Here is a 72,089-nt window from a genome sequence, read left to right on the forward strand (position 1 = left end):
ACTGTTTCCCAAAGGAATTATTTTACAAAATAAATAGTTTCCAATATATCAGGTTTCTACTTTTCCACTTGTATTTGTATGATAAAATGTAATAGTTGCTAGTTCCTGGTGCACAGTGTAAATAATCCATCCTCTACTTTGTCCCTTTCATATAAAAATGTAAGATAAAATGTATATATTTTGCACTAAGCCAGAAGCACTCAATCGGCCGGGCGCGGTGGCTCAAGCCTGTAATCCCAGCACTTTGGGAGGCCGAGACGGGCGGATCACGAGGTCAGGAGATCGAGACCATCCTGGCTAACACGGTGAAACCTCGTCTCTACTAAAAATACAAAAAACTAGCCGGGCGAGGTGGCGGGCGCCTGTAGTCCCAGCTACTCCGGAGGCTGAGGCAGGAGAATGGCGTAAAACCCGGGAGGCGGAGCTTGCAGTGAGCTGAGATCCGGCCACTGCACTCCAGCCCGGGCGAAAGAGCAAGACTCCGTCTCAAAAAAAAAAAAAAAAAAAAAAAAAAGAAGCACTCAATCTATATTTGATGGAAAAGTGATATTTACTAATTTGGCTCAAATTATGCAGATCATACATTGACTAATTGGCTCGTGGATATTCAGTCTTCATTTAACTAAGAGAGAGTTTGCATGTTGTGTGCTATTCCAACAAAGTCTGGTAATCCTTGTGATTAAAGAAACATGATTTATGTTTGCTGTGGAGAAACATGATCATCCTGGCTACTATGAATCACTCTGGAAACATCCCATCTGTTTCCCAATTACTCAGCTCAGATCATTAAATCAGATTCAGTTCAGTTCAACAAACATGAAGCACCTTTCTTGGTCTCAAAAAGCTTTCCATGATATAGGGAAGGCAAGCAAGCATATAAACAAATAATTATGATATAATACAATGTGATAAGTACAACCATATATTACTACTAGATTTAGAAGAGGGAGTGCTTAACTTTGGAGTTGAGATGGGCTTGGAGAAGGCCTTCCAGAAGTAATGTTTGAGCTGGGTTGTAAAGGATGATAGAGTTCACCAGAAATCAGTATGAAAGGATTGTCCTAGAGAAAAAAAAACCGCAGATGCCTTGCAAATGTTTCATTACAGCTGCCGAGTCAAGCGTGAGCACCATGATGACAGAAGTGCAGGAGAGGTGGGTATGAGCTGGATCATTGTGGGCCATGGATACCATGTAAAATTGTGTGCTAAGGAGCTGGTGCAGGGTTTTAAGCAAAGGAGTGGTATGATCTTTCTGAAATACAAACCTGATTGTTTTACGACCATGATAAGAATACATGTAAGGAGAAAGAAATTGGAGGTGATTAAGAAGCCTGAATCAAGGCAGTGGCAAATACATTTGGGGTAGATGGATTTGAGAGGTATATAGGAGAAATGACAGGACTTGATTAATTTCATAATTAAATGAAAGGATGCAGAGCTTTAATAATTATTTGGAAAATATTGACTATATTTTTAGTATTGTCGACATTTAGGATCAACTAAGCTTCAGAATTGGGTCAGGAAATTTATAAATGTGAAAGAAAAATATATTAAAGACTTTTTTTTTTTTTTTTGAGACAGGTTTGGCTCTGTCGCCCAGGTTGGAGTGCAGTGGCGCCATCTCCACTCACTGCAAGCTCCGCCTCCCGGGTTCATGCCATTCTCGTGCCTCAGCCTCCCCAGTAGCTGGGACTACAGGCGCCCGCCACCGCGCCCAGCTAATTTTTGTATTTTTAGTAGAGATGGGGTTTCACCGTGTTAGCCAGGATGGTCTCAATCTCCTGACCTCATGATCCGCCCGTCTCTGCCTCCCAAAGTGCTGGGATTACAGGCGTGAGCCACCGGGCCCGGCCTAAAAACATTTTTAATGAAGATAACATTTTGATAGCATGAAATAAATCATTGACTAGGAAAATCATGTGTTGTATCTGAATTTAGATTGGTAAGCCTGCTTTGCAGCAACATGTAACAATGGTTTCAATAGATAAGAAATTTTTAAAACTACCATAGCTATAGCATCTTTGAAATGGAATATCCTATAGTTTAAAAAGTCACGGTTATATTTTCTGTTATTCTATGCTTTTGCTTTTACTGTAAAATTTGTCTGTCCACATATAAGGCATGGCCGAATTCCTCTATCAAATTTTTTTATGCATTTTTAACATCATGGAGATTAATACAGATTTTACATTGAGATGAATACTAAATTTAACTAGCATATTGTCAGCATTTCCCCATCTGGTGAAATTTTCAGAAACTTGATTTTTGTTGTTGTTGTTGTTTTTTGGTTTTTTTTTTGAGACGAGTCTTGCTCTGTCACCCAGGCTGGAATGCAGTGGCCCGCTGTTGGCTCACTACAAGCTCCATCTCCCAGATCCAAGTGGTTCCCCTCCCTCAATCTTCCAAGTAGGTAGGATTACAGGCACCCACCACGATGCCCAGCTAATTTTTGTATTTTTAGTAGACACACTGTTTCAACATATTGACCAGGCTGGTCTCGAAGTCTGACCTCAAGTAATCCACCCGCGTTGGCCTCCCAAAGTGCTGGGATTACAGGCATGAGCCACCGCGCCCAGCCCCTGTATCAAATATTTTAGAAAGAACTTAATTTAGCAATGTTCTTTCATCATACAATCTGCTCGTTAGACAAAACCTGGCCTACTCTTCGCTGGTGACAGAAAATGGAATTTTCAGGTCATTTAAAAGATCACTTTCTATTAAAGAAGATTTTTAATCCTCACTAGTAAATACAAGCTATTTATAAACACAATGTTTATAAACACACAATTCCTTTCACAAGTACCATCCAGAATCAAAGGTTCCTCTTTTTTACCTCCTTGTAATTAACCTTATTGTTTTTTCATCTTGCTTTTATGATAAATAAGTTCACTTTTCTGAGAGGCCTTGCACTCATCAGGAAGCATTTATTGAGTGTCTATTTGTAGAACACTGTCCTGGTCATCCTGAGAAATAAACTTCTCAAGGGCACTTTTATAATCCAGTTCCAGAGACAAAATAGACCTGTAAACTAACAAGTATACAGTGATAAGCAATTGAATAAGCAGCAATGGAATGCAAGAAAAAAGAAAAGAAGGATCCAAAAGAGAAAAGATTTTCTAGAACTGAGTTTTATTTTATTATTATTTTTTAATTTTTTGAAACAGGGTCTTGCTCTATCACTCAAGCTAAAGTGTGATTGTGCCATCACAGCTCACTGCAACCTAAAACTGGGCTCAAGCGATCCTCCCACCTCAGCCTCCTGAGTAGCTGGGACTATAAGTCCACCACTATGCCTGGCTAATTTTATATTTTTTTTTTTAGAGATGGGGGTCTCACTTTGTTGCCCAGGCTGGTCTTGAACTCCTGGGCTCAAGCAATCCTCCTACCTCAGCCTCCCAAAGTGCTGGGATTATAGGCTTGAGCCACCGCACCCAGCCTAGAAGTGAGTGTTAAACAGCACGTAGAGGAAATAAATGGCATTTCCCTTCAAATATCAAATATTTATTTATTTACTTATTTATTTATTGAGACAGGGTCTCACTCTGTCCCCCAGGCTGGAGTGCAGTGGCTACATCTTGGTTCATTGCAAACTCCGCCCCCTAGGTTCAAGCGATTCTCATGCCTCACCGTCCCAAATAGCTGGGACCACAGGTGAGCACCGCCATGCCCAGCTGATTTTTGTATTTTTAGTAGAGACAAAGTTTTGCCATGTTGGCCAGGCTGGTCTTGAACTCCTGGCCTCAAGTGATCCACCCACCTTGGCCTCCCAAAGTGCTGGAATTACAGGCATGAGCCACTGACCCCAGCCTAGAATTGTTATTTGAAATGTTCCAACAGGCTTTCTTCACTAAGAATCTCCTTAATATCAAGAACAAAAAGGACCTTTTTACCACCACTTCCATTGAATCATTTGGGAGAAGGCTTAGGGCCACAGTAAAAACCAATTGAGAGCTCTGTGTTCCACATGGGTATTGTCAAGGAGGCATGAGTTTCTACAGGCCTTCCTAGCCTTTTTCCAAAGATCCTTTGGCCATCTGATAAAGACTATGAACTCCTCTTCAGAATAATGTTTTTGAATAATATACATTTTTATATTAATATATAAAACTTGTGATACCACAATACATATGTTTCTTTAACAAATTACATAATATTTAGTGGTAGTCTGATAACTACCATTAATATGTGGATGAACGTAAATAATACTTGGAGATACTCTGCAACAACATAACATGACATGAATATGTCAGAGATTTCATTTTTTTCTTTTTTTGTTTGAGATAGGATCTTGCCTGTCACCCAGGCTGGAGTGCAGTGGCATAATCATAGCTCACTGCAGCCTCCACCTCCTGGGCTCAAGTGATCTTGCCACCTCAGCCTCCCGAGTAGCTAGGACTGCAGGTGTATGCTACCACACCTAGCTAATTTTTATATTTATTTTATTTATTTTGGTAGAGATGGGGTTTCACTATGTTGCCCAGGCTGGTGTTGAACTCCTGGGCTCAAGCAGTTCACCCACCTTAGCCTCCCAAATTGCTAGCATTACAGGTGTGAGCCACTGCACCTGGCCTGTGTCAGGGATTTCTATCCATGAGGGAACCATAGGTACTACTGATAGCTGTGGCTTATTGCCTATACACATAATTTAAGGAAAGCTAGGTTTTGGTCAGTAGTTAATTAAAATAAAGATGTAATTTTTGTGGGGATTTTTGTTTGTCTGTTTGAGACAGGATCTCATTCTGTCACCCAGGCTGGAGTGCGGTGCCACGCCTGGCTAATTTTTTAAATTATGTGTAGAGACAGGGGTCTCACTGTTTCCCAGGCTGGTCTCAAACTGCTGGGCTTCAGCAATGCTCCTGCTTTGGCTTCCTAAAGTGTTGGGATTACAGGCATGAGCCACCATGCCCAGCAAGATGGAATTTTTGATGTAATTATTTCCATGGATTCCTTGGTGGTCCAGAGACCCTAAGTTAAGAATCTCTGTGGCTTAGCAATTACCTGAGAAGCTCCAGAAAGTAAAAGACTGAGTGGATAGAGCTCAGGACCTCTCAAATCCATTCCAGTTTAAAACAATTGCTTCTATTACATTTTATATATAGAATTCCATATATGATTTTATTTGGAATAAAAATGATTTCTGGAGCTAAATATGTATAATTTTGAAAACAATCATAGGCCAAGATCAGTGGCTCACGCCTATAATCCCAACACTTTGGGAGGCTGAGGTGAGAGGATTATATTCCTGGGCTCAGGTAATCCTCCTCAAGACCAACCTGGGCAACATAATGAGTCTCTGTCTCCACAAAAACTAAAAAATTAGCCAATGTGGTCACATCCACCTGTAGTCCCAGCTACTTGGAAGGCTGAGGTGGGAGGATCACTTGAGCCCAGGAGTCAGAGGCTGCAGTGAGCTAGTATTGCATCACTTTTCTGCAGCCTTGGTGACAGAGTGAGACCCCTTCTCTTAAAAAATAAGCACTTTTTAAAAAGATAAGTAAAAAAAAAAAAAAAAAACTGATTATCTGCTTATCTTGCAAAACAAAAACAAACAAACAAACAAAAAACCACCTTTAAACTGATTTCTTTTGTAAATGTCTTAAGCACATTAATGTACCATCAAGTTTATAACCCTGGAAATAGAGATTGGAAATCAACAGTATATAGTTAAAATCGTGGAGCATGAATAAGACACGCAGAAAAAATCTGTATCATAGAAGAAGAGAAACAGTCCAAGAGTGGGCAAAGGAAGAGAAGCCTAGAAAAAAGAATTGTCAAAGAGGTAGAAGAACATACCTTCTGTGATGTTATAAAGCAGAGGGTGCCAAATGCTGCAGAGATGTCACATACAATGGGGACAAACAAATAATACACTGAATTTAGCCCTACGAAGGTCAGTGACCTTTCCTGTGGTATTTTCAACAGGTGAAGGGCAGATACCAGGCTGAAATGGCTTGAAGACTGAATAAGAGATGAAGCAGAACAGTGTGGTGTAGACCAGTGTTTTTCAAATGTCTATGATGAAGCACATCTTTAATTTTCAATCTGTCATAGATTGACAACAGGGTCCTACTGTTCATGACTAGTATGCAGCTTGCACCAGATGCAATGTATCCCTAGAGCTGGGCAACAATCAAATTGGTCTATAGTCTGTTCAACCTGACAAGTCCACTGGTTTCAGGTTTGGATGTCATGGCCATGTCAAATGGCTGTAAAAGTTTCTAAATGCTTATTGTCAACTCTGTACAGTAGCAGAGGTTTTATTTTAAGAAGTTTAGGCCGGGCGCGGTGGCTCAAGCCTGTAATCCCAGCACTTTGGGAGGCCGAGACGGGCGGATCACGAGGTCAGGAGATCGAGACCATCCTGGCTAACACAGTGAAACCCCATCTCTACTAAAAAAAATACTAAAAACTAGCCGGATGAGGTGGCGGGCACCTGTAGTCACAGCTACTCAGGAGGCTGAGGCAGGAAAATGGCGTAAACCCAGGAGGCGGAGCTTGCAGTGAGCCGAGATTGCGCCACTGCACTCGAGCCCGGGCGACAGAGCGAGACTCCGTCTCAAAAAAAAAAAAAAGAAGAAGAAGTTTATCTGGTGAGTTTTTTTTTTTGTTTTGAGACGGAGTCTCGCTGTCACCCAGACTGGAGTACAGTGGTGTAATCTCAGCTCACTGCAACCTCCACCTCCTGGTTTCAAGCGATTCTCCTGCCTCAGCCTCCTGGGTAGCTGGGATTACAGGCACATGCCACCACACCCGACTAATTTTGTATTTTTAGTAGAGACGGGGTTTCTCCATGTTGGTCAGGCTGGTCTCGAACTCCCGACCTCAGGTGATCCGCCTGCCTCGGCCTTCCAAATAATTTTTGTATTTTTAGTAGAGATGGGTTTTCACCATATTGGCCAGGTTGGTCTCGAACTCCTGACCTCAGGCGATCCACCCACCTTGGCCTCTCAAAGTGCTGGGATTACAGGCATGAGCCACTGTGCCCAGCCTTGAGATGGTGTTTCACCATGTTGGCAAGGTTGGTCTTGAACTCCTGACCTCAAGTGATCCACCCGCCTCAGCCTCTCAAAGTTCTGTGTTTACAGGCATGAGCCACTGCACCCAGCCTTGAAATGGGGGTTTCACCATGTTGGCAAGGCTGGTCTCGAACTCCTGACCTCAGGTGATTCTCCCACCTTGGCCTCCCAAAGTGCTGGGATTACAGACATGAGCCACCATGCCAGGTGGCTACTTTCTCTGAGTATCTCCTGATGTTCTTCATGCTTTGCATCCTTTTCAACCCTTAATTTGGATCTCCAGCACCTAAAATAGTTTTTGGTACATAGAAGGTATTCAAATTAAAAGGTTTTTGAAGAAATGAGTGAAGTTTCATGTGAACTATGGAGGAAGAGGTCCTGTGTTTCTAGATTTTACAGTAGAAAATCCTGCCTCACTTAGCCTCTGTATTTTGCCTCTAGGCAGAGATTTCTCAGGGAGAAATCATCTGGGAGGCCCATCATTTTTTCACAGTCTTTGAGTGCATTAAAGTGCACTCAAAAAAAAAAAATTGTTTTTAGGGTGAAAAGATATATATATATTTTAGAATTAGCCAGCTGGACTCAATTTAGATGATCCCAATTTTTTGGCAACATCCAAAACATCGTAATCAGGAGCCAGTCAAACATATGCCTTCTTCTATCAGGCCGAATCAGGGTGTTGACGTTGGCCACATCAATGTCACAGACCTTCTTCACAGCCTGTTTGATCTGGTGCTTGTTGGCTTTAACATCCACCATGAACACAAGTGTGGTGTTGTCTTCTATCTTCTTTACCGCGGACTCAATGGTCTGCAGAAACTTGATGATGGCATAGTGGTCAAGCTTGTTTCTCCTGGGGGTGCTCTTCCGAGGATATTTGGGCTGCCTCCAGAGTCACAGTGTCTTGGGCCTCTGGAAGGTGGGTGACATGCGAGTCTTTCTTTTTTTGTGTGGATGTGGACACCTTTCAACACTGTCTTCTTGGCCTTTAAAGCCTTAGCTTTGGCTTCAGCTTTAGGAGGGGCAGGCACTTCCTTCTTCGCTTTCGGCGCCATCTTGTGAAAAGGGTCCTGTTTTCAAAAATTATATCACTGACCTTTGCTCAATAGGAACTGTACTTTGAGGATTTTCTTTCAAAATTGGTAATGGATTTGTCTCTTGGTTTACCTTCCTTTCCCTCTTCAAGGGCATACATTAACAAAGGACTATCAGGTTTGGGACCAAGCCATTGAAACGGGAAAAGTTACCTTGTCCCCCTCGCAGGGCGTGCAATGGGGGTGTGACTCCCTTCTTCAGTGCCCCCATGCTCAGACTTCTCGGGGAGCATACAAACGGGCAGGCTGTGGGGCTCCGATCCCACAGCAGTGTCTAGGGATGAATATTTACAGCTCCTGAAGCCCCAGTGGGCGGGTGTTACAGGATGCTCTTTTAGTTTTGCTCTTTTAGTTTTACTATCTCTAGGCAGCTTGTGTTAACCAGCTCAATTAGACCCTCTACCTTGTCGCAAGGACAGAGGGCTTTCTGTATCCCAGGTTCTTGCCTTGGTGTAAGGGAAGAATCGGATCACAAGTGGGCCTGGAGAATGAGTGCAAGGTTTTATTGAGTGGAAGTGCTCTAGGCAGATGGGGGAGCCAGAAGGCAGATGGTTTTCCCCTGGAGTCTGGCGCACGCTCCTCCGACTACCCCAGCCAAACTCCACCTTATTTTGCTGGCCAGTGTCCTGCCTGCATGCTGGTGCCTGTAGGTGCCTTCCTCTAGATGTGGCACAGAATGCGGGCGTGGCAGGCCTGGGTGGTCTTAAGAAATGCAACAATTGGGCAGGAAATGCCTGTCCTCACCTAGGTCCCTGGGGGTGGAGCCCTAGCCAGAGACCACGCCCTCCCCCTCCGCAGCACTTCCCTTCCCTTCTGTGTCATTTAAAGGGACCATGCTCGCCGGGCGCGGTGGCTCAAGCCTGTAATCCCAGCACTTTGGGAGGCCGAGACGGGCGGATCACAAGGTCAGGAGATCGAGACCATCCTGGCTAATACGGTGAAACCCCGTCTCTACTAAAGAATACAAAAAACTACCCGGGCGACGAGGCGGGCGCCTGTAGTCCCAGCTACTTGGGAGGGGGAGGCAGGAGAATGGCGTGAACCTGGGAGGCGGAGCTTGCAGTGAGCTGAGATCTGGCCACCGCACTCCAGCCTGGGCGACAGAGCCAGACTCCGTCTCAAAATAAAAAAATAAATAAATAAATAAATAAATAAAGGGATCATGCTCTTCCCTTCCCAGCACTCCCTTTCCATATCACCATAACCACAGAAGAAAGAGAATTGAACTCCATAGAGCTCAAACCTTAAGATAATATTTTAGCATAAAAAGACTCTAGTGGTTCATAAAGCTCTTCACTTTCTTCTTTCTCTAACTGGACTGATTTTGTTGTGCCCGAAGTCACGAGACCCCAGTAAGTGACCACCAGAGTCCAGAGTCAAAGCCAAATAGCTGGGGTCGCTTTATTACGAGTTCGAACCCGGACCTCTCCGCTTTATACAATGGCAGGTAAAGAGAGAGGCCCCGGCTGCTGTTTTAGGGTTTCTTTTATAGCGAGGTACAAACAAGTCACAGAGAAACAGTAGTTACAAGCTTATTATTGGTTAACATTTAAAGTTGAACATTCGGCAGTTTCTGGCTGGTTCCCGCCTTTTTCGCAACCTCAAACGGCTGGGGGTTTTCCAGATAAGTTGTTTGTGTAAGCCCGGGGGGTGGTCACATGCATGTATGTTGCAACCTCAAACGGCTAGGGGTTTTCTAGATAAGTTGTTTGTGTAAGCCCGGGGGGTGGTCACATGCATGTATGTTTAGAATTTTTCCCTTAGGGGCTTTCTATCTCATTCCCCCCTTTTAGTTGTGTCTTCAAGAGCCAATCTTGGGTCTTATATGTTTGTTTCAATTGTTTTATTGATGATGGGTTGATATTGTGTTCTAAGGGCCATTAACTGGACAGTGTTGATTCTATCTTTGACAAAGTTTATTATTCTGTTTAGTATGCATGGCCCTATGGTGAGGAGGAGGAGTAGGCTTAGCAATGGTCCTGCTAGGGGCATTAAGGGGGAGTACATGGAGGAGCTCCACCAACTATCAGCTGTGGAATTGAATTTTTGTTTTTGTAGTTCTAGGCTGAGTTTGTGTAGCTGTTGGACCCGCGTCTCTACTAACCCAGATTCATTTATGTAAAAACAGCAGTCTTCTTTGAGAAAAAGGCAAGTTCCCCCTTTTTCGGCAGTAAGCAGGTCTAGGGCGCGCCGATTTTGCAAAGTAACTTGGGCGAGGGAGGTCAGTTGCCTTTGTAATGAGACTAGGGATTCGGCTGAAGCTTCCATTGCTATGGAGAATTGTTGGGAGAGCTTAGCGGTAGTAACGAGAGCGTGACCTAGGGCTCCTCCTGCTAACCCTGCCGCTATTACGGATGTGGTGAGTGAGACACCAGCTACTAAGGGAAGAAATACAGCCCTTTTTGTCCTGAAGGAAGGCACGTAGTCGCCTTCTAGATATTCAGCAGGGGTTCGCAGGGTTAGTTGGGGAACTATTGTAACAGGGAGACATAGGAGGCTCTTAGTGGCTGAACAGTGAGATTTTTATATAGAGTTCCATTACACCAGAAGAATGGGCCATGAGGGGCGTACAGAGTGGAGTTGGGAGGAGAGGTTATGTTGCAAAGGGAGGTGCTAGCGTTTGAATAGGAAAATAAAACCTGTGTTTGTTCGGGGTTTAAGAACAAAGGAACATCTGAGATGGGGGAGGATCCTTGGCTGGAAGTTGTTAGGGAATTATTGAAGGGGGCTGGGAGCGGGAGGGCCGTCAGAGGTGGCTGTCCTAGGGTAGTGCAAAAGAAATATGCAGAGAGGTTTCCCAGACCAGTGGCGTTAGCGAGAAGTAACCCCTCCCTCAGCAGAGATAACCAGGAGAAAGGGCGGGAGGAGGTTAAAGTGGAGAGTTGTTTGTTTAGTTCTGTTTCCTGTTTCTGAATGTTAGCGTGGAGGGTGGTTTGGATCTCAACAAGTGAGCACCATAGATAGAGGCGGCTGCTAGGCCACTTTGTCCCAGATGTCATGTACATGGCCCCCTTCTGTTGGGAGGTCCAACGGGAGTCCCAGGGATCCCAGATAACCCATGTGTAGCCTGTGGCAGTTTTTTAAAAATTATGGGAATTCCACACTTGGCTCGAGAGGGTTTCTGAGGCCGTGAGAGTCTTGACAGTGTGGATTTTACATGAGCTATAGGGGCAACCGACGCTTTGTTTAACCCATGTGTTTTTACAATAGGGGATTTGTTGGTCAAAGAGAAAGCAAATAGCTGGGGTGACTTTTCCCGGTTGTGCCTGGAAATCAGTAAAATTAACATAGATAAGAGCGCTACAACCTTGAGGGGGGCAATCAGCTGTGGCCAGAAGATGGCCTTGTACCTGTGTCTGAGCGTAGTTGGTCCAATTCTGTCAGGAAAAAACGCCAGGCAAACGGGGATGAAGCCTGCTGTGCTTGGATTTTCCAGCTGAAGGCCCGCAAAAGCAAGAGCGTCACAAAGGAGATGGACACCATAATTACAGTTGTTGACGGCGCAGGGTGAGTTTTAAAGGATTGTCTTTAGTCCGGTCAATTGTCCAGGCTGCGGTTTTCTCTGTGGAGGGCCCGACGAAGTCTGAGAGGGGGTCCACTGGCTTGGCGTGGGTGTAGTGGATCCAGGCAGCGATTCCTTCTACCTTGAGTGCTGTTGGCGTGGTTAGGATCACCTGGAACGGCCCTTTCCACCTTGGTTCTAAGGTTTCTTGTCGGTGTCGCTTGACGAGAACCCAGTCTCCTGGCCGGATCTGGTGTGGAACAGGTGGAGGTCCTGTTTTGTATAGTTCTCTTAGTCTAGGCCAGATTTCTTCATGAATTTTCTGTATGGCTTGTAGGGAAAATAAGAGTTCAACACCATCATCGACATCAGATTTGATGAGATTGTCTTTTAGGTTAGGGACAATAGGGGGAGGTCTGCCATACATTATTTCATAAGGGGTGAGACCTAATCTGTAAGGGGAGTTTCTTGCCCTGAACAGGGAGTAGGGGAGAAGGACTAACCAGTTAGCGCCAGTCTCCATGGTCAATTTAGTTAGGGTCTCCTTTAATGTTCTGTTCATTCTTTCTACCTGTCCTGAGCTTTGGGGGCGATATGCACAATGTAATTTCCAATTTGCCCCAAGAATGGAAGCCAGACCCTGACTTACCTTGGCGATGAAGGCCGGCCCGTTGTCTGACCCTATCATAGCTGGGAAGCCATACCTGGGCAAGATTTCTTCTAGGATTTTCTTGGCTACGACTTGGGTGGTTTCCTTTTTGGTTGGGAAGGCTTCTGTCCATCCTGAAAAAGTATCTACAAAAACTAGTAGGTATTTGTATCCATATTTTCCTGGTTTTATTTCAGTGAAGTCAATTTCCAATAAGCCCCAGGTCTATTTCCTCTTTGTCTTTTTCCAGTGGTTTGGGGTTGGTTTCCTGCATTATTGAGTTGGCATACTACACAATTTTTAGTCACTTGTTCAACTTTTTTAGAAGCATCTCTGATTTTTAGTTTTGAGTGTCTTATTAAGTCCAATATTCGCCTTGAGCCTAAATGGGTACTATGATGGATTTATTCTAGTACCCGTTGTCCTAATTTGTCTGGGAGAATAATGTTGTTTTTACAGTCTTTCCACCACTTGTCGTGGATCTGAGCCATAGGGAGCTCGTTTATCCACTGGAGGTCGCTCTCTGAGTACTCCGGGTTAGAGGGTAGCTCTGGGGGCCCCGGGTCAGGCAGCTGAAGGGCTAGGAGCTGTGAAGGGGTTTGAGCCACATTTTTAGCAGTCTGATCAGCCAGGTTATTCCCCGGGAGACCATGTCAGTTATTCTTTGGTGTCCTGGACAGTGGACAATCGCCAATTTTCTGGGTTCCCAGAGGGCAGCTAATAAGGCCAGGATTTCTTTTTTTGTTTTTAATGTCTTTTCCTTCTACCGTGAGGAGCCCTCTTTCCCTATATATTGCTCCATGTATGTGAGCAGTGGCAAAGGCATATCGGCTGTCAGTATATACCGTTAGTTTTTGGTCTTTCCCCAATTTTAAGGCCTGAGTCAATGCCACCAGTTCAGCCTTTTGGGCCGACGTTCCCGGGGGCAAGGGTTGTGCCCAAATGACTTTGGTTTCTGAGGTTACCGCCGCTCCCGCGTGCCTTTGTCCTTGGTGGACGAAACTGCTTCCGTCGGTGAACCAGACGAGGTCAGCGTCTGGCAGTGGCCGGTCCTGTAGGTATTCTCTGACTCCGTGTACCTGGGCCAATATCTCGGAGCAGTCGTGGAGTGGGCTCTCCAAGTCGGGATTTGGCAGTAGGGACGCGGGGTTTAGGGCCCTTGGGGGCATGAAAGTTATTCTGAGGGGGTTTAGTAGCAGTCCCTGGTAGTGGGTGAGCCGGGCATTGCTAAGCCACCGATCAGGTGGCTGTCTGAGTACGCCTTCAATGGCATGTGGGGTAGTGACCTGCAATTCTTGGCCCATGGTCAGTTATCAGCGTCTTTGACCATTAAGGCAGTGGCCGCGATTACCCGGAGGCAAGGAGGCCACCCAGCAGCCACTGAGTCCAGTTTCTTCGACAAATATGCAACCGGTCTCCGCCAAGGACCTAAATACTGAGTCAATACTGCTTTGGCTACACCCCAGCTTTCGTCCACGTATAGGTGGAATGGCTTGGAGACATCAGGGAGTCCCAACGCAGGGGCTGATAGCACAGCAGTTTTGATTTGTTGGAAAGCCAGCTCAGCCTCTTCTGTCCAATTAAAGGGCTGCTGCTCTTTTGTTGCCTGGTATAGTGGTTTAGCCAATTCAGCAAAGCCCGGTATCCAGAGTCTACAGAACCCTGCCGACCCCAAGAACTCTCTTACTTGTCATGTTGATTGGGGTCTAGGGATACGTAGAACAGTCTCTTTTCGGGCATCCGTCAACCAGCGTTGCCCCCCTTTTAACAGGTATCCTAGGTAGGTTACCTCTGATTTGCAGATCTGAGCCTTCTTTGCCGAGGCTCGGTAGCCTAGATCTCCCAAAGCCTTAAGGAGGCTTTCGGTTCCTTGTAGGCAGGCCTCTGGAGATTCAGCTGCTATTAAAAGATCATCAACATACTGTAAAAGAGTGATCTCAGGGTGCTGTTGCCGGTACTCACCCAGATCTTCGTGGAGGGCCTCGTCGAACAGAGTTGGGGAGTTTTTGAATCCCTGTGGTAGCCTGGTCCACGTTAGCTGGCCATTTATGCCCCTCTTGGGATCTGTCCATTCAAATGCAAAAAGTTCCTGACTCTTAGGGGCTAAAGGCAGGCTGAAAAAGGCATCTTTTAAATCCAGGACGGTGTACCACTGTTTTTCAGGGCTTAAGGTGCTTAAGAGGGTGCCTCCGGGTCCATGGGGGTAAACTGTCTAAAGGCTTCCATCAATCTTTCTAGATAGGTAGCTGGGCTTTCTGTTTTTCCCTGTAACACAGAATATACCTTGGCCAAATTGGTGGGCTTGCGAGCAGCAGCCCGGAGACCCGCCATTAGAGTCTGGCGATAAACGAGTAGCCTTCTCCTACCTTCTGCCGTGTTGTAGTCCCATGCAGGTCTGGTCAAGGGAAAGGCAGCATTAATGAGGTTAGAGTTGGCGGTAGGTTGGCCGTCATCTCCTGGAACCAGTTTTCTGGCCTCTACCTGTATTCTTTCTCGTTCCTCTGTTGTGAACAAAATTCTGAGGAGTTGTTGACAATCATCCCAGGTTGGTTGATGGGTAAACATAACACTGTCTAAAAGAGCTGTTAAATCTTTAGGGTTATCAGAAAACCGAGCATTCTGGGTTTTCCAGTTGTACAGGTCACTAGTGGAGAATGGCCAGTACTGGAGTCTAGGGTTGCCCGTGTCATCGTGGGGTCCTATTTCCCTCAGGGGGAGAGCCACAGTGGAATCAGCGGTGCGCGAGCTTATTTCCCGTTGAGCGCGTCCGGGCGTCCGCCCCGCCAGCCCCCCAGAGTTACTTTCACTTTCGACGGCCCCGGCTGCAGCAGCAGCTGCTGCTTCCCCCTCTTCGAGGTCCCCTGGGGGGGCTGGGGGCTGAGGGCCAGGAGGGGGATGATAAGGCGGGGGTTCTAAAAACAGGGGATCCTGACTGTGTTCTAACACAGGGGGTGGGGGAGCGGACGGTGTTTTTGGCCTACGGGGGTGTTCTGTCCACTGTACGACCAGAGCCCTACATGGCTCTGGCGTCAGCACAAAAGGAGTTAGCCAAGGGGGTGGGTTTTCCACAAGGTCTTGCCACACCAGGATGTAAGGGATCTGATCAGGATGTCCTGACTGCCCCGGCAGGAAAATTTTTGATTTTACCTTAATGATAATGGGGAGACAGAAGGTCCCCTCAGCTGGCCACCCTACACCAAAGGTGGGCCATTCCGAGTGGCAGAAAGTTACCAATTTCCCTTTTCTGAGTTCTATGCTAAGGTCATGGCCCCTTGCCTTAACATCTTTAAAGTTATTTATAAGAATGGAGAGTGGAGTACTCTGGCTATTACCCATGGTAGTAGAACCCTAGAGATAGAGAAAAGAGAGATAGAGAAAATAGTAAAACCAGAAGTATTGTACTCTTTTTTTTTTTTCCTTGCCAAGTAGGTCCTGAAAAATGAAAGTAAGTTAAGTAATTAACATAACAATAGTCGCCAGCGCGTCTCGGGTTTAGCTCCTGATCAGAACCAGATGGGCTAATAAATACAGAGCCCCAGACGGGTGCCGGGGGACGTCTCCCACCGGCCCCTGGTGGCTGTCTTATAGCGCGTCCGCCAAGACTATGCCGACCACTGATACAGACCCCGCGGGATTTTTCCAGACGACACAGAGACTACAGACAACACAGAGACTCAAGCCGGCTGACTTACCGAATCTGCTCACAGCGACGACCCGTTGACCTGGGGTCTGGTGGGCTTAGGGGAATCCCGGACGAGCCCCCAAATGTTGTGCCCGAAGTCGCGAGACCCCAGTAAGTGACCACCAGAGTCCAGAGTCAAAGCCAAATAGCTGGGGTCGCTTTATTACGAGTTCGAACCCGGACCTCTCCGCTTTATACAATGGCAGGTAAAGAGAGAGGCCCCGGCTGCTGTTTTAGGGTTTCTTTTATAGGGAGATACAAACAAGTCACAGAGAAACAGTAGTTACAAGCTTATTATTGGTTAACATTTAAAGTTGAACATTCGGCAGTTTCTGGCTGGTTCCCGCCTTTTTCGCAACCTCAAACGGCTGGGGGTTTTCCAGATAAGTTGTTTGTGTAAGCCCGGGGGGTGGTCACATATATGGATGTTGCAACCTCAAACGGCTGGGGGTTTTCTAGATAAGTTGTTTGTGTAAGCCCGGGGGGGTGGTCACATGCATGTATGTTTAGAATTTTTCCCTTAGGGGCTTTCTATCTCAATTTTCAAACATACCTCTTCTTTTCTCATCTAAAGCATTGCCCCTAGCCCAAACAGTGGAACTCAAATCTGTCCCTGGAAAAAGTGAGAATGGTAATATAAAATGTGAGCAATGGCTGGACGTGGTGGCTCATGCCTGCAATCCTAGCACTTTGGGAGGCTGAAGTGGTGGATCGCTTGAGCTCAAGAGTTCGAAACCAGCATGGGCATCATGGTGAAACTCCACCTCTACAATAAATATGGAAATTGGGCCAACAGAGTGAGACCCTGTCTCAAGTAAATACATACATACATACAATACATACAGTGTGGGCAACATGATCAGGAGTCAAAGAAAAGTGGACAATTTCAGTCATTGATTCGGCAAACATTTGTTGAATACAAACATTGTTGAATACAGCACTGACTCCCAAGTGTGTACTTCCCTCCAGGGACACATAAAACTCAAATCCAGTCAGATGTGCCAGGATTGGTTTCTGTGTTTAAGTGTTCAGAGGGACTTTTTCAACCAAAGCAACTGGAAGACTTTTTGCAGTGTTCACCATTTACATAGCTAAAGCACATCCTATAGTAGATTGTGAACCCTAAACAGACATTGTTTAACAGGTTTAAAGAAGAAGCAGGAACTGGGCGCGGTGGCTCAAGCCTGTAATCCCAGCACTTTGGGAGGCCGAGACGGGCGGATCACGAGGTGAGGAGATTGAGACCATCCTGGCTAACACGGTGAAACCCTGTCTCTCCTAAACATACAAAAAACTAGCCGGGCGAGGTGGTGGGCCCCTGTAGTCCCAGCTACTCCGGAGGCTGAGGCAGGAGAATGGCGTAAACCCGGGAGGCGGAGCGTGCAGTGAGCTGAGATCCGGCTACTGCACTCCAGCCTGGGAGACAGAGCCAGACTCCGTCTCAAAAAAAAAAAAAAAAGAAGCAGGAAAACAGGAAAATCCCAGCGGGATGTGTGTGTGTGTGTGTGTGTGTGTGTGTGTGTGTGTGTGTCTGGTTTGGGAAAGGAGTGGGAGAAGCTGATTAAATGCTAACTTTCATACCTTTTGGAAATAACTGGTGGTTGAATTTATGGCTTAATCAATAAGGGTTATTTTGGCTTTTTTGCCCTGTTCTGGGGTAAGGAAGACCTCAACCCTTACTCTGCATCTGGTCCTTAGCATAAAGTACTTACTCTAGGCCCTGCACAGTGGCTCACACCTGTAATCCCAGTACTTTGGGAGGCTGAGGCAGGCGGATCATGAGGTCAGGAGTTCGAGACCAGCCTGGCCAACATGGTGAAACTCAGTATCTACTAAAAATACGAAAAATATCCGGGCATGGTGGTGCGCGCCTGTAATCCCAACTACTCCGGAGGCTAAGGCAGGAGAATCTCTTAAACCTGGGAGGCAGAGGTTGCAGTGAGCTGAGATTGCACCACTGCACTCTAGCCTGGGTGACAGAGCAAGACTCCATCTCGGAAGAAAAAAAAACAAAGTACTTAATCTGTAGAAAAATGTATTGCGATATTAGAGGTGATGATTGTTGAAGTGTGTGGTGTGCATGTATTTGTCCATTCATTTAAAAACAATTTGGTGAATACATTCTCTGTGTAGCATCCTCAACTGCCCTAAAAGAGCTTTCAGAGAAGAAAAGAAATGCAGATGGTCCCAATTTAACCTTGGTTTGACTAAACAATTTTTCAGCCTTTTTTTTTTCTTTCTTTTCTGAAATGGAGTCTCTCTCTGCCGCCCAGGCTGGAGGTGCAGTGGCCGGATCTCAGCTCACTCAAGCTCCGCCTCCTGGGTTCACTCCATTCTCCTGCCTCAGCCTCCCGAGTAGCTGGGACTACAGGTGCTCGCCGCCACACCCGGCTAATTCTTTGTATTTTTTTTAGTAGAGATGGGGTTTCACCGTGTTAACCAGGATGGCCTCGATCTCCTGACCTCATGATCTGCCCGCCTCGGCCTGCCAAAGTGGATTTTTCAACTTTTACGATGGTGAAAGTGACATGCATTCAGAACCTTTCTAGATTTATGATAGTATTGCATTCAGATAAATCCATCATAAATTGAAAGTTTTTGACTTATGATATTTTCAATATGATGGGTTTATCCAAACATAACACCATCGTAAATGGAGGAGCATCTGTATATGTCAATGACTGTAACACAAAGAGGAAAGTGTTTGTGCTGCACTTTAGATAATATGCTATGTTTTTGATGGTATAGTATTAATTCCATTAACTTGACTGTAAATAGCTCAAGGCCATTTAGAAATACCACATGAATAGAGGGAAAGTCCACTTTATTTATTTTTCACAAAGACAAATTGGGATCTTATTGATCCCCTGTGTAGCAAATGATCAAGCTAGAGAAACTGGGGGAATATTAAATAAATATCACTTTGGCATAAAAGGCTATGTCACATTAGAAGTGTATTTTTGTAGCATATTGATTTTTTGCATGCAGTTACTTAATTCTTAGAGCACCTTCTATGAAGACTTGTTATATCACAAAAGACATGTCTACACCAGCAGGCAAAATCACATGATAGAGAAGCCTGGCTTTTGCAGTCAGATGTGTTATCAGAATGCTTGCTCCTGCTTGGCCAGGTGTGGTGGCTCACGCCTGTAATCCCAGCACTTTGGGAAGCTGAAACAGGCAGATCACGAGGTCAGGAGATAAAGACCATTCTGGCTAACACCGTGAAACCCCGTCTCTACTAAAAATACAAAAAAAAAAATTACCTGGGCATGGTGGTGGGCACCTGTAGTCCCAGCTACTCAGGCGGCTGAGGCAGGAGAATGGCGTGAACCCGGGAAGTGGAGCTTGCAGTGAACCGAGATCGCGCCACTGCACTCCAGCCTCGGCAACAGAGTCAGACTCCGTCTAAAAAAAAAAAAAAAAAAAAAAAAACTTGCTCCTGCTTTTTACTAGGTGCATGATCTCGGACAAAGTGTCAACTTTTCTGGGTGTCAGAGTCCTCATCTGAAAACAGAAATAGTACTACCTCTAGGGTTGTTGGATAATCAATAATAGCTAACTTTTTTTAAAAAATTGACACATGGCCGGGCGCGGTGGCTCAAGCCTGTAATCCCAGCACTTTGGGAGGCCGAGACGGCGCGGATCACAAGGTCAGGAGATCAAGACCATCCTGGCTAACATGGTGAAACCCCGTCTCTACTAAAAAATACAAAAAACTAGCCGGGCATGGTGGCGGGCGCCTGTAGTCCCAGCTACTCGGGAGGCTGAGGCAGGAGAATGGCATAAACCCGGGAAGCAGAGCTTGCAGTGAGCTGAGATCCGGCCACTGCACTCCAGCCTGGGCGACAGAGCGAGACTCCGTCTCAAAAAAAAAAAAAAAAAAAAATTGACACATTGGCTGAGTGTCATGGCTTACACCTGTAATCCCAGCAATTCAAAAGGTGGACTCTAGAGGATCACTTGATCCCAGGAGTTGGAGACCAGCCTGGGATACATAGAGAGACCCCATCTCTACAAAAAGTTAAAAAGTTAGCTGGGGATGATGGCATGCACCTGTCGTCCAAGCTACTTGGAGAGGCTGAGGTGGGAGGATTGCTTGAGGCCAGGAGGTTGACGCTGTACTGAGCTGAGATGGTGCCACTGTTTTTTTTGTTTGTTTGTTTGTTTTGATCAACTGTTTTTTTGTTTTGTTTTGTTTTGTTTTTTGTTTTTTGAGTTGAATTCTTGCTCTGTTGCCCAAGCTGGAGTGCAGTGGCATGATCTCGGCTCACTGCAACCTCCGCCTCTGGGGTTCAAGCAATTCTCCATGCCTCAGCCTCCCAAGTAGCTGGGACTACAGGTGTGCCCCACTATGCCCAGCTAATTTTAGTATTTTTAGTAAAGATAGGGTTTCACCATGTTGGCCAGGCTGTTCTCAAACTCCTGACCTCAGGTGATCCACCCACCTCAGCCTCCCAAAGTGCTGGCATTACAGGCATGAGCCACTGCACCCAACCTGTTGTCTCTTTTAAATGTTAAAAAATAAACACGGCCGGGCGCAGTGGCACGATTACACCTGTAATCCCACCACTTTGGGAGGCCGAGGAGGGAAGATCACAAGGTAAGGAGAGTCCATCTCAAAATAAATAAATAAATACATATATAAATACATAAACAATGCTGTTATGAATCTTTGTGTACAAGTTTGTATGTGTGGTTGTATGTTTTCATTTTTCTTAAAAATATATGTACCTAGTTGTCATATGCTAGTAATATGATAATTATGTTTAACTTTTTTTTTTTTTTAAGAGACAGGGTCTTGCTCTGTCACCCAGACTGGAGTGCAAAGGTACAGTCATAGCTCCCTGCAGATTCCAACTCCTAGGCTCAAGCGAGTTTCCCACCTTGACCTCCCCAAGTGGTGGGATTACAGGTGTGAGCCACTGTGCCTGGCCAGTTTAACTGTTTGAGGACATTATGTTTATTATGAAAATTTTCAAAAGTTGAAAGAATGGTACATAGTACCTGTATCTCTCCATTTAAAGTCAATAATTATTGACATTTTTCCAGATTCACATCCCCATTTCTCTCTCTGATTTCATTTTTTAGAGCCAGTACTCTTAACTACTAAATTACATTTGTCCCTAATTAAATGAGTGAACATAGGTAAAATAGTATAATGCTTGACCAATAATGGCTACTCAATAACATAAATTCCCTCCTCTCCGCCTTTCCTCAGTACTTAGAAATGTAGGATCTGGGGCTGCAAGCTCTACATCAAGATGAGAGAAGTGAAAACTGAGTTAGATTCATGAACCTCACTGTCCGCAGTGTTCCTGGACCAAGGTCAGTGGAACTAGGAAAGTGGCCATCCAAACTGTGATGATCCAGCAGTTCAATTGCCGGTTGATTTTACTAGGGTGAGATAATTAGGAAGGGCAAAATATATTTTATGAATAGTTAAATTAGCAGGGGGGAAAAAAAAAGAGTCCAAACTATCACAACTATTTTTTATTTCAAGGTAGCAGGAACTTCAGCTCACACATATGCAAACAAACCTATTCTAAAGCAAAATTTAAAACCTCATGTACTAATGCAAACTTTTTCACATTCACCCCACTGAGTCCCTGGACATAAGGAAGGAACTGTATAAATGAACTGACCAGTGCTGAAGTTTTACCAAAACACCAACAGAAAGGGTCAGTTTCTTTCTGGACAGTGATATTGAGCAGGTGAAAAGTATGGCAGCTCATTCACTGATTTTTGAAAAGAACCATAACTTTAGATCCTTGGGGTCCCCAGAACAACTTTCACTCCCATGAAATCCACATGCTTACAAGAAGCTGTTGGGCTTACTGGAAATTTTATGAATTCCAAACCTGCCAATCCTAATTTTCAGGCAGCAGAACTTCAGCAGCCACCTCTTTTTTTTTTTTTTTTTTTGAGACGGAGTCTCGCTCTGTCACCCAGGCTGGAGTGCAGTGGTGCCATCTCAGCTCACTGCTAGCTCACCTCCCAGGTTCACGCCATTCTTCTGCCTCAGCCTCCGGAGTAGCTGGGACTACAGGCGCCTGCCACTACACCCAGCTAATTGTTTTTGTATTTTTAGTCAAGATGAGGTTTCGCCAGGTTAGCCAAGATGGTCTCGATCTCCTGACCTCGTGATCTGCCCGCCTCAGCCTCTCAAAGTGCTGGAATTACAGGCGTGAGCCACCGTGCCCCGCTAGCAGCCACTTCTTATCCAGAGATATCCCTGTAGCAGAGTTTTTCTCCCCATTGCCGAGATCAATCTAGCGAGATTATGAATACTTTTGGTCTTGCAAACACCCAGTTCTGCTGCCTGAGTCCTACTAGATTCAGTCCAGAGATTCTGAACCCTGGCTGTGCATCGAGAAAGACCATTATCACTTCTAGCTAAATTAACAATTTCTTAATATAATCTAATACCTAATCTGTATTCAGATTTTCCCAATTGTCTCCATAATGTCATTTTACAGCTTGTATGTTCAAACTAGAGTCCAACAAAGTCCACGCACTGTTTGTTTTTTATTCTTAAGTCTCTTATAATAATAGAACAATCTTAAATACCCCCAGACCCCCTACTTTTTCTTAATGCCATTGACGTGATGAAGAAACTAAGTCAGTTTGTCCTGTAGAATGTCCTACATTCTGGATTTGTCTGATGGTTTCCTTGTGATGACCTGCCCCTGTTCCTCTATTTCTTGTATCTCCTGTAAGCTGGTTGTTAGATCTAAATGGTTGCTTAGATACAGGTTACACAATTTTGGTAAGAAATTTTATAGGTTATGCTGTGTCCTTCTTACTGAATTATATCAGGTGCACAAAATATCTGGTTGCTCCATTGATAGTGAGGCCAAGATTGATCAGTGCAGTCAAATGGTCACAGTCTGATGTCTCCCATTACAAAGTTGTGTTTCCCCCTTTGACCAGTAAATTAATCTGTGGACTGCCCTTTGGTCCTTTTATTTACCACCACCATGTGCCATGCTTACAACCTAGAAGATAAAAGGGAAAACTAACTAAATAAATAATTATCTTTTCTTTTCTGGTTTGAATCAGTAGATTGAAATCGTACAATGTTCTCTGATCAACTGGAGTGAAATTAGAATAATAGAATGAAATTTAGGAAATTTACAAATATTTGGAAATTAACTCCTACTTTTTTTTTTTTTTTTTTTTGAGACGGAGTCTTGCTCTGTCGCCCAGGCTGGAGTCCAGTGGTGCGATCTCGGCTCACTGCAAGCTCCGCCTCCTGGGTTCACGCCATTCTCCTGCCTCAGCCTCCTGAGTAGCTGGGACTACAGGCGCCCGCCATCTCGCCTGGCTAGTTTTTGTATTTTTTTTTAAGTAGAGACGGGGTTTCACCGTGTTAGCCAGGATGGTCTCGATCTCCTGACCTCATGATCCACCCGTCTCGGCCTCCCAAAGTGCTGGGATTACAGGCTTGAGCCACCGCGCCAGGCCTACTTTTTTTTTTTTTTTTGGACAGCGTTTTGCTCTTGTTGACCAGGCTGGAGTGCAATGGCGCGATCTCGGCTCACCACAACTTCCGCCTCCTGGATTCAAGAGATTCTCCTGCCTCAGCCTCCCGAGTAGCTGGGACTACAAGCTCCCGCCACCATGCCCGGCTAATTTCTGTTAGTTTTAGTAGAAACCAAGTTTCACCATGTTGGCCAGGCTGGCCTCAAACTCCTGACTTCAGGAGATCCACCTGCCTCAGCCTCCCAAAGTGCTGGGATTACAGGCGTGAGCCTCCGCTCCTGGCCTAACTCCTACATTTCTAATTTTTAATTAAGCCAAGATTGAGGCCAGGCGCAGTGGCTCACACCTGTAATTCCAGCACTTTGGGAGGCCAAGGTGAGTGGATCACCTGAGGTCAGGAGTTCAAGACCAGCCTGACCAACATGATAAAACTCCATCTCTACTAAAATTACAAAAATTAGCTGGGTGTAGTGGCACATGCCTGTAGTCCTAGCTACTCAGGAGACTGAGGCAGGAGAATCACTTGAACCTGGGAGGCGGAGGTTAAAATGACCCAAGATTGCACCACTGCATTCCAGCCTGGGGGACAGAGCAAGACTCTATTTCGAAACAAACAGACAAATAAACAAGATTGTAAAAATTGGACGAAGCATGGTGGCTCACACTTGTAATCCCAGTACTTTGCGAAGGCTTGAGGCCAGGAGTTTGAGACCAACCTAGCCAACATGGCAAAACCCTGTCTCTACTAAAAATTAGCCAGGCATGTTAGCACATGCCTGTAATCCCAGCTACTTGAGAGGCTGAGGCATTAGAATCACTTGAACTCAGTAGGCAGAGGTTGTAGTAAGTGGAAGTTGCACCACTGCACTCCTGCCTGGGCAACAGAACGAGACTGTCTAAAAATAAAAAAATAAAAATAAAAGATTTTCTAACCCAGCTTTATAATTGGACTCTCTCCTCCAAACTTGCTTCTCCACCAGTATTCCTGATGCAGAGACTGGGTCTCTAGTTCTGCAAGCCAGAAACCAGGCAGCATCCTGCCACCTCCTTCTTCTTCATTCTCACCCTTCCTTAGCCAATTGATCACCAGTCCTCAAAATTTTATCCTCTAGCATATATCAGACTTGTTCACTGTTTTTTATCTCCCTGGTCCGGGCTGCTGTCATCTCTCACCAGGGATATTACAGTTCTTATAGTCTTACCCACCTCCTGCTTGTTCTCCACATTGTAGACAGAGAAATCTTTGCCAAGCTCAGAGCTCATCCTGCGTACAATCCTTCAATTGCTTTGCATTTTAGCATAAAGATCAAGATCTTCAATGAGGTCTGCAGGGGCTAATCCAGAACTCCTGCCTCCCAGCTCCTATACCCTCTTGCTTTCTGTGCTACAGCTGCTATAGCAACACTGACTGTTCCTCAAATGCCTTGTGCTCTTTCCTGGCACAGGACCTTTGCACTCATTGTTCCCACTGCTGCCAATGCTCTTATGCAGCCTCTTTGCTCAGCTAGCTTCTACATTTCACTCAGATCTCAAACCCAGAATCATTTTCTCAGAGATATTGTCCTTAATCCCTCAGACCAGGACAGGTCTCTCCAGTGGTGTGTGCTGTCAGCATCATGTGTCTTCCCTTCTAATCACAGTATGGATTAATTTTTTTGTGATCAGTGGATTAATGCTTATCTCCCCCACTAGATTGCTCACCCACTGAAGGATGTGACTGTGCCTCTTTTGCTCACCACTCTCCTTGTGCCTAGCACTTCAGCTGGCATGTAGTAGGAGCGCTCTCTCTCTCTCTCTCTCTCTGCATATATATATATAAATAATAGATTATATATATAATTTAAATGTTATGTTAAATGTTAAGTTTAAAAAACATGATGAAGGGCCAGGCATGATAGCTCATGCCTGTAAGCCCAGCACTTTGGGAGGCCAAAACAGGCAGATCACTTGAGGTCAGGAGTTCCAGACCAGCCTGGCCGAGATGGTGAAACCCCATCTCTACTAAAAATACAAAAAATAGCTGCGTGTGGTGGCGGGCACTTGTAATCCCAGCTACTCAGGAGGCCGAGGCAGGAGAATCACTTGAACCCAAGAGGTAGAGGTTGCAGTGAGCCAAGATCACGCCACTGCACTCCAGCCTGGGCGACAGAGTGAGACTCCATCTCAAATAAATAAATAAATAAATATTAATGTGGAGTAAAATTCTTATTTATTTATCATTTCCACATATTTTTAAGAAGCAGGATTATTCAGTGTTGTCTTGTTTCCTGCTTTTGACTGAACATTATATGCAAAAATGTATACCATATATAGGCAAAAGATGTTTGTGCAGAGAAAAAGGTTGAACGACAATGTTACTGGTGATTGCTTTTGGTAGATAGGATTTCAGAGGAATTTTGTTTCTTCTTCAGACTTTCCATATTTTCCAAATATTTTTACAGTGAGCACATATGTTTTTATAATTAGGAGACAGCTATGATTAAGAACTTACACTTTGGTGTTAGCTAGATTTGAGTTCCAGTCTCAGCTCTACCTTGGCTGTGTATTAGCTGACTGACCTGGGCAAGTTACTTAACCTCCCCTAAGGCTCAGAAGAATACCTACCCACAAGGTTGTTGCAAGAAGCAAATGACACAATACATAGAAATCACTTAGCACAATTTCTAGCATATCATTAGTAGTAGCTCTTATTATAGATTTTGATCTGATTAAAATAATGTTACTTTTAGGCAACTCTGGGCTCACTGCCTATGGGTTAGCCCTGCTCCACAAGGAGCAGTCACTCTAAAAAAAAATAAATCAATCAAAATTAAAACAAATAAATAGGCCGGGTGCAGCAGCTCACGCCTATAATCCCAGCACTTTGGGAAGCCAAGGTGGGTGGATCACTTGAGGTCAGGAGTTCGAGACCAGCCTGGCCAACATGGTGAAACCCCATCTCTACTGAAAATACAAAAATTAGCTGGGCCTTGTGGCGGGCACTTGTAATCCCATTTACTTGGGAGGCTGAGGCAGAAGAATTGCTTGAACTCAGGAGGTGGAGCTTGCAATGAGCCGAGATTGCACCACTGCACTGCAGGCTGGGCCACAGAGCGAGATTCCATCTCAAAAAATAATAACAATAATAAACTAAATAAATAAATAAAACAAATAAATAAATGTATTACTTTAAATTTTTAAAATAGCCTTTCTTTGGGAAAGAAAAAAAATGAAAATAAAGTTCATATCTAGTTTCAATTATATTTTCACAAAGAAAAAATATCCAGAATGTTGAAATTACTGGACCTGAAGGACCAACTGTAAGAAGCAAGGTAATTGAAATTCAGGAAATTAATTCCTGAGTCACTTTCTAAAAATAAACCCAAACAACAACCACAATGAACACCTAACATTGCCAACCTAGAGGGAGGTGAGAAAGCAAACACTGAATGGATTCATACCCTGAAGTACAGCTGCAATAGCAGAGCCCCTCACAAATCTTCAATACGGTGAGAGCGAGCAGCAAACAACGTAGCCAAACTGATTTGACTTGTCTCAAAAACACAGTGGGCAGCAGTGGGATCTGGACAACCCTCTAGCTGATGAACACAGGCTTAGAGGACTTCAGCTTCTCCATAGCAAACGGGCAAATTTGTTCTGAAACCCAGTTGATAACTTTGTAAATTATCTAGGATTGACATGTCCTGTTTCAGTTAGGACATGTGGAGTGAGACTGACCAGCTTTGTTACTGTATTTGTTAGGTTTTCTCTGGTGGAAAGACTCCACTGGAATCCCAGCTCCACCACTTACCAGCTTTGTGACTTTGGCTGAAAACCACTCCTGGGCTTCGTTTTCTCATTTGTAGATGGGGATGATAATTCCTCCCTCACCAGGAGACTGTGCAGATGGAATGTGATAACATATGTGAGAGTCTAGACCAGAGCCTGACAATTGGCAGGACTGACATGTTACTCCGCACCTCCTAGGATGACCCAACCCAAGAGATACAAGTAACTGAACTGTGCCTGTACCTGAGCAGTTACGGCAGTGAGAGTCACGGCCAACTTCATCTGTGGGGCCTGTACCCTGCAAACAGGGTTCTGTGCAAGTGGTGGAGGCTTCAGAGAGGGGATAGAGGCAGCCTCCGCCTTCAGGAAGCAGCATCACTCACCAGCCCTTTCACCCACTAGACTGTTAATGGAGGTTTTAAATAGAAAATGACGTGATCTTCTTTCTTGAATGATTATACTGCTAAAGTTTCTAAATATAAACTTAAACTATGATACCCCCTACATACACACACACACAGTCCTTATGTCAGAGTGGTGACTGTCCACCTGTCACAGCTTTTTCACAACTTTTTATTTTGAAAAATTTCAAAGATAGAAAAGTTGTAAGTAGTACAATGGACACCATATGTCACCAGATGTTCACTCAGATTTATCAATTAAATTTTACTGCATTTACGTTCTATTTTTAAAAAATCGTTTGCTGAACCATTTAAGAGTTAACTATAGACACTGTGACACTTCATCCAAAAATACTTCGGCATGTATCTCCTAAGAATAAAAATATTCATCCTATGTAACTATAAAATAAGTATCTCACTCAGGAAATTTTACATTAATACAATAGTAGTATTGAAAATACAGTTCATATTCAGAATTTCCCAGTTATTCCAATAATACTCTTTGTAGGTTTTTAATATACAGGATCCAGAAGAAAAAAGGAAAGGCTGGGCGCGGTGGCTCAAGCCTGTAATCCCAGCACTTTGGGAGGCCGAGACGGGCGGATCATGAGGTCAAGAGATCGAGACCATCCTGGCTAACATGGTGAAACCCCGTCTCTACTAAAAAATACAAAAAACTAGCTAGGCGAGGTGGCGGGCACCTGTGGTCCCAGCTACTCGGGAGGCTGAGGCAGGAGAATGGCGTAAACCCGGGAGGCGGAGCTTGCAGTGAGCTGAGATCCAGCCACTGCACTCCAGCCTGGGTGACAGAGCAAGACTCCTTCTCAAAAAAAAAAAAAAGAAAAGAAAAAAGGAAAAAAAAAATCTCACATTTCATTTAATTGTCATGTCTTATCCAGTCGATTTCTGAAATTCAGCCCTTTCCTTTTTGGAGCTAGAGCTATTGTTTTCCCATTAATTTTATCCACTTCAGTGGGTCTTATAACTAAATGCAAGCCCCAGTAATTTTACTTCTTCACTTTTGATCCATGTACTTAAAAAAAGTGACTTAATGAATATAATCCCACCATTTCTCAGTTCTTAGCTTTAAACAATATTTCAATAGAGTTGTAATGTTAACAGCATGCGCACAATGACAGATCTGGGCAGGGAAGGTGGAGGCATTCAGCTAAGGGCACATTCAAGTCACAGTAATGACCGAATATTCAGGTAACAAACTGTGGTTGGAGATGAGGCCTGACTCTCTCCCTAGGTAAGGTAAAGAAGGATCTACAAAGAGTGAGAGGAGAAGCCACAAATGGGTAACTTTTCCCAGGGGAGAGAATATTTTGCGAGAAGAACCTTCTGAATGTTGGGAGACTTCCAGGCCAGAAGAGAAGCAGCAGGGTATGCTGGAGATCCAGAAAAACCAGGGGAGTGGGGTGTCCTCGGAGGCAAGGAAGGAATGGAGTGCACAGATAATGAGGAATAGACAATGAATTTCATCCCTGAGCTGCTTATGGTTTTTAATTCAAGATGTGAATTAGGTCAGGTGCCACGGCTCACGCCTGTAATCCCAACACTTTGGGAGGCTGAGGCAGGTGGATCACATGAGGTCAGGAGTTCAAGACCAGCCTGGCCAACATGGTGAAACCCCATGGTATATGCCTGTAATCTCAGCTACTTGGGAGGCTCATGTAGGAGAATTGCTTGAACCCAGGAGACAGAGGTTGCAATGAGCCAGTGAGCCAAGATTGTGCCATTGCACTCCAGCCTGGGCAACAAGAGTGAAACTCTGACAAAAAAAAGAAAAGAAAAAAAAAAGATGTGAATTAAGTATAAAGACGAGGCCAGGAGAGGGGCATTGGGGCCCAGAGCTATGCTAGCTGGAGTCAGATCAGATAACCTTCTGGAGAGGCAGGGTGGAGGCCAGGCCAGAAGCTCCAAGCACCAGACCTCAGATCTCCTGAGGCAAGACTCCTTTAGGTAAGCAAACAGGAATAGGCACTGGGAACTGCGGAGAGGGAGAAACTCAAGCATAATCATCAGGAAGAGAAGTTGCCGAGGAACACATGAAGGGACAAACTGGAGGACAAAAGCCAATTCGGTTGGGATGACCAGGGAACAAATGGAAAGAATCTGTGTCCTTGACAACGCTGAACCACTGAGTTAACCAACTGCAAAACTGCCCCACTGCTGTACTACTTCTTGTTATGTAAAATAATAAATATCTGTATTGTTTAAAAAAAAGGCAAACTAAGGCCGGGCGCGGTGGCTCAAGCCTGTAATCCCAGCACTTTGGGAGGCCGAGACGGGCGGATCACGAGGTCAGGAGATCGAGACCATCCTGGCTAACACGATGAAACCCCGTCTCTACTAAAAAAATTCAAAAAACTAGCCGGGCGAGGTGGTGGGCGCCTGTAGTCCCAGCTACTCGGGAGGCTGAGGCAGGAGAATGGCGTGAACCCGGGAGGCGGAGCTTGCAGTGAGCTGAGATCCGGCCACTGCACTCCAGCCTGGGCGACCGAGCGAGACTCCGTCTCAAAAAAAAAAAAAAAAAAAAGGCAAACTAAATCAATAAATTAAGAAACTCCCTAAAAAGCACAGTTTTAAAAAAAAGTCTTAAGAGTCAAGAAAATGAAGTAAAAATATCAAATAGGTGAACATAATGTAGTTACAATAATTATAGCAAATCTACTCAACTTGTTGAGCAGATCTTAAACGTATAATTAGATTTAAATGTTTATAAAGAACAAGGCTGTCAGTGAGTAATTTGATTTTTAAAAGATCAGATAAAAAAACAGAAAGGCAGGCAAAAGGAAAATCTGGCCGGGCACAGTGGTTCACGCCTGTAATCCCAACACTTTGGAAAGCCAAGGCAGGTGGATTACCTGAGGTCAGGAGTTCGAGACCAGACTGGCCAACATGGTGAAACCCTGTCTGTACTAAAAACACAAAAATTAGCCAGGCATGGTGGCAGGTGTCTGTACTACCAGCTACTTGGGAGGTTGACGCAGGAGAATCGCTTGAACCTGGAGGCGGAGGTTGCAGTGAGCTGAGATCCTGCCACTGCACTCCAGCCTGGGCAACAGAGCAAGACTCTGTCTCAAAAAAAAGAGAGAAAATGTATATAACTCTCAGTTTCTTAAGACACATGAATATATATATACACACACACACACACACGCACACACACACACACACGGTCATGTATGACTTAACCATAGAGAATACATTCCGAGTAAAGCATTAGGCAATTTCATCATTGTGTGCACATCATCAAGTGTACTTACCACAAACTTAGATGGTATGGCTACTACACACCTAGGCTATATGGTGCAGCTGATTGCTCCTAGGCCGCAAACCTGTGCACCATGTTACTGTACTAAATACTGTAGGCAGTGGTCACACAATGGTATTTGCGTATCTAAACATAGCTAAAAACAGAAAAAGTGCAGTAAAAATATGGCGTTATAATCTATTTATTTATTTATTTTTGAGACGGAGTCTCACTCTGCTGCCCAGGCTGGAGTGCAGTGGTGTGATCTCGGCTCAGTGCAACCTCCGCCTCCCAGGTTCAAGCGATTCTCCTGCCTCAACCTCCCGAGTAGCTGGGATTATAGGCGTGCGCCACCACACCAAGCTAATTTTTGTATTTTTAGTAGAGATGGGGTTTCACCATGTTGGCCAGGCTGATCTCAAAATTCTGACCTCAGGTGATCCGCCCACCTCGGCCTCCCAAAGTGCTGGGATTACAGGCGTGAGGCACTGCGCCCAGCCTATGGTGTTATAATCTTATGGGACCACTGTTGTATATGTGGTTTGTGGTTCACAGAAATGTTGTTATATGGTGCATGCCACTATATACGCACACACACAGGCACACACACATGCACACACATGTGCACACACGCACACACACACACACACGGTCATGTATGACTTAACCATAGAGAATACATTCCGAGTAAAGCATTAGGCAATTTCATCATTGTGTGCACATCATCAAGTGTACTTACCACAAACTTAGATGGTATGGCTACTACACACCTAGGCTATATGGTGCAGCTGATTGCTCCTAGGCCGCAAACCTGTGCACCATGTTACTGTACTAAATACTGTAGGCAGTGGTCACACAATGGTATTTGCGTATCTAAACATAGCTAAAAACAGAAAAAGTGCAGTAAAAATATGGCGTTATAATCTATTTATTTATTTATTTTTGAGACGGAGTCTCACTCTGCTGCCCAGGCTGGAGTGCAGTGGTGTGATCTCGGCTCAGTGCAACCTCCGCCTCCCAGGTTCAAGCGATTCTCCTGCCTCAACCTCCCGAGTAGCTGGGATTATAGGCGTGCGCCACCACACCAAGCTAATTTTTGTATTTTTAGTAGAGATGGGGTTTCACCATGTTGGCCAGGCTGATCTCAAAATTCTGACCTCAGGTGATCCGCCCACCTCGGCCTCCCAAAGTGCTGGGATTACAGGCGTGAGGCACTGCGCCCAGCCTATGGTGTTATAATCTTATGGGACCACTGTTGTATATGTGGTTTGTGGTTCACAGAAATGTTGTTATATGGTGCATGCCACTATATACGCACACACACAGGCACACACACATGCACACACATGTGCACACACGCACACACACACACACACGGTCATGTATGACTTAACCATAGAGAATACATTCCGAGTAAAGCATTAGGCAATTTCATCATTGTGTGCACATCATCAAGTGTACTTACCACAAACTTAGATGGTATGGCTACTACACACCTAGGCTATATGGTGCAGCTGATTGCTCCTAGGCCGCAAACCTGTGCACCATGTTACTGTACTAAATACTGTAGGCAGTGGTCACACAATGGTATTTGCGTATCTAAACATAGCTAAAAACAGAAAAAGTGCAGTAAAAATATGGCGTTATAATCTATTTATTTATTTATTTTTGAGACGGAGTCTCACTCTGCTGCCCAGGCTGGAGTGCAGTGGTGTGATCTCGGCTCAGTGCAACCTCCGCCTCCCAGGTTCAAGCGATTCTCCTGCCTCAACCTCCCGAGTAGCTGGGATTATAGGCGTGCGCCACCACACCAAGCTAATTTTTGTATTTTTAGTAGAGATGGGGTTTCACCATGTTGGCCAGGCTGATCTCAAAATTCTGACCTCAGGTGATCCGCCCACCTCGGCCTCCCAAAGTGCTGGGATTACAGGCGTGAGGCACTGCGCCCAGCCTATGGTGTTATAATCTTATGGGACCACTGTTGTATATGTGGTTTGTGGTTCACAGAAATGTTGTTATATGGTGCATGCCACTATATACGCACACACACAGGCACACACACATGCACACACATGTGCACACACGCACACACACATGCACATATAAGTATATAGCTCTATATATGTATATACACATATATGGGCATATGTGTGTATATATGTATGTATGTATGTATAGTATACACAATTTGCCCCATGAAGGAGGCACTGATGAATACGGAAGCATTCCTGATTATTCAGGTGGTGTGAGCAAGGGAAAGTAGAGTACTAACTGCTGATGGTTGAAAAGAGGTTTGAGGTGCTCTTGCCAACTAACAAGATATTTTTTGCCCGAATAACTAGAATGAGTAGTGCATTCACAATGCATGGTATTAATATGGTTTGAAAGCAGTGTGAGTACGTCATAGCAGACGGGGACGTGGCATGCAGTCTCTATTGTCTTGTGTCTCTGTGGTAAACTCTTCTCAGTAGATACTGAATAATCAGGGTGAGATTATTAACCCCTTCTTCATCTCTGTGAAATTAACCCCACAGCACTGCAGTTTACCAGTACAAACCTTACTGTAGAGTTGTTTACAGGATTGTGAATAAATTCATCGGGTTCTAATTTGCAAGTCAGACTCTAAAATTTTCAATCTTTTTGCCTTCAATTTAGTTTGAAAACAGTCTGTTCCCGAGTTATGACAAAGGAAGGGAGAAGTATATTTTCACCCTCAAACTGATAGAATAACTGTTTAAATGAAACACCCATATTCCACTTAGAGACTGTAGGATTGACCACTTTCCTGTTCTTACGCCTCCTAATTCTTAAGTGGGAGTTGTGGGGACTTTAACAGCTGCACATTTCCAACACAGTCCTCCCTAAATGGTGTCAAATGACTGGGAATGAAGTTTTGGGAACTCTGGATGATTTATGCAGCCACTTAGTCATCGTTGTTCCATCAGGGGAAACAATGAGAGGCTTTTGTTTGTGTTTCTGTGTGTAGGGTGTGAGGGACAAAGAGAAGCAAATATTCATATAATGAAACTTTGGTCCTCTTTTTTCCCTCTCAACAGAGGTCTTTATCTTCAAATTACTATAAATATAACATAAAAATAGAATATATACTGCATTGTGGCACTTTCTACATTGTTTTCATGTATTTGCCTAGAAAGCTGCTTTTTTTCCTTCTCTCTCTCTTTTTTTTTTTTAATTAATTTTTTTTGAGATGGAATCTCTCTTGCTCTGTTGCCCAGGCTGGAGTGTAGTGGTGTGATCTAGGCTCACTGCAACCTCCGCCTCCTGGGTTCAAGAAATTCTCCTGCCTCAGCCTGCTGAGTAGCTGGGATTATAGGTGCGCGCCACCATGCCTGACTAATTTTTGGATTTTTAATTGAGACGGGGTTTCCCCATGTTGATCAGGCTAGTCTTGAACTCCTGACCTTGTGATCCACCCACCTCGGCCTTCCAAAGTGCTGGGATTATAGGCGTCGGCCACCGCACCTGGCCCCTTCTCTGTTTTTCAAAAAAAGGTAATGCATGAATACATTCTAACCATAAAATAATCAAACATTATGGAAGTACGAAGAATAAAAAGCCAGTCTCCCTTCATTGCCCTCACCCAACCTCCACCCCCACCATCCAGGCCCTACAAAAAAGATCTTTTTTTCAAGAAAATAAAACCTCCATTGCCCTGGTTTTGGGCAGTTTCATAAGAACAGAAGACATATTGCAAGTAACAGGAAAATTCTAAAATATGGAAAATCAGAAATCACTGCAAATGGACCCCACTGTGGAGCATACCCCAGGCAAGTGCCAGGGAAAATTGTGGCAGTGTTTGAATGCAGGTCGAGGTAGCTCCTCTGAAGAAAAGGCACGTGGAGCCAAAAATATCTGGGTTTACTTCTTTCTACCTCTGCCACTAGCTAGCCAGCTATCCTTGGGCAACTTTAGTTTCCCTAGCCATAAGGTAGACATGGTCACAGAGGCATGAAATGAGATTGTGTGTACAAAACACCTGTCAAATGCCTGAATACTAGGTCTTCAGCAAATATTAGTTTTCCTCTGACCTCAGAAGAACTTTGCTGCATGTAAGGCACCTAACAGTTAACTCCTGGTAAAGTTCTAGTTATTTCTGGATGTCGGTGGGGAAATGATAATCCTATTTTGTACACTGGTTATAAAAGGTGAAAAAGAGCATGGTTTGCTGTCCTGCCAGACTGCTCAGAGCATGTCAGTGTTTTGCAGGGTTAATTAAAGGCTGATGTGAAAATAGGTCTCCACTACATTTGGGTTCAGGCAATGAATGTGGATTCAGACAAGAGTGTTGAGGATTAAGAAATCCTGGTGGCTGGGCGTGGTGGTTCACGCCTGTAATCCCTGCACTTTGGGAGGCCAAGACGGGCGGATTATGAGGTCAGGAGATCTAGACCATCCTGGCTAACACGGTGAAACCCCGTCTCCACTAAAAATACAAAAAATTAGCCGGGCGCAGTGGTGGGCCCCTGAAGTCCCAGCTACTCAGGAGGCTGAGGCAGGAGAATGGCATGAACCCGGGAGGCGGAGCTTGCAGTGAGCCGAGATCGCACCACTGCACTCCAGCCCGGGCAACAGAGTGAGACTCTGCCTCAAAAAAAAAAAAAAAAAAAAAAAAAGAAATCCTGGTAGGCCAGATGTGGTGGCTCAGGCCTGTAATCCCACACTTTGGGAAGCCAAGGTGGGTGGATCGCTTGAGCCCAGGAGTTCAAGACCAGCCTGGGTAACATAGGGAAATCACCCCCCTGCCCAGTCTCTATAAACAATTTTTTAAAAATTAGCCAGGTGTGCTAGGGTGCATCTGTATTCCCAGCTACTCAGGAGGCTGAGGTGGAAGGATTGCCTGGGGCTGCAGTGAGCTATTATTGTGCCACTGCACTCGAACCTGGGTAACAGAGCAAGGCCCTGTCTCAAAAATAAAAATTAATAAAAGAAATCCTGGCCAGGCACAGTGGCTTATACCTGTAATCCCAGCACTTTGGGAGGCCAAAGTGGGCAGACCACCTGAGGTCAGGAGTTCGAGACCAGCCTGGCTAACATGGTGAAACCCTGTCTCTACTAAAAATACAAAAATCAGCTGGGTGTGGTGGCATGTGCTTGTAGTCCCAGCTATTCAGGAGGCTGAGGCAGGAGAAGCGCTTGACTTGGGAGGCAGAAGCTGCAGTGAGCCAAGATCACACCACTGCACTCCAGCCTGGGCAACAGAGGAAACTAAAAAAAAGGCCGGGCGCGGTGGCTCAAGCCTGTAATCCCAGCATTTTGGGAGGCCGAGACGGGCGGATCACGAGGTCAGGAGATCGAGACCATCCTGGCTAACACGGTGAAACCCCCTCTCTACTAAAAAATAAAAACTAGCCGGGCGATGTGGCGGGCGCCTGTAGTCCCAGCTACTCGGGAGGCTGAGGCAGGAGAATGGCGTGAACCCAGGAGGCGGAGCTTGCAGTGAGCTGAGATCCGGCCACTGCACTCCAGCCTGGGCGACAGAGCAAGACTCCGTCTCAAAAAAAAAAAAAAAAAAAAAAACAACAACAAAGAAAGAAAGAAATCCTGATAATCATGGGTATATTATCTCCCAGAAACCTGTATCACTAGGTAACTCATTAAAAGAACAAATGTAATAATGGGGAACACTGATACAAGAACATCAGATTCTCATTATTTTTTTAAATATGGAACATTTCACAAATGTGCGTGTCAGCCTGGGCAGGGTCAGTGCTAATCTCTGTATTGTTCCAATTTTTAGTATACATGCTGTTAAAGTGAGCATGGATTATTGCTTTTAATAGACTATTTTCTTTTCTTTTTGTTTTTCTTTTTTTCTGAGGCAGAGTTTCACTCTGTCACCCAGACTGACATGCAGTGATGCGATCTTGACTCACTGCAACCTCTGTCTCCTGGGCTCAAGTGATCTTCCAGCCTCACCCTCCTGAGTAGCTCGGACTACAGGCACAAGACACCATGCTTGGCTAATTTTTGTATATTTTTTTAGTAAGGACAGGGTTTTGCCATGTTACCCAGGCTGGCTCCTAACTCCTGAACTCAAAGCAAATCTGCCTGCCTTGTCCTCCCAAAGTTCTGGGATTACACATGTGAGCTACCATTAATAGACTATTGTCTAGAGCAGTTCTAGGTTCATAGCAATGTTAAGTTGAAAGTACAGAGATGGCCAGGTGCGGTGGCTCATGCCTTGGCTGGTAGATCACTTGAGGTCAGGAGTTTGAGACCAGCCTGGCCAAAACAGTGAAACCCCATCTCTACTAAAAATACAAAAATTAGCCAGCTGTGGTGGTTCACACCTGTAATCCCAGCTACTCAGGAGGCTGAAGCAGGAGAATCACTTGAACCCAGGAAGCGGAGGTTGCAGTGAGCCAAGACATTGCACCCCAGCCTGGACAACAAAGTGAGACCCTGTCACACACACACACAAAGAAGTACAGAGATAACTCATATACGCCTTTCCTAGACATACATGCATAGCCCTCCCCCCAGCAACATCTTGCACCAAAGCAGTACCTTTGTTACAATTGATGAACCTATATTGACACATCATTATCATAAACTATGAAAGTTCATAGTTTACATTAGGATTTAGGCCAGGTACAGTGGTTCATGCCTGTAATTCCAGCACTTTGGTAGGCTGATAGGGGCGGATCACCTGAGGTCAGGAGTTTGAGACCAGCCTGGGCAACATGGTGAAAGTCCGTCTCTACTAAAATAAATAAATAAATACAAAAATTAGCCCATTGTGGTGGCAGGTGCCTGTAATCCCAGGTACTTGGGAGACTAAGAGGTAATAGGTATGTGGTCCTATCTCAATGTTGTTTTAATTTGCGTATCACTAGGAGAATCACTTGAACCTGGGAGGTGGAGGTTGCAATGAGCCGAGATCGCACCACTGTACTCCAGCCTGGGTGACAGAGCAAGACTCTGTCTCAAAAAAAAAAAAAAGTTAACTCTTAGTTTTATACATTCTATAGGTTTTAACAAATGTATAATGACATGTATTCATGTATTCATCATCATAGTATCATACAGTGTAGTTTCACTGCCCTAAAAACCCTCTAGGCTCTGACTATTCATCACTTATTTTTCCCCAACCCCTGTGTGTCTGGTTTTTCCTTTTGTCTTTTTAATTTTTTTTAAATTTTTATTTATTTTTAGTATTGAAACATTCTCGGCCGGGCGCAGTGGCTCACGCCTGTAATCACAACACTTTGGGAGGCTGAGATGGGTGGATCACCTGAGGTCAGAAGTTCAAGACCAGCCTGACCAACATGGTGAAACTCAAATTCCTCATGGCTGATCTCAAATTCCTGGGCCTAAGTGATCCTCCTGCCTCAGCCTACCAAGTAGCTGGGACTATAGGCACACACTACTATGCCTGGCCGCCTTTTCTAGAATGTCATATAATTGGAAACATACAATAGGTAGCCTTTTCAGATTGGCTTCTTTCACTTAGTAATATGTATTGAAGGTGCCTCCATGTCTTTTCATGGCTTGATAACTCATTTATTTTCAGTGCTGAATAGTATTCCACTATCTGGATGTACCACAGTTTATCCATTCACCTACTGAGGACATTTTCATATTGCTTCCATGTTTTGATCATTATGGACAAAGCTGCTATAAACATTGATGTGCAGGTTTTTGTGGGGACATAAGTGTTCAGCTTATTTGGTAAATACCTACGAACACAATTGCTGTATCTTGTGGTAAGATGTTTAGTTTTGTAAGAAACAGCCAAACTGTTTTCCAAAGGGGCTGTATCATTTGGCATTCCCAACAGCGATGAATGAGAGTTCCTGTTGTTCCACATCCTCACTAGCATTTGCTGTTGTCAGTGTTGTGAATTTTTGTCATTCTAATAGGTATATGGTCCTATCTCGTTGTTGTTTTAATTTGCGTATCCCTAGTGACATATGAAAATATTTTCGACATACCCTTTCAAAGCATAGAGTTTCCTCCTGCTAATCGCAGAAGGAAAATCAGAGACTGAAAGCAGACATATGTATGTGTTCTTAAGGCTTGAAGATTATGGAGACCACAAGACCACGAGCAAGAAACGTAGGTAACCTCTGGGGACTGAGAGCAGCACTTGGTTGACAGCAAACATGGGGTTGAGGATTGGTCCCATCATTGCAAGGATTCTACCTACAAGAATGAGCTTGGAAACACACATTTCCATGTAGCCTAACAATGAGAATTCAGCCGGGAAAAAAAAAAAAAAGAAAAATTTTCATATGCTTATTTGCCATCTGTATATTTTCTTTGGTGGGTTGGTTCTAATCTTTTGCCCATTATTTAATCAGGTTATTTTTCTTATTCTTGTGTTTTAAGAGGTCTTTATATATTTTGAATAACAGTCATTTATTAGATAAGTCTTTTGCAAATATTTTTTCCCAGTCTGTGGCTCATCTTCTCATTCTCTTGAAATTATTTTAAAATTATTTGTAACTGTTGATTAACATGGCTATTTGGGAGTTCAGAAGCCTCAGTTTTCATTACCAAGAAAATGTTCTACAGTCATTCAACAGGCGAGCTCATAATAAGCTGAAAGTATCGGCCGGGCAGGGTGGCTCACACCTGTTAATCCCCGCACTTTGGGAGGCCGAGGCGGGTGGATCACTTGAGGTCAGGAGTCCGAAACCAGCCTGGCCAACATGGAGAAACCCGGTGTCTACTAAGAATACAAAAATTAGCTGGGCGTTGGGGCGGGCGCCGGTAATGCCAGCTGCCCGGGAGGAGAATTGCTTGAACCTGGGAGGCGGAGGTGGCACTCCAGCCTGAGCTACAGAACGAGACTCAGTCTAATAATAATAGTAATAGTAATAGTAATAGTAATAATAAGCTGAAAGTACTTTTCTGGAGATAAAGATTAAGGCACTGACCTCCGACTTCTGGAGGGATCAACTTGCATTTTCTGCAGTCTATTAAAGCCTAGAGTGCCCTCTGCTGGTTACCTTCTGAAAACCAGGCAGTCGATGGTTTCAACTCATTTATTTTTGAAATAACATCATAAATAATAGTCCTTAATCTCCTGTGATTTCTTTATCAAGTGACCTTCTGAAGGCTTATCTCAAAGAGAGAAAAACGACTATTCTTTTTTGTTTGTTTGTTTGTTTTTGTTTTGAGATAGAGTCTCGCTCTGTCGCCCAGACTGGAGTGCAGTGCCACGATCTCGGCTCACTGCGAGCTCCGCCTCCCGGGTTCACGCCATTCTCCTGCTTCAGCCTCCCGAGTAGCTGGGACTACAGGCGCCCGCAACCACGCCCGGCTAATTTTTTTTTTTTTTTTTTTTTTGTATTTTAGTAGAGACGGGGTTTCACCGTGTTAGCCAGGATGGTCTCGATCTCCTGACCTCGTGATCCGCCCGTCTCGGCCTCCCAAAGTGCTAGGATTACAGGCATGAGCCACCGCGCCCGGCCGAAAAATGACTATTCTTTTTTTTTTTTTTTTTTGAGACGGAGTCTCGCTCTGTCGCCCAGGCTGGAGTGCAGTGGCCGGATCTCAGCTCACTGCACGCTCCGCCTCCCGGGTTCACGCCATTCTCCTGCCTCAGCCTCCCAAGTGACTGGGATTACAGGCGCCCGCCACCTCGCCCGGCTAGTTTTTTGTATTTTTAGTAGAGAGGGGTTTCACCGTGTTCGCCACGATGGTCTCGATCTCCTGACCTCGTGATCCGCCCGTCTCGGCCTCCCAAAGTGCTGGGATTACAGGCTTGAGCCACCGCGCCCGGCCAAAATGACTATTCTTTAATAACAACTTGATTCCTTAGTCAGAAGTGTCTTATTCCACCCCACCAGCCTGTGGAAAAAGAAAAAGAAAAAAAAAGTGTGTCTGCTACATCTGCAGCATGTGTAGAATTTTTTAAAGTGTGTCTAAGATACATTTTATCTTATTTTATTTTATTTACTTTTTAGAGACATAGACTTGCTTTGCTGCCCAGGATGGTGTGCAGTGGTGCAATCATAGCTCACTACAGCCTCCATCTCCTGGGCTAAAGGTATCCTCCCACCTAACCCTCCCAAAATCCTGGGAATACAGGTGTGAGCCACTGTGCCTGGCCAGATACCATCTGAAATGTGATAAATATGTCTGTTGGTTCCCAAAATCTAAAGTAATTAGCATTTTAGAAGAATAAATTAAAGTAGCCCAGCCCAGGCATGGTGGCTCACACCTGTAATCCCAGTGCTTTGGAAGGCAGAGGTAGAAGGATCGCTTGAGCCCAGGAGTCCAAGACCAGCCTGGGCAACATAGTAATGCCTCGTGTCTACTAAAAATTTAAAAATTAACCGGTTTAGCTCTGTGTCCCCACCCAAATCTCATCGTCATGTGTAATCTCCATGTGTCGAGGAAGGGAGATGATTGGATCAAAGGGGCGGTTTCCCCCATGCTCTTCTTGTGATAGTGAGTTCTCAAGAGATCCGATGATTTTCTAAGTGTTTGGAAGTTCCTCTTCCTTCTCTCTCCTGCCACATTATGAAAAAGGTACCTTATTTCCCCTTCGCCTTCTGCCATGCTTGTAAGTTTCTTGAGGCTTCCCCAGCCATGCAGAACTCTGAGTAAATTAAACTTCTTTCCTTTATAAATTACCCAGCCTTGGGTACTATCTTTATAGCAGTGTGAAAACAGACTAGTACATGCACACATTAGCCAGGCACAGTGGCTTGCCCCTGTAATCTCAGCTACTTGGGAGGCCAAGGCAGGAGGATTGCTTAAAGCTAGGAGTTCAAGGTCAGCCTGGGCAATATAGCAAGACCCCCATCTCTAAAAAATTAAACACACACACACACACACAAATGTCCCATAGCTCATGGGACATGGAAATGAGTGATGTGACTCATTCAAGAAATTTTTGTTTTGTTTTGTTTTTGGGTTTTTTAAATTACTTATTTTATTTATTATTATATATATATATATATATATATATTTTTTTTTTTTTTGACAGGGTCTTACTCCTGTCGCCCAGGCTGGAGTGCAGTGGTACAATTATGGCTCACTGCAACCTTGACTTCCTGGGCTCAGGTGATTCTGCCACGTCTGCCTCTCACGTAGCTGGAAGCACAGGTGCACACAACTACCCTTGGCTAATTTTTAAAATTTTTGTAGAGATGGAGTCTTGTTATGTTGCCAGGGCTGGTCTCGACCTCCTGGGCTCCAGTGATCCTCCTGCCATGGCCTCCCAAAGTGCTGGGATTACAGACATGAGGCACTGCAACCAGCCATAGACCTGCATTTAGAAACAACTCTACCTGAGGCCAGGCATGATGGCTCACGCCTGTAATCCCAGCACTCTGAGAGGATGAGGTGAGAGGATCACTTGAGGTTGGGAGTTTAAGACCAACCTGGCCAGCGTGGTAAAACTCTGTTTCTACTGAAAACACAAAAATTAACTCGGCGTGGTTGTTCATACCTGTAGTCCCAGCTACTCAGGAGGCTGAGGCAGGAGAATTGCTTGAACCCAGGAGGCAGAGGTTGCAGTGAGCTAAGATGAAACCACTGTACTCCAGCCTGAGTGACAGAGCGGGACTCCCATCTCAAAAAAAAAAAAAGTATATATATATAAAAGTGTATATATATATAAGTGTGTGTATATATATATAAGTATATATATCTGGCCGGGCACGGTGGCTCATGCCTGTAATCCTAGCACTTTGGGAGGCCAAGGTGGGCGGATCATGAGATCAGGAGATCAAGACCATCCTGGCTAACACGGTGAAACCCCGTCTCTACTAAAAATACAAAAAAATTAGCCGGGCATGGTGGCGGGCGCCTGTAGTCCCAGCTGCTGGGGAGGCTGAGGCAGTAGAATGGCGTGAACCCCGGAGAGAGAGCTTGCAGTGTGCCGAGATCGTGCCACTACACTCCAGCCTGGGTGACAGAGCGAGACTCCGTCTCAAAAAAAAAAAGTATCTATACATAAAAGTATGTATATATAAAAGTATATATACACATATATGTATATATATAAGTATATATACACATATATGTGTATATATAAGTATATATATACATATATGTGTATATATAAGTATATATATACACATATGTGTATATAAGACATCAGCAACATTGATTTTACTTATTTATTTATTTCTTTATTATATATTTTTTCATACAGAGACAGGATCTTGCTATGTTGGCCAGGCTGATCTTGATTATGGCCTAAAGTTGTCCTCCTGCCTTGGCCTCCCAAAGTGCTAGGGATTACAGGTGTAAGCCACTGCCCCAGCTCATAATCTGATTCTAAAGAGACAATTGATTTACTAAACTGAAATTTATTTTTTAATTAATTTAAAAAAAATTTTTTTAAGACGGATGGAGTTTTGCTCTTTTGCTCAGGCTGGAGTGCGGTGGCATGATCTCAGCTCACTGCAACCTCCACCTCCTGGTTCAAGTGATTCTCTTTCCTCAGCTTCCCAAGTAGCTGGGATTACAGGCACCCACCACCTCACCTGCCTAATTTTTTTGTATTTTTAGTAGAGATGGGGTTTCGCCATGTTGACTAGGCTGGTCTTGAACTCCTGACCTCAGGTGATCCACCTGCCTTGGCCTCCCAAAGTGCTGGGATTACAAAAGTGAGCCAAATAAATCTTCACAGAGTTAAACAGAGACAACACAATGCAACAAAGAGAGGAAGGGGGTTTGAAACTGGGAGATTTCAGTTTGAATTCCAGATCAGTAGTTTACCCCAGGGCCTCATTTTTCTCATCTCTAAAATGAAGGTTTTGATTTTTAAATTTTTTATTTTATTTATTTTTTGAGACAGAGTCTTGCTGGAGTGCAGTGGTTCAATGGCATTTCTATTTTAAAGACTACTGTGTAGTTATTTAGCAACAATATTAGCAAAATGACTTTTTCTTCAAGATACAGAGAAATGTGCTGTAGAGGACCTAAACAAAAAGTAGATACACTCTCTGCTTCCGTGATATGCTTTTATTGTTCTCATTTTAAAATTCTGGGCCGGGCGCGGTGGCTCAAGCCTGTAATTCCAGCACTTTGGGAGGCCGAGACGGGCGGATCACGAGGTCAGGAGATCGAGACCATCCTGGCTAACATGGTGAAACCCCGTCTCTACTAAAAAAAAAAAAAAAAAGCTAGCCGGGCGAGGTGGGGGCGCCTGTAGTCCAGCTACTTGAGATGCTGAGGCAGGAGAATGGCGTGAACCCGGGAGGCGGAGCTTGCAGTGAGCTGAGATCGGCCACTGCACTCCAGCCAGGGTGATAGAGTGAGACTCCGTCTCAAAAAAAATTAAAAAAATAAAAAAAATAAAAATTCTGAAATGAGTATGTAACTTATGGTTGGTGTGAACATTTAACATCCTGCCTTTTTTGTTTCTCCCAAATGCTGTTGGTGCATTTTTATTTTATTTTATTTTATTTTATTTTATTTTTTTTTTTGAGACGGAGTCTCGCTCTGTCGCCCGGGCTGGAGTGCAGTGGCCGGATCTCAGCTCACTGCAAGCTCCGCCTCCCGGGTTTACGCCATTCTCCTGCCTCAGCCTCCCGAGTAGCTGGGACTACAGGCGCCGCCACCTCGCCCGGCTAGTTTTTTGTATTTTTTTTAGTAGAGACGGGGTTTCACCATGTTAGCCAGGATGGTCTCGATCTCCTGACCTCGTGATCCGCCCGTCTCGGCCTCCCAAAGTGCTGGGATTACAGGCTTGAGCCACCGCGCCCGGCCGGTGCATTTTTAAATTGCAGAAACATGTGATGTCAAAATTGTGGCCCATGTCTCTTACTTCCCCATAGTCTGTTAGAGAATATGATGACTCTGACAATAAATATGCTTCATAAAGCTGGGCTTACATCCTGTTGTCATTCAGGAACTTGCTGGCTTGCTGCCATACAGATACATTTATCAAATGCATCTGCAGAGTTAAGCATTTTTATTTTTGAGAGCTTAAAGTACTTTAGAAACTCTGGTTTCTATTCTGTAGTGAATAAGGGTATAACAAGAAATCTCTTACATGTCAAAGAAAATACCATTTATTTTCCTGGAAAAGGATATTTTTTTCTCTTCATGTAATAACTTAAACATATTAGCTTAAGGATTGTTGTCATTGTCTTCCTCACCACTGCCATCATCATGGTGTACATTTAGCAGGGGAAGAAAAAAATCAAAACTGATCCCAGTGATAGTTAGAACTATTTTTGTTTAGGAGCACATTTTAAAAATTAATTATAAAAATGAGGCCCTTTGGGAGTAAGTTTGATGGCTCGGGGCAAGTAAAGAAAGAGCTAAGCTACTCTATAAGAAATAAATTAGAATCTGAGGGACTGAGACAAGTAAGTTACCCAGGTGAGGAGGCACTGGGGCTGCAATCCGGCTGTGTGTTGTGAGGCCTCCCAAATGTAGTGCCCATTATTTTTTTCTTTTGAGACAGAACCTTGCTCTGTCGCCCAGCCACTGCAACCTCCGCCTCCCGGGTTCAAGCAATTCTCCTGCCTCAAGTAGCTGAGATTACAGGCGCCTGCCACCACAACAGACTAATATTTGCATTTTTAGTAGAGACAGTTTCGCCATGTTGCCCAGGCTGGTCTCGAACTCCTGACCTCAGGTGATCCGTTCGCCTCAGCCTCCTAAAGTACTGGGATTATAGGCATGAGCCACAGTGCCCAGCCTAGGGTGCCTTTTTCTAAATGTGCACAAAGGCACTATAAAGACCAGTAGTGACCCTAAGAGGGACCCAGCACAATGCCTAGAGGCTACAGCCTGAATGGAAGAGACACAGAATGATTTCTCCATAAATGGGAATGGACCAGGAATGTTTAAGTTAAGAAATGTTAAAATCCAAATTAGGTCAGTCTGCCCCAGAATGTCATCCCCTTCTGTGGCTCTCTTCCTTCAATAATAATATAGTCTGGATGAGTGGTGCTTCACAGAGAAGAGATTGAGGCAGTCTCCAGTGCCAGTGAGAGGACAAGGTGAGGAAAAGAGAGGAGAGACACGGAGCACTAGAGCTCTAGCATTGCTGGAAGCAAGATTTCAGAAACAGAGAATGCGGAGAGGAAACTAAACCCCAGCGTATCCTCTGGGAAAACGGGTCAGGTATTTGAACCAAATGTTATTTGAGTTCCAAAGGACTTGGGAACCTCTATGAAGCTGACATATGTATTACACATGTATAAATATAATTTTAAATCATTTGAGGAAGTAAGGTCTGAGAGATTAACTGACTTGCTCAGGGAAAAAGTAACATATCTATAACTGGAATATGGCTCCTGGGACTTCTGCTTTCTGCCGTAATGGAGCAAGAGAAATAAAATTTGCCATCGTGGCTGGGTGCGGTGTCTCACACCTGTAATCCTAACACTTTGGCCGAGGTGGGCCAATCACCTGAGGTCAGGAGTTTGAGACCAGCCTGGTCAACATGGCAAAACCCATCTCTACTAACAATACAAAAATTAGCCGGGCATGGTAGTGGGCGCCTATAATCCCAGCTACTAGGGAGGCTGAGGTGGGAGAATCACTTGAACCCGTGAGGTGGAGGTTGCAGGGAGCCGAGATCGTACCACTGCACTCCAGCCTAGGCAATAGAGCAAGACTCCATCTCAAAAAAAAGAAAAGAAAAAGAAAAAGAAGAAAAAGAAAAGAAAAATTTGCCATCTTGCCTTTAAATTTTTTAAACTGGGCCAGGCGCGGTGGCTCACGCCTGTAATCCCGGCACTTTGGGAGGCCAAGGCGGGCGGATCACGAGGTCAGGAGATCGAGACCATCCTGGCTAACACGGTGAAACCCCGTCTCTACTAAAAATACAAAAAATTAGCTGGGTGAGGTGGCGGGCGCCTGTAGTCCCAGCTACTCAGGAGGCTGAGGCAGGAGAATGGCGTGAACCCGGGAGGCGGAGCTTGCAGTGAGCTGAGATCGCAGCTACTGCACTCCAGCCTGGACGACGGGGTGAGAGAGACTAGGTCTCAAAAAAAAATTTTTTGAACTGAAAGAAATATCTGAAACAACAGTTTCAGACATTGGATAACAGGTAGCGGGGGACGGTGGTCCCTGAAAGGAAACAAAAGAGATGAGCCTCACAGTTGTCTTACTGTCTGGAGTTTCCAGGTAGCAGCACAGAGCAGAGAACCCGGGTAGAGTCTCGAAGCCCCGAGGTCTCCCTGAGTTAAGGAGCCAGAACTGGCCGGGCGCGGTGGCTCAAGCCTGTAATCCCAGCACTTTGGGAGGCCGAGACGGGCGGATCACGAGGTCAGGAGATCGAGACCATCCTGGCTAACACGGTGGAACCCCGTCTCTACTAAAAATTACAAAAAACTAGCCGGGCGAGGTGGCTGCGCCTGTAGTCCCAGCTACTCGGGAGGCTGAGGCAGGAGAATGGAGGGAACCCAGGAGGCGGAGCTTGCAGTGAGCTGAGATCCGGCCACTGCACTCCAGCCTGGGCGGCAGAGCGAGACTCCGTCTCAAAAAAAAAAAAAAAAAAAAAGGGAGCCAGAACTGAGAATTTGAAAACAGTAAGGCATCTGGAACTTATAGAGCCGAGCCCTGGGGAGAGAGCTGGAGGAAGAGAGAGAAAGCTAAAGATTTGAATAAGGGTGTGTACCAAAACAAAAACAAAGCTAAAAAATACTTAAAGGAATATCGAAATACAAAAAAAAAAAAAAAAAAAAAAATCCAGCACTGAATAAGGTAAAATTTATAATGTCTGACATCCAATCGACTATTAAAAGAAGAAGAAAAATATAACCAATACTGAAGAGAAAAATAAACCAATATAAATCTATAAATTGAACAAACGAGATAATTATTAAACAAAGACATTGAAACAGCTATCATATACTCTATATGTTCAAAATGGTAGAAGAAAGTATGAGAATATTAATTAGAAATATGGAAAATATTAAAAAGACTCAAATCAAACTTCAGGAAATGGAAAAATACCATATTTAAGATAAAAAATACACTAAATGGGATTACTGCAAATTATGCCCTGAAGAAGAAAAATATTTGGAGGTGAATTTGAAGGCATAGTATCCAGAATGAAACACACAGAGAAAAAGACTAAAAAAATTGGACAGAGCACCAGTGAGCTATGGGAAATATTTTTAGTTTTTGCTTTATTTTTTATTTTATTTTATTTTATTTATTTATTTATTTTTGAGACAGGATCTTTCTTGCTCCACAGCCCAGGCTGGAGTGCAGTGGTGCAATCTTGACCCACTGCAACCTCTGCCTCCCAGGCTCAATTGATCCTCCCACCTCAGCCTTCCAAGTACTGTTACTACACCTAGCTGATTTTTTTAAAACAATTTGTAGAAACAAGTTCTCATTATATTGCCCAGACTGGTCTTGAACTCCTGGGCTCAAGTGATCCTCCAACCTTGGCCTCCCGAAGTGCTGGGATTACAGGTGTGAACCATCATACTTCGCCGAGATTTTTAAAGACATACAACAGCTAAAAGGATTCATAAGCAGAATGCCAGTATTACCAAAATTGTTAACGGAAGTTCTTCAGATAGAAGGAAAATTGTACCAGATGAATACCAGGATCTACACAAAGGGATGAAGAAAATGGAAAATGGTAAATACGAGGGTAAACATAAAAGACATTATTTATTTATTTGTTTATTTTTGAGACAGAGTCTCGCTCTGTTGCTCAGGCTGGAGTGCAGTGGCGCGATGTTGGCTCACTACAACCTCTGCCTCCCGGATTCAAGTGATTCTCGTGCCTCAGCCTCCCGAGTAGCTGGTACTACAGGCGTGGGCCACCATGCCCTGCTAATATTTTTTTTTCAGTATTTTTAGTAAAGATAAGGTTTCACCATGTTGCTCAGGCTGGTCTCGAACTCTTGAGCTCAGGCAATCCACTCACCTCAGCCTCCCGAAGTGTTAGGATTACAGGCGTGAGCCACCACACCCAGCCAATTTTTAATAAACAATGTTTATTATTTTTGCCTTATGTACTGTGAGGTTTGTAATGAACGGAAATAAAATGTATGACAACAAAGGCTAGGAGGGAGGAAATGAAGATATACTACTGTAAGATCCTAACACTAGATGTGAAGTGGTATACTATAGCTTCAAGTCAAATTGATAAGTTAAAAATGCATATTATAAATCCTGTCTTAATCCGTTGGAGCTGCTATTACAAAGTACCATAGGCTGAGTGGTTTATAAACAAAAGAAATTTATTTCTCACTGTTCTGAAGGCTGAAAAGTCCAAGATCAAAGTGCTGGCAGATTCAGGGTGTAGGAAGGGGCCACTTCTTTACAGGGTCTTCTCACCCTACCCTCACATGGTAGAAGGGGTGAGAGGTCTCTCTCAAGTCTCTTTAATTTATTTATCCGTTTGTTTACTTATTTATTTATTTGAGACAAGGTCTGACTCTGTTGGCCAGGCTGGAGTGCAGTGGCATGATCTTGGCTCGCTGCAGTGTCTACCTCCCGAGCTCAAGAGATCCTCCCACCTCAGTCTCCCAAGTAGCTGGGACCACATGCACATACCATCATGCCTGGCTAATTTTTTGTGTTTTTGGTAAAGTCCAGGTCTCACCATGTTGCCCAGGGTGGTCTCGAACTCCTGAACTCTAAGCAATCCACTTGCCTCAGCTTCCCAAAGTGCTGGGATTACAGGCATGAGCCACTGTGCCCGGCTTCCAGTCTCTCTTATAAGGGCACTAATCCTATTCATGAGAGCTCGGCCTCAGTCACTTACCTCCCAAAGTTCCCATCTCCTAATACCATCTTCGGGGATAAGGATTTCAACATATGAAGTTTGGGGGAACATAAACATTCACACTGTAGCAAACCCTGAAGCAACTACTAAGAAAAAAAATAAAACAAAGACTAATAAGTCAATAAAGGATTTAAGATGGACTCATAAAAATACTGAATTGATCCCAAAGAAGTCAGAAAAGGGAGACAAAGGAAAAAGACAACAGGTAGGACAAATAGAAAACAAATAGCAAGATGGTTTATTTAATTACAAACATATCCCATATCAGTAGTCACATTAGATATAAATGGTTCAAACATCCCAATTAAAAGGAAGAGATTGGTTGGATACCAATTGGTTGGATAAGATTGGTTGGATACAAAAGCAAGAACCAACTATATGATCCAACAAGAAAGCCATTTCAAATATGAAGATACAGACAGGTTAAAAGAAAAGGATGGTAAAATATATACCATGCTAACAGTATTTGAAAGAAAGCTTCAAGGGCTACATCAATATCAGACAAAGTAGATTTCAGAGCAAAGAATATTAACAGGTATAAAGAGGTTCACTTTATAATGGAAAAGGGGTCAAATTCCTCAAGAAGATGTAATTCTAAGTGTTTATACACTTAGCAAAGTTTCAAAATACATGAAGCAAAAACTGATAGAACTGCAATGAGAAACAGACAAATCCACAATGATAGTCACAGATTTGAACACCTCTTTCAATGATTAAAAGAATAAGTAGACAAGACTGAACAACATTATCACATTATCAATGTGACCTAATTGACACTTACAGAACACTCTGTATTCTATACATATTCTTCTCAGAATACATATTCTTTTTTTAAGGGCACGCAGAACATTTATCAAAATTGACTATTTTCTGGGTCATAAAGCAAGTCTAAATACATGTTTTTAAATTTCCAACTTTTATTTTAAGTTCAGAGGTACCTGCGCAAGATGTGCAGGTTTGTTATATAGGTAAACGTGTGCCATTGGTGGTTTGCTGCACAGGTCATTCCATCACCTAGAAAAAGCCCAGCATTCATTAGCTGTTCATCCTGGTGCTCTCTGTCCTCACACCCTCCACCCTCCAACAGGCCCCAGGTGTGTATTGTTCAACCCCACGTGTCCACATGTTCTCATCATTCAGCTCCCACTTATAAGAATGTGCGGTTATTGGTTTTCTGCTCCAGTGTTAGTTTGCTGAGAATAATGGCTTCAAGTCTAAATACATTTTTAAAGTTTAAACAAAATTGAGCCAGGTGGGTGGCTCACGCCTGTAATCCCAAGACTTTGGGAAGCCAAGGTGGGTGGATCACCAGGTCAGGAGTTCGAGACCGGCCTGACTAACATGATGAAACCTCATCTCTACTAAAAATACAAAAATTAGCTGGGCATGGTGGTGTGTGCCTGTAATCCCGGCTACTCGGGAGGCTGAGGCAGGAGAATAGCTTGAACCCAGGAGGCGGAGGTTGCAGTGAGCTGAGATTATGCCACTGCACTCCAGCCTGGGGGCAACAGAGCGAGACTGCGTCTCAAAAGAAAAAAAAAACAACTGAAACTCATATTAAAAGTTTATTTTTCTTTGTTTTTCTTTTTTTTCTTTTCTTTTTTTTTTTTTTTGAGACAGAGTCTTACTCTTGTCCCCCAGGCTGGAATGCAGTGGCTCAATCTCGGCTCACTGCAACCTCTGCCTCCCGGGTTCAAGCAATTATCCTGCCTCAGCCTCCCAAGTAGATGGGATTACAGGCACCCACCACTATGCCTGGATAATTTTTGTATTTTTAGTAGAGATGGGGTTTCACCATGTTGGCCAGGCTGGTCTTGAACTCCTGACCTCAGGTGATCCTCCTGCCTCAGCCTCCCAAAGTGCTGGGATTACAGGCATGAGCTACCACACCTGGCCTTTTTTTTTTTTTTCCCCCTGAGATGGAGTCTCACTCTGTGACCCAGGCTGCTGGAACAAAATGGTATGATCTCGGTTCACTGAAACCTCTGCTTCGTAGATTCAAGTGATTCCCCGCCTAAGCCACCCGAGTAGCTGGGACTACAGGCACGTGCCACCACCACTCCCAGCTAATGTTTTTTGTATTTTTAGTAGAGATGGGGTTTCACCATGTTGGCCAGGCTGGTCTTGAACTCCTGACCTCAGGTGATCCTCCTGCCTCAGCCTCCCAAAGTGCTGGGATTACAGGCATGAGCTACCACACCTGGCCTTTTTTTTTTTTTTCCCCCTGAGATGGAGTCTCACTCTGTGACCCAGGCTGCTGGAACAAAATGGTATGATCTCGGTTCACTGAAACCTCTGCTTCGTAGATTCAAGTGATTCCCCGCCTAAGCCACCCGAGTAGCTGGGACTACAGGCACGTGCCACCACCACTCCCAGCTAATGTTTTTTGTATTTTTAATAGAGACGGGGTTTCACCATGTTGGCCAGGCTGGTCTCGAACTCCTGACCTTAGGTGATCCACTCCCCTCAGCTTCCCAAAGTGCTGGGATTACAGGCATGAGCCACCACACCTGGCCAAAAGTTTCAAATAATGCAAAGGATCTTCTGTGAACACAATAAAATTAAATTAGAAGTCAACAACAGAAAGATATTTAGAATATCATTCTGGAATCCAGCCACACACTGCCAAATAGCCCATGGGACAAAGAAGAAATCAGAGGGAAATTAGAACATGTGGCTCCCTTATCTACATTTTAATTCAGTGACATAATCTTACCTGTCAAGTGCTAGTTTGTTATACTTCTTCAAATTTCTTTTTCTGTCCATTCATCACGCAGAAGAAATCTTGTCATGACATGTTTAGGGTTTAGCATATGTATTTTATTTCTGAAAGTCTGATTTTTGTCCTAGTGAGAAGTACAGTTTTATAATAAGAGATCTTGGCCGGGTGCGGTGGCTCAAGCCTGTAATCCCAGCACTTTGGGAGGCCGAGACAGGCGGATCACGAGGTCAGGAGATCGAGACCATCCTGGCTAACACGGTGAAACCCCGTCTCTACTAAAAAATACAAAAAAAACTAGCCGGACGACGTGGCGGCGCCTGTAGTCCCAGCTGCCCAGGAGGCTGAGGCAGGAGAATGGCGTGAACCCGGGAGGCGGAGCTTGCAGTGAGCTGAGATCCGGCCACAGCACTCCAGCCTGGGTGACAGAGCGAGACTCCATCTCAAAATAATAATAATAATAATAATAAGAGATCTTGTAAATTGAGTTGAAGGAGACCAAAATCCAACCCAAATTAGCTTAAGTAAAAAGGAGGATTTGCTTGAGGGATCCTGGAATAGCTCACAGAATTGAGAATGCAATGTTTATTTGTTTCCTATTGCTGCTGTGCTGAATTACCACAAACTTAATGGTTTAAAACAACACACATTTATTATTATTTTGTTTTGGAGGTCAGAAGTGGAAAAGGGCCTTCACTGAAATCAAGGAGCTAAAATCAACATGTTGACAGGGCTGCATTCTTTCCAGAGGATTTGTTGTCTATTTATTTATTTATTTATTTATTTAATTTTATTTTTGAGACGGAGTCTCGCTCTGTCGCCCAGGCTGGAGTGCAGTGGCGCGATCTCTGCTCATTGCAAGCTCCGCCTTCCGGTTCACGCCATTCTCCTGCCTCAGCCTCCCAAGTAGCTGGGACTACAGGCGCCTGCCACCACGCCCGGCTAATTTTTTTTTTTTTTGTATTTGTAGTAGTGACAGGGTTTTGCCTTGTTAGCCAGGATGGTCTCTATCTCCTGACCTTGTGATCCACCCGCCTCGGCCTCCCAAAGAGCTGGGATTACAGGCTTGAGCCACCGCGCCCGGCCCCTTCTGGAGGATCTAAGGCAGAATCTGTTTCCTTGGCTTTTCCAGCTTCTGGAGTTTGGTGCATTTCTTCTGTCTTCAAAGCCAGCAATGTCTGGCTGTCTTTCTCACACTGCCATCTCTCTGGTATCAGCTTCAGGTTCCCTCTTCCACTAATAAGGACTCTTGTTATTATGTTATGTTGAACTCACACATTATCCACAATAATCTTCTCATCTCAAGGTCAGGTGATTAGCAAATTTAATTCCATCTGCTAACTTAATTCCCTTTTGCCATGTAAGGTAACATATTTACAGGTTCCAGGGATTAGGACACAGACTTCTTGAGGGCCATTATTCTGCCTATCATACAATATAAACTGTTTGGGATTAGAAATGCACCACTGCAATGGCATCTATAATGAGGAAAGGGGCAGGGCACTGTGGCTCATGCCTGTAATTCTAACACTTTGGGAGACTGAGGCAGGAGGATTGCTTCAGGCTAACTGTTCAAGACAAACCTGGCCAGCAATCGCAAGACCCTATCTCGAAAACAAATAAATAAATAAAATAAAACATAATGAATAAAGGAAACTGTAGTCTGTTTCAGAAGGCAGGTGTAAGCAACTGTGTTGGAAAATGAACTTTATATCTTCAGGATACCTTTAGAGCTACAGAAGTGAGTGAGTTCTACATAAGCAGAAAAAGCAAGATTTAAAAAAAGACGAAGAAATAAGTGAGTTTATAAGCATGTTCAGGACCTTTTTTTAGGAGCACTCGAACATCAAGCTCATTTATCTTATGATTGTGTTATTACTAGAAAATTTAATTTCTTTTTCTTTTCTTTTTTTTTTTTTTGAGATTCAGTCTTGTTCTGTCTCCCAGGCTGGAGTACAATGGCACGATCTCAGCTCACTGCAACCTCCGTCTCTCAGGTTCAGGCGATTCTCCTGCCTCAGCCTCCTGAGTAGCTGGGATTACAGCCTCCTGAGTAGCTGGGATTACAGCCTCCCGAGTAGCTGGGATTACAGGCATGCGCCACCACACCCAGCTAATTTTTGTATTTTTAGTAGAGACAGGGTTTCACCATGTTGGTCAGGCTGGTCTTGAACTTCTGACCTCATGATCCACCTGCCTTGGCCTCCCAAAGTGCTAGGATTACAGGCCAGGCGTGAGCCACCGCGCCCAGCCAGAAAACTTAATTTCTATAGAGGATATGCAAAATACTCTCATGCTATTTCTCTGTGCAATTTATGAGACAATCAATACAAAAGCAATGTTCCATTAAATGTGCTAGTGGAAAACATTTTGCATTTGCATGTAATTCAGGCCTTGCTGAAGTACCCTGCCAGCACTACTGATCTTTGGTCCACTCAGCAGAAGCTCCACTATAATTCACACCTGTCATTCAATGGAGGCTGCCCAGCCCCACTGCTTTTCTTGTTCTAAGGGACTGGATTAGACAACCAAGATCAAGTACAGTTTATCTTTCCGCATAAAGATCTCACCTCCCAATTGTGATCTCACCTTCCCATACAACGGGAGTTAGGAGGAGGGCTCCAGCTAGTATTCAGAGTCATTATAACAATCTAGGCCGGGCGCGGTGGCTCAAGCCTGTAATCCCAGCACTTTGGGAGGCTGAGACGGTCGGATCACGAGGTCAGGAGATGGAGACCATCCTGGCTAACATGGTGAAACTCCGTTTCTACTAAAAAATACAAAAACTAGCCGGGCGAGGTGGCGGGCGCCTATAGTCCCAGCTACTCGGGAGGCTGAGGCAGGAGAATGGCATAAACCCAGGAGGCAGAGCTTGCAGTGAGCTGAGATCTGGCCACTGCACTCCAGCCTGGGCGACAGAGCAAGACTCCGTCTCAAAAAAAAAAAAAAAAAAATCTAAAAGAAAAAAATCTAAATTTTTTCTTTCCAAAGTGACCTGATGTTTAGCTTTCCAGTCTCAAGACCAGTTGCCCTCATTTAGTGGTGACTCAAGCATTTGGTTTATTTTTTTTTTAATTTTTTTATTTTTTGAGACGGAGTCTCCCTCTGTCGCCCAGGCTGGAGTGCAGTGGCCGGATCTCAGCTCACTGTAAGCTCCGCCTCCCGGGTTTACGTCATTCTCCTGCCTCAGCCTCCCGAGTAGCTGGGACCACAGGCGCCCGCCACCTCGCCGGGCTAGTTTTTGTTTTGGTATTTTTTAGTAGAGACAGGGTTTCACCGTATTAGCCAGGATGGTCTCGATCTCCTGACCCCGTGATCCGCCCGTCTCGGCCTCCCAAAGTGCTGGGATTACAGGCTTGAGCCACCGCGCCCGGCCTGGCATTTGGTTTATAACAAGTCTTCTATTCCACCTGAATTTCTGTCATTATCTTTGATCTGCTTATCTCTAGTGAGCTATGCCTGCACTCAATTTTAGCCACTGCCTTCTATGGTCATACCCTGGATCTTCCAGTCACTGGGAACTGCAACTCTGCTGCAATAATAGATTCAAACTGCAATAATAGATTCCATCCTCACTCTCTGGCTACAGCATTCTATTCTTCCAATTCCTTCGCTCAGTTATTCTCCCAGCCTCTGTTTTAGTCTAACTGCTATGATAAACAAATTAAGGCTGGGTGTGGTGGTTCATGCCTGTAATCTCAGCACTTTGGGAGGCCAAGGTGGGCGGATCACCTGAGGTCAGGAGTTTGAGACCAATCTAGCCAACATGGTGAAACTCTGCCTCTAAAAAATACAAAAATTAGCCAGGCGTGGTAGCGCATGCCCGTAGTCTCAGCTACTCAGGAGGCTGAGGCAGGAGAATCACTCGAACCCAGGAGATGGAGGCTACAGTGAGCTGAGATTGTGCCACCGCACTCCAGACTAGGTGACAGAGTGAGACTTCGTCTCAAAAAAAAAAAAATTAAAATCTCAGTGTTTATATTAGTCAATCATTGCTATCTGGTAAATCACCCTAAGATTTATTGGCTTAAAGCAATAATCAGTCCTGTGTGGCAGTTAATGCCTATAATCCCAGTGCTTTGGAAGGCTGAGGCAGGAGGATCACTTGAGTGATCCCAGTGCCTATAATCCCAGTGCTTTTGGAGGCTGAGCCCAGGAGGTTTGAGGCAGCAATGGGCTATGATCACGCCACTGCATGCCAGCCTGGACAACAGAGTGAAACCCTGCCCCTTAGAAAAACAAAACAAGCCGGGCACGGTGGCTCAAGCCTGTAATCCCAGCACTTTGGGAGGCTGAGACGGGCGGATCACGAGGTCAGGAGATCGAGACCATCCTGGCTAACACGGTGAAACCCCGTCTCTACTAAAAAAATACAAAAAACTAGCCAGGCGTGGGGGCGGGCGCCTGTAGTCCCAGCTACTTGAGAGGCTGAGGCTGGAGAATGGCGTAAACCCGGGAGGCGGAGCTTGCAGTGAGCTGAGATCCGGCCACTGCACTCCAGCCTGGGCCACAGAGCAAGACTCCGTCTCAAAAAAAAAAAAAAAAAAGAAAAAAGAAAAACAAAACAAAACCCACAACAATAATCATTCATAGATTTGTAGGTCAGCTGGGATTTGACTGATGTAGTCTCAGCTTGTGGCAATGGCAGAGACAAACGAATGCAAGTGGAAGCATAAGCAATGTCTTAAGGTCTAGGCACACTGTCACTTCAAATCACACGCTGTTAGCCAGAGCAAGTCACATGGTCAAGCCTAAAGTCAAGGGCCAGGAAGTCTGCTCTGCCCACAATGAGACCACGGCAAAGATATAGACATAGGTGTCTCACGTGTGTGTGTGAAGAGACCACCAAATAGGCTTTGTGTGAGCAGCAAGGTTGTTTATTTCACCTGGGTGCAGGCGGGCTGAGTCCGAAAAGATAGTCAGCAAAGGATGGTGGGATTATCATTAGTTCTTATAGGTTTTCGGATAGGCGGTGGAGTTAACAGCAATGTTTTGGGGGTAGGGGGTGGATCTCACAAAGTACGTTCTCAAAGGTGGGGAGAATTACAAGAACCTTCTTAATGGTGGGGGAGATTATAAAGAAACTTGTTAAGGGTCAGGGAGATTACAAAGTACACTGATCAATTAGGGTGGGGCAGAAACAAATCACAATGGTGGAATGTCATCAGTTAAGGCTATTTTCACTTCTTCTGTGGATCTTCAGTTGCTTCAGGCCATCTGGATGTATGTGTGCAGGTTGCTGGGGATATGATGGCTCAGCTTGGGCTCAGAGGCCTGACATTCCTGTCTTCTTATATTAATAAGAAGAATAAAACAAAATAGTGGTAAAGTATTGGGGCAGCGAAAATTTTGGGGGTGGTATGGATAGATAATGGGCAGTTTCTCAGGGCTGCTTTGAGCAGGATTAGGGGCGGCATGGGAACCTACAGTGGAAGAGATTCAACTGAAGAAAGATTTTGGGGTAAGGGGTGATAATTGTGGGGTTGTTAGAAGGAGCATTTGTCATATAGAATTTTTGGTGATGGCCTGGATGCGGTTTTGTATGAATTGAGAAACTAAACGAAAGACACAAGATCTGAATAGGAGAAGGAGAAAAATAGGTATTAAAGGACTAAGAATTGGGAGTACCCAGGACATCCAATTAGAGAGTGTCCAAGGGGGTTCAACGTTATTGTTTGCTTGGTTGACCAGTTTTTGGGCTCTATCCTCGAGTTTTTTTTATGTTGTCATATACCAGGCCAGATTGATTTAGTTAAAAACAACACTCTTCATTTAAAAATATACTAAGTCCCCTCTTTTCTTTTTTTTTTCAGAAGTGAGTAAGTCGAGGCCTCGGCAATTTTGGAGGAAAGAGAAATGCAAAGTCAGCAATTGTTTGTTAAAGAAGGATTAGAAACGGCTAGGAGAGAGTGACTGAGACTGATAGTGTGGTGGAGATGGCTGGGGAGAGTAGAGGGTGGCATAAGAACAGGAATGAGAATAAGAGTAAGTGTAAAAGTAAAGAATAGGACTTCCTCAGGGTGAAAGTGTTGGAGGGTACCTTGCCACTGAAGATCTTCTATACACTTTAAGAGAGACTTAAGGGTGGCGATTTGAGGTAAAAATAGGAGCCACTAAATACCAAAAGCCTGAGAAACTGCTTGGGTGATTTAACTAATAAAGGCTGGTCTGTTTTTGGATGGTATAGAGGTGGGAAGGCTAACCCAAGGAATTATGTCTGACAAAAAGGGAAGAAATGACCGTGGTGACCTTCTCAGACCCTGTGGGAAAGGCCTCTACCCATCCAGTGAAAGTGTCTACCCAGACCAAGAGGTATTTAGGCATGTGAGTAAAGTCAATTTGCCAGTCCTGGGCAGGGGCAAATCCCCAAGCTTGATGTGTAGGGAAGGGTGGGGGGCCTGAACAATCCCTGAAGAGTAGTAGAATAGCAGATGGAACACGGAGAAGTGATTTCCTTAAGGATAGATTTCCACAGTGTAATGGAAATGAGAGGTTCTAAGAGGCCGGCTAGTGGCTTGTAACCTCCATGGTAGAGGTTATGAAATGACAATAGAATAGAATGGGCCTGTGAGGCTGGAAGGAGATATTTTCCTTGGTCTAAGAACCATTTGCCGTGTGTGGGAAGAGATTGATAGGTGGAAGTTTCAGTGGGGGAGTTGGTGGGAGTGACCAGATGAGAAGGAGAAAAACTGCCGTGAGGGATGCTGCTGTGAGGGGTAGAAGTTGGAACACAAGCTGTTTTTGCTACCTTATCAGCATAAGCATTGTCCTGAGCAATGGGATCTGATGGCTTTTGATGGCCCTTGCAGTGAATGACTCCAGCTTCCTTTGGCAGTAAAGCGGCCTTGAGAAGAGTTTTTATTAAAGAGGCATTAATGATGGAGGACCCTTGTGTAGTGAGGAAACCTTTCAGCTCATAAAACAGCATGGTGGTGCAGGATATGGGGTCAGTATAAATATTGACGTGTAGTCCCTTTACAAGAGTGAGGGCCCGAATTAAGGCAATGAGTTCAGCTTGCTGAGAGGTAGTGGAGTGGGGCAGAGCGGTAGCCTCAGTGGTAGATGTGGAAGATAACTATAGCATAGCCTGCCTTTGCTGGTGTGTGGTGATGAGGCCTGGTGGAACTGCCATCAATAAACCAAATGTGATCAGGGTGAGGAACAGGAAAGAAGGAAATATGGGAAATGGGTGAATGTCAGGTGGATCAGAGAGATACAGTCATGGGGGTCAGGTGTGGCATCCGGAATAATGTGGGAGGCCAGATTGAAGTCTGGGCCTGGGACAATGGTAATTGTGGGAGACTCAACAAAGAATGAGTATAGCTGAAGAAGCCAGGGAGCAGAAAGTATATGCATCAGGTGTGAGGAAGAAAATAGATTTTGGAATTTATGAGAGCTGTAGAGAGTGGAGTTGAGCATAGTTCGTGATTCTGAGGGTCTCTAAAAGTATTAGGGCAGTGGCAGCCACCGCATGCAGACATGAGGGCTAGGTTAAAACAGTAAGGTCAAGTTGTTTGGACAGAAAGGCTACAGGGCACGGTCCTGGCTTTTGTGTAAGAACTCGGACCACACAGCCCTGCACTTTGGCTGTGTGTAATGAAAAGGGTTGGGATGAGTTAGGGAGAGCTAGTGTGGGGGCAGCTTCTAGGGCTGTTTTTAAGGAAGGGAAAGAGGAGTGGCGAAAGGATTTAGGATCTATGGGGTCGGCTAGGTTTGGTTTTGTGAGTTTACATAATGGTTTAGTCAGGATGGTAAAACTAGGTATCCAAAGGTGGAAGTACCTAACCATGCCTAGGAAGGAAAGAAGTTGTTGTTTTGTAGAAGGGGTTGGGGTTTGGGAGATTAGCTGGACACCATCAGCAGGGAAAGCGTATGTGTTTTCATGAAGAATTATACTGAGATACGTAACAAATGAGGAAGAAATTTGGGCTTGACTGAAGTAATGGGGGCTGTCCATGAAGCCTTGCAGCCATATAGCCCAGGGGATTTACTGAGCCTGATGGGTGTCAGGGTCAGTCCAAGTGAAAGCAAAGTGAGGCTGGGATGAAGGGTGCAAGGAATAGTAAAGAAAGCATGTTTGAGATCCAGAACAGAATAATGGGTTATGGAGGGGTTGTGGAGGGAGGTATTGAGGATAGGAGAGTATATGGCTTTGGCACCACGGGGTGGATAGGCAAGACAATCTGGTTGATAAAGTGCAGATCCTGAACTAACCTGTAAGGCTTGTCCAGTTTTTGGACAGGTAAAACGAGGGAATTGTAAGGAGAGTTTACAGGCTTAAAAGGCCATGCTGTAACAGGCAAGTGATAACAGGCTTTAATCCTTTTAAAGCATGCTGTGGGATGGGATATTGGCATTGAGCGGGGTAAGGGTGATTAAGTTTAATGGGATGGTAAGGGGTGCATCATTTGTCACCAAGGAGGGAGTAGAGGTGTCCTATCCTTGTGGATTAAGGTGGGGAGATACAAGGAGAGGATGCGAAGGAGGCTTTGCACTGGGGGAAAAGGCGGCAATGAGGTGTGCCTGTAGCGTGGGAATAGTCAGGGAAGCAGATAATGTAGTTAAAATGTCTCGACCTAATAAGGAAGCTGGGCAGGTGGGGATAACTAAAAAGGAGTGTTTAAAAGAGTATTGTCTAAGTTGGCACCGGAGTTGGGAAGTTTTAAGAGGTTTAGAAGCCTGGCCATCAATACCCACAACAGTTACGGAGAAAAGGAAAAAGGCCTTTGTTTTTTTTTTTTTGTTTTTTTTTTGAGGCGGAGTCTTGCTCTGTCGCCCAGGCTGGAGTGCAGTGGCCGGATCTCAGCTCACTGCAAGCTCCGTCTCCCGGGTTCCCGCCATTCTCCTGCCTCAGCCTCCCAAGTAGCTGGGACTACAGGCGCCCGCCACCTCGCCCGGCTAGTTTTTTGTATATTTAGTAGAGACGGGGTTTCACTGTGTTCGCCAGGATGGTCTCGATCTCCTGACCTTGTGATCCGCCCGTCTCGGCCTCCCAAAGTGCTGGGATTACAGGCTTGAGCCACCACGCCCAGCCGGAAAAAGGCCTTTGAAAAGAAGGTAATGGAGTGGGTAGCCTCCATATTAATTAAGAAGGGGACGGAGTTACCCTCCACTGTAAGAGTTACCCAAAGCATCTGTGATGGTCCAGGAGGCTTCCGAGATGATTGGGCAGTGTCATTCTTCAGCTGCTAAGCCGAGAAGATCTGGGAAGGAGTCAGTCAGAGCCTTGGGCCAGTTGGACAGTCCAATTTCCAGTGTGATCCCGCACAGATGGGAGATGGCTTAGGAGGAATCCCGGGCTGCGGGCATTCCTTGGCCCAGTGGCCAGATTTCCAGCACTTGAAGCAAGATCCTGGGGGAGGCGGTCCTGGAGGAATACCTGGCCGCTGCAGTTCAGGCATTCTGAAGTTCTTGTGTTCTGGAGATGTGGCTGGGGTTTCTCTCACAGTGGAGGCAAGTAACTGCAACTCAGAAATGCGTTGCCTCTACTCTATTGTACACCTTGAAGGCAAGGTTAATTGAGTCCTGTTGTGGGGTTTGAGGGCTGGAATTTAATTTTTGGAGCTTTTTCTAACATCAGGAGTTGACTGGATGATAAAATGCATATTAAGAATAAGGCGGCCTTCTGGCCTTTCTGGGTCTAGGGCAGTCAAGTGTCTAAGGGTTGCTGCTAAGGGGGCCACAAACTGGGCTGCGTTCTTTACCTTGGGTAGTTTCTTTAAGTTTGTCATAATTAACAGCTTTGTAAGTTGCCTTTTTTTTTTTTTTTGAGACAGAGTCTCGCACTGTCACCCCGGCTGGAGTGCAGTGGCCAGATCTCAACTCACTGCAAGCTCCGCCTCCCGGGTTTACGCCATTCTCCTGCCTCAGCCTCCCGAGTAGCTGGGACTACAGGCGCCCGCCACCTTGCCCGGCTAGTTTTCTGTATTTTTTAGTAGAGACGGGGTTTCACCATGTTAGCCAGGATGGTCTCGATCTCCTGACCTTGTGATCCACCCGTCTCGGCCTCCCGAAGTGCTGGGATTACAGGCTTGAGCCACCCCGCCCGGCCAAAAACTTTCTTAAGGGTGGGGTAGATTACAAAGTACATTGATCAGTTAGGGTGGGGCAGAAACAAATCACAATGGTGGAATGTTATCAGTTAAGGCTATTTTCACTTCTTTTGTGGATCTTCAGTTGCTTCAGGCCATCCGGATGTATGTGTGCAGGTCACTGGGGATATGATGGCTCAGCCTGGGCTCAGAGGCCTGACAGTAAGTATAGTTTCCATATGCTCCTCACTCAGTTTCAGTTTTCCCTAAAGTGGTCATCTTACATTACTATGGCACATTTCCTGAAAGTAAGATACTAACATTGGTACATCACTATTAACTAGGTGCCAGACTGCCACTAGTTTTTCCACCAATGTCCTTTTTCTGTTCCAGGATCTAATCCCAGAAACCACATTGTATTTAGTTGTCTCCTCTGGTCTGTGGTAGTGTCTCAATCTTCCCTTTTGTTCATGACTTTGACAGTTTTGAGGAGTATTGGTCAGGTATTTTGCAAGATTCCAGAAAAATGATTAAATGCATAAACTAGGGTTATAAAATAAAGAAATCATATTAAAATATAGGTATTAAAGTTCTTTCATACCAGCCTAAGCAACAGAGTGAGACCCTGTCTCCACAAACAATTTTAAAAGGCCAGGCACAGTGTCTCATGCCTGTAATCCCAACCCTTTGGGAGGCTGAGGAGGGAGGATTGATTAAGCCCAGAAAATAGAGACCAGCCTGAGCAACACAAGGAGAACCATCTCTACAAATATTTAAAAATTAGGCCGGGCACGGTGGCTCACACCTGTAATCCCAGCACTTTGGGAGGCCGAGGTGGGTGGTTCACGAGGTCAAGAGTTTGAGACCAGCCTGGCCAAGATGGTGAAACCCCATCTCTACTAAAAATACAAAGATTAGCCAGGCATGGTGGCACATACTTGTAGTTCCAGCTACTTGGGAGGCTGAAGCAGGAGGATCGCTTGAACCTGGAAGGTGGAGGTTGCAGTGAGCCAAGACTGTGCCTCCAACCTGCACTCCAACCTGGGCAACAAAGTGAGACTCCGTCTCAAAACAACCAACAAACCAAACACAAAAAGAAAGTGAGACAGCCTTATTGTTGATATAGAGAAAGTTTTAGTGGTCTGGATAAAAGATCAAGCCAGGCATAATATTATCCTTAAGCCAAAGCCTAATCCAGAGCAAAGCCCTAACTCTCTTCAATTCTGTGAAGGTTGAGAGGAGATGAGGAAGCTGCAGAAGAAAAGTTTGAAGCTAACACAGGCTGGTTCATAAGGTTTAAGGAAAGAAGTCATCTTTGTAACATAAAAGTGCAAGGTGAAGCAGCAAGTTATCCAGTAGATCTAAGATAACTGATGAAGGTGGCTACACTAAACAGATTTTCAACGTAGACAAAATAGACTTATATTAGAAAACAATGCTATCTAGGACTTTCACAGCTAGAGAGGAGAACTCAATGCCTGGCTTCAAAGGACAGGCTCTCTTCTTAGGGACTAAATCAGCTGGTGACTTTAAATTGAAGCCAATGCTCATTTACCATTCCAAAATCCTAGGGCTTTTAAGAATTATGCTAAATCAGCCAGGCACAGTGGCTCACACCTGTAATCCCAGCACTTTGGGAGGCCGAGGCAAGCGCATCACCTGAGGTTAGGAGTTCTACACCAGCCTGGCCAACATGGTGAAACCCCATCTCTACAAAAGTATAAAAATTAGTTGGGCATGATGGCGGGTCCCTATAATCCCAGCTACTCAGAAGGCTGAGGCAGAAGAATCACTTGAACCTGGGAGGAGGAGGTTGCAGTGAGCCAAGATCATGCCATTGCACTCCAGCCTGGGTGAGAGAATGAGACTCCGTTTCAAAAAAAAAAAAAAGAATTATGCTAAATCTAGCCTGCCTGTGCTTTAACAACAAAGCCTGGCTGACAGCACAGCTGTTTACAATATGGTTTACTGGGCCGGGCGCGGTGGCTCAAGCCTGTAATCCCAGCACTTTGGGAGGCCGAGACGGGCAGATCACGAGGTCAGGAGATCGAGACCATCCTGGCTAACACGGTGAAACCCCGTCTCTACTAAAAAATACAAAAAACTAACTGGGCGAGGTGGCGGGCGCCTGTAGTCCCAGCTACTCGGGAGGCTGAGGCAGGAGAATGGCGTAAACCCAGGAGGCGGAGGTTGCAGTGAGCCAAGATCTGGCCACTGCACTCCAGCCTGGGCGACAGAGTGAGACTCCGTCTCCAAAAAAAAAAAAAAAAAAAAAAAATATGGTTTACTGAATAGTTTATTTATTTATTTAGCGACCAGGTTATGACACTGGCTAACTCTTGTATTTTTGGTAGAGATGGGGTTTCACCATGTTACAAAGGCTGGTCTCAAACCCCTAGGCTCAAGCAGTCCACCTGCCTCAACCTCCCCAAGTGCTGAGTTTGCAGGCATGAGCCACAACACCTGGCCAGTTTACTGAATTTTTAAAGCCCATCATTGAGACTTACTGCTCAGAAAAAGAGATTTCTTTCAAAATATTACTGCTTATTAACAATACACCTAGTCACCCAAGAGCTCCCATAGAGGTGTTCAAGGAGATTAATGTTGTTTTCATGCCTTTGAACACAATGGCCATTCTGAACCCTGTGGATCAAGGAATAATCTTGAATTTAAAGTCTTATAATTTCAGAAATACATTTCATAAGGCTATAGCTGTCATATATATGATTCCTCTGATGGACCTGGGCAAAGTAAATTGAAAACCTTCTGGAAGGGATTCACCATTTTAGATGCCATTAAGAACATTCAGGATTCATAGAGGAGGTCAAAATATCAACATTAATGAAAGTTTGAAAAAAGTTGATTCCAGGCCGGGCGCGGTGGCTCAAGCCTGTAATCCCAGCACTTTGGGAGGCCGAGACGGGCGGATCACGAGGTCAGGAGATCGAGACCATCCTGGCTAACACGGTGAACCCCGTCTCTACTAAAAAATACAAAAAAATTAGCCGGGCGAGGTGGCGAGCGCCTGTAGTCCCAGCTACTCGGGAGGCTGAGGCAGGAGAATGGCGTGAACCCGGGAGGCGGAGCTTGCAGTGAGCTGAGATCTGGCCACAGTACTCCAGCCTGGGCGGCAGAGCGAGACTCCGTCTCAAAAAAAAAAAAAAAAAAAAAAAAGAAAAAAGTTGATTCCAATCTTCATGGATTTAAAAGCTTCTTTTTCTTAAAAGTAATCAAAATGTTTTAGCAATTCAAGACTTCAGTAGAGGAAGTAACTGCAGATGTGGTAGAAATAGCAAGAGAACTAAAATTAGAAGTGGAGCCTGCACCAGATGCTCACGCCTGTAATCCCAACACTTTGGGAGGCCAAGGTGGGATGATCATTTGAGCCCAGGAGTTCAAGACCAGCCTAGCCAATATGTAGAGACGCATCTCTTAACAAATAAAAATAAAAATGTAAAAATTAGCTGGTTGTGTTGGCAGATTCCGGTGGTCCCAGCTACTTGGGAGGCTGAGGCAGGAGGATCACTTGAGCCTGGGAGGTTGAAGGTCAAGATTGCAGTGAACCATGATGATTCCCTGCACTCCAGCCTGGGTGACAATGGTGAGATCCTGTCTCAAACAAACAAGCCGCCCACCTCTAAAAGTTAATATGATATGAATTCATTCTTTTTTTTTTTGAGACAGGGTCTCGTTCTGTCACCGAGGCTGGAGTGTAGTGGCACCATCTCGGCTCACTGCAACCTCTGCCTTCCAGGTTCAAGCAATTCTCCTGCCTCAGCTTCCAACATAGCTGGGATAACACTGTGTCCAGCTAATTTTTGGTTTTTTTTTTTTTTTTTTGGAGACGGGGTTTCACCATGTTGGTTAGGCATGTCTCGAACTCCTGACCTACTGATCTGCCTGCCTTGGCCTCCCAAAGTGCTGGGATTACAGGTGTGAGCCACTGTGCCCGGCAAAAAATTCCATTTTTGACAGTGAACATGCAGATAATTTTTTAAAAATCCAGATTCCAAAATACAGGAAAAAGTAGAAGTTGAAGAGGCTACACACGCACACACACACACACACACACACTTCACACATACACACATAGAAGGAAAAGGGGAGGTAACAACTCTAGAGAAGCAGTAGATGTTTTATTTTTTATTCTGAAGGCAGGAATTCTTTTTTCTTTCTTTTTAGAAACATGGTCTCACTCTGTTGCCCAGACTGGAGAGCAGTAGCATGATCATGGCTCACTGAAGCCTCAAACTTGGGCTCAATTGATCCTCCTACCTCAGCCTCCCAAGTAGCTAGGAGTACAGGTGCATGTCACCACAACCCAGCTAATTAAAAAAAATTTTTTTTAGAGAGATGGAGTTTTACTAGGCTACCCCTAACTAGCCTCAGCTGGCCTCTACCTCCTGTCCTCAAGCTATCCTCCCACTTAAGCCTCCTGAGTTGCTGTGATGACAGGTCTGAGCCACTGTGCCCAGTTGCTGTAATTATAGGTAGGAGCCACTGTGCTCAGTCAAAATTCTTTTTTTTTTTTTTTGAGACAGAGTCTTACTCTGTCACCCAGGCTGGAGTGCAGTGGCGTGATCTTGATTCACTGCAACTTCTGCCTCCCAGGTTCAAGCAATTCTTCTGCCTCAGCCTCCTGTATAGCTGGGATTACAGACGTGCGCCACCATGCTCGGCTAATTTTTGTAATTTTAGTAGAGACGGGGTTTCACCATGTTGGTCAGGCTGGTCTTGAACTCCTGACCTCATGAACTGCCCACCTCAGCCTCCCAAAGTGCTACGATTACATGCATGAGCCACCGTGCCCAGCTATGTGCCCAGCCGAAATTCTTAAAGAGAAATAGGGGATTACTTGCTGCACAGAGCCCAACAATTTTGTAAAATTTTACAACCTTCTCTTCCTATGATTGAAAAAAACACCAACTAAGTCTTGTATTGCACAGTGGGTGTATTCTTAGCAATATGACTAAAAATAGAATTTTGGGAAATGAAATATTTTAGATGATTTTGTGACTTAAAAAATAGAGTTATTTCTGGGTGTAATTCTTCTGAAAGGTAATTGAGGGGCTTTGGGAATCTTCAATTTGAGCCACCCCACCTCCTTTTTTTTTTTTTTGAGACGGAGTCTCGCTCTGCCACCCAGGCTGGAGTGCAGTGGCCGGATCTCAGCTCACTGCAAGCTCCGCCTCCCGGGTTTACGCCATTCTCCTGCCTCAGCCTCCTGAGTAGCTGGGACTACAGGCGCCCGCCTTGTCGCCCAGCTAGTTTTTTTTTTATATTTTTAAGTAGAGACAGGGTTTCACCATATTAGCCAGGATGGTCTCGATCTCCTGACCTCGTGATCCACCCGTCTCGGACTCCCAAAGTGCTGGGATTACAGGCTTGAGCCACCGCGCCCGGCCCCTTTTTTTTTTTTTTTTTAGATGGAGTCTTGTTCTGTCGCCCAGGCTGGAGTGCAGTGGCACCATCTCAGCTCACCACAAGCTCCGCCTCCCAGGTTCACGCCATTCTCCTGCCTCAGCCTCCCAAGTAGCTGGGACTACAGGCACCCGCCACCACACTAGGCTAATTTTTTGTATTTTAGTAGAGACGAGGTTTCACCATGTTAGCCAGGATAGTCTCGATCTCTTGATTTGCCCACCTCGGCCTCCCAAAGTGCTGGGATTACAGGTGTGAGCCACCGCGCCCAGCCTAGCCCCACCTACTTTTTTTTTCTTGAGATGGAGTCTCACTCTGTCACCCAGGCTGGATTGTAGTGGCCTGATCTTGGCTCACTGCAACCTCCACCTTAGTAGCTGGGACTACAGGCATGTGCCACTACGCCCAGCTAATTTTTGTATTTTCAGTAGAGACAAGGTTTCACCATGTTGGCCAGGCTGGTCTTGAACTCCTGACCTCACGTGATCCACCCACGTCGGCCTCCCAAAGTGCTGGAATTATAGGCATGAGCCACTACGCCTGGCCTTGAGCCTTTACATTAATTTTGCTGACCACTTATGAGTGTCATGTTTTAGGCTCTTTCTTTCCCACATTTTCTCTAGGTCTTATCTCTTGTGCCTCCACTGCAGCTCTGTGATGGAGGAATGAGGTCATAAAAATCATTGTATTGAAATGTAATTTAGAAATGATTTAATAGAATGCTGCTGTTGTTATAGGCATGGGGCAAAATTAAACTGTCCCCTATGTCTCTCCCTTTAGGAACTTCCATTAAAAATGGGCGAAAGTAAGTGTGTTACAGTTCAATAGTCTTTAGCTTCCAGATAGAATTCTTCCAAATATAATTAGAGGTACTGACATTAATCAATAAATCTACATGTGCCCTGAGATTTGGTTTCTGTAGAGATCATGTCACTTCTCCTCTTGGTCTCCAGGCACCAAGATAAGCTGTTTCACCATTGGTGCTGATTGTCCTAGGTCTGAATCCCAGGGAAGTGGAAGTTGATTATTTCTCTAAGAGTGATTTAAATCTCTGGAACATTAGCTTTTCCACCCTCATTCTGCTGAGACATGATTTTTACTTTTTTGACCTTCCAGATATAGTGCTTGCTTGCTTATTGATTTATTTAAATAAAACGTGGTTTGCTTTTATTTTTTAATGCCTGAATTATAGGGGAGATCAAGGAGTGATAAGATCGATAAAATTATTTTGTTCATTTGATTTGTTCCATTTACTGAAGTCAATCATGTTCAATCAAAAAGTTACTAGAAGGCTAGGCGTGATGGTTCATGCCTGTAACCCTACCATTTTGGGAGGCCGAGGCAGGTGAATCACCTGAGGTTGCGAGTTCGAGACCTGACCAACATGGTGAAACCCCATCTCTACTAAAATTACAAAATTAGCCGGGTGTGGTGACGCATGCCTGTATTTCCAGCTACTCAGGAGGCTGAGGCAGGAGAATCGCTTGAACCTGTGAGGCAGAGGTTGCAGTGAGCCAAGATCGTGCCATTGCACTCCAGCCTGGGCAACAAGAGCGAAACTCCACCTCAAAAAAAGAAATAAAATAAAAGCTACTAGAAAAAAAAATGATAGATATTAATGTAATTTTAGAGTAGGCAGGGTTTTTTTAGGCATTCTTACTAAAATAAGAAATCTAGGCCGGGTGCAGTGGCTCACGCCTGTAATCCTAGCACTTTGGCAGGCCAAGGCAGGCAGATCACGAGGTTAGAAGATTGAGACCATCCTGGTTAACACAGTGAAACCCTATCTCTACTAAAAATACAAAAAATTAGCCAGGCGTGGTGGCATGCACTTGTAGTCCCAGCTACTTGGGAGGCTGAGGCAGGAGAATGGCTTGAACTCAGGAGGCAGAGGTTGCAGCGAGCCAAGATTGCACCACTGCACTCCGGTCTGGGCAACAGACCAAGACTCCGTCTCTAAAAAGAAAAAAGAAAAAAAAAAAACAGAGAAATCTAGGCTGGCCACCATGGTGCGCGTCTGTCATCCTAGCACTCTGGGAGGCTGAGGCAGGAGAACCACTTGAGCCAGGAGATCAGTCTGGGCAACATAGATAGACCTTGTCTCTACAAAAAAAAAAAAAAAAAAAAAAAAAGTTTAAATTAAAAAAAATCCAACAGGAGATTAATGGATCTAACTACATTAACTTTAAAAACTTGTGCATGTCGGCCGGGCGCGGTGGCTCAAGCCTGTAATCCCAGCACTTTGGGAGACCGAGACGGGCGGATCACGAGGTCAGGAGTTTGAAACCATCTTGGCTAACACGGTGAAACCCCGTCTCTACTAAAAAATACAAAAAGCTAGCCGGGCGAGGTGGCTGGCGCCTGTAGTCCCAGCTACTTGGGAGGCTGAGGCAGGAGAATGGCGGGAACCCGAGAGGCGGAGCTTGCAGTGAGCTGAGATCCGGCCACTGCACTCCAGGCCGGGCGACAGAGCGAGACTCCGTCTCAAAAAAAAAAAAAAAAAAAAAACTTGTGCATGTCAAAAACATCTGTGGTTTTGTGATATATACATCATGTATGATTCCTGACTCTTAACTCCTGTAGTCCTTGTTATAATGTTGGGGTACATTAGGCCTCAGTAAACAGAATCTCTTTCTCACCTTTTCCAGTCTTTCTTTCACCCGCCCAAGGCAGCACTCCAATCTGATTGTGGGTTAAAAGCCCTGATTCCAGAGAGAATCCCGGCCCATACCCTAGAGGAAGGAATGCTACACAGGGAGGCCAAGAAAAATCGGGACAGGCCTTGTTAGGTTTAGATCATGTGCTTTTTGTCCAGTCACATTTCTACATGGTTGTCAATCAGCCCTATGTAATGAAGCCTCCATAAAAACCCACAAGGATAGGGTTTGGAGAGCTTTCAGATAGCTAAGCATGTGGTAGTTCCTAGAGGGTTGTGTGCCCAGGGAGGGCATGGAAGCTCTTCGCCCCTCTCCCCATACCTCACCCTACACATCTCTTCATCTCTATCCTTGGTAATATCCTTTATAGTAAACCAGTAAACGTAAGTAAGTGTTTCCCTACGTTTTGTGAACTACTCCAGCAAACTAAACAAACTCAAAGAGGGAACTCCAACTTGAAGCCAGTCAGTCAGAAGTTCCAAAGGCACAACTGGGGAACCTGGTGTCTTGGGGACTGAGCCCTCAACTTCTGGGATCTGACACTATCTCCAAGTAGATAGTTTCAGAATTGAATTGGGGAATATCCAGCTGGCGTCCACTGCTTAGTATGTGAGGAAAAACTCAAACACCTTTGGTCATAGAAGTCCTCTATGCTGATTATTTTTGTGGTGGTGAGAGAACAGAGGAAAAACATAGTTTAAAAGAGTTTTTCTGAAATAACATCATGATCTAAAATTAAAAGGCAGGCTGGCTGCAGTGACCCATGCCTGTAATCCCAGCACTTTGGGAGGCCAAGGCAGGACAATCACTTGAGCTCAGGAGTTCGAGACCAGCCTGGCCAACATAGTGAAACCCTGTCTCTACTAAAAAAATACAAAAATTAGCCAGGCGTGATGGCAAGTGCCTGTAGTCCCAGCAACTCGGGAGGCTGAGGCAGGAGAATAGCTTGAACCCAGGAGGTAGAGGTTGCAGTGAGCTGAGATCACTCCATGGCCCTCCATCCTGGGCAATAGAGCAAGACTCCATCTCAAAAAATAAACTAATTAATTAAAACAAAATATAGCTTTATCACACCTAACAAAGGGTTTCCTCCCTCCCTCCCTCCCTACCTTTCTTTTCTTTCTTTCTTTCTTTCCCCTTCCTTTCTTCCTTCCTTCCTTCCTTCCTTCCTTCCTTCCTTCCTTTCTATCTTTCTGTCTTTCTGTCTTTCTTTCTGTCTTTCTTCAAAAGACAAGGTCTTGCCCTGTCACCCAGGTTGGAGTGCAGTGGTGGGACCTTAGCTCACTGCAGCTTTGACCTCCTGGACTCAAGTGATCCTCCCACCTCAGCCTCCTGAGTAGCTGGGACTACAGGTGTGCACCACCACGCCCAGCTAATTTTTTTATTTTTTTATTTTTTTTTTGAGACAGAGTCTCGCTCTGTTGCCCGGACTGGAGTGCAGTAGCCGGATCTCAGCTCACTGCAAGCTCCGCCTCCCAGGTTTACGCCATTCTCCTGCCTCAGCCTCCCGAGTAGCTGGGACTACAGACGCCCGCCACCTCCCCGGCTAGCTTTTTGTATTTTTTAGTAGAGACGGGGTTTCACCATGTTAGCCAGGATGGTCTTGATCTCCTGACCTCGTGATCCGCCCGTCTCGGTCTCCCAAAGTGCTGGGATTACAGGCTTGAGCCACCGCACCCGGCCTTTTTTTTTTTTTTTTTTTTTT

At 44.8% G+C, this 72,089-nt stretch overlaps 1 non-coding gene and 1 pseudogene across 1 annotated transcript; both read right to left on the reverse strand.

Annotated features, from left to right (window-relative positions):
- Positions 1-7,141: 7,141 nt before the first annotated feature.
- On the reverse strand, positions 7,142-8,219 carry LOC117069828 (annotated as a pseudogene).
- Positions 8,220-36,534: 28,315 nt separating this feature from the next.
- Positions 36,535-36,638, reverse strand: LOC117071681. The gene has a single exon (XR_004432440.1). It is a non-coding gene; the product is annotated as a U6 spliceosomal RNA (small nuclear RNA).
- Positions 36,639-72,089: the final 35,451 nt, after the last annotated feature.

Source organism: Trachypithecus francoisi, unplaced genomic scaffold, assembly GCF_009764315.1.
Source record: "Trachypithecus francoisi isolate TF-2019V2 unplaced genomic scaffold, Tfra_2.0 Lachesis_group3, whole genome shotgun sequence".
Lineage (NCBI taxonomy): Eukaryota > Metazoa > Chordata > Mammalia > Primates > Cercopithecidae > Trachypithecus > Trachypithecus francoisi.